Here is a 61,048-nt window from a genome sequence, read left to right on the forward strand (position 1 = left end):
CCTTTGAAGTGTGATATCTAAAGCTCAGCAGACAGACTGGACTAGCTGTGGAGATGGGAGCAGAACGAACGAACGAGCAAACGAACAAACGAACAAACAAACAAACGAACGCCCAAGTCCAGAGTTCTGGGGAAGTCTCTAAGCGTCCTAACCTCTGGCTCTAACCTCTGCAGCTCTGCTTCCTGCCAGCCATCCTTGTTAATGGGAGCATGGCAGCACAGGGGCTTAAACGCTAACCCTGGAAAGGCTTGGTGCTCTGCAGGGCTGCCAAACACACATTGTAGTCACTGGCAGCTTAATAAATGCTTTCTACTGGTCTCGACCCGTGTCCCAGTAGACATCCCACAATAACCGAAAACCAAAGATTATGTGTTTTATTATGTGTATTTTATTCGGAAACAATCACAAAAAGGACAACTGCAAGTAGAATAGTGGAACGTGATTTTAGTAAATTCTGATATTATGAGGTTAGCAGAGAGAGTAAAATCGTTTAAGGTAAAGTGAAAAGAGAAAAAAAAGAAGAGTCCTGTTCAACTGAAAACTAATCAGGTTTAAATACAAAGCTGGAAGGTTAACATGGAAGGTAAATAAAGATATTTACAGAGGTTGAGGCAAAATAAAACACAGCATGGACTGGGACGTACATCCTTGGGCACAGTGGTTGGCTTTGAACCCTGGAACTGCACAAACTGTGTGTGGTGCTGCTTCCCTGCAATCTAACCACTGGCTAGGAAAAAGCAGGCCGGTCAGGAGTTCAAGGTTAAGGCTTTGGCCCCTACAGCAAATCTGAGGCCAGCTTGGGAGACCTGAGACTGTCAACATGAAAAGACCACCGGCTGCGAGAAGAGGACTCCAGAGCACCAGGGGGAACTGGGTGTGAGGAGCGGAAGAAGGATTTAGTAGGTTGGTCTCTATACCAGAAGCTTGATAGGGCCACAGAGGCACTCTCCATGCTGGGGTGAAAAGGAAACCTTTAGAGAGGGAGGAGGCTGGAGCAGGAAGCGGAGAGCAGGCCACTGTAGTGCCAGCACCAGGAACTCAGGCTGGAGACCTCGAAGAGTCTGGGCTCCACAGCAAGACTCCAATCATAAAACAAAGACTAGAACTCTGGGGGAAAGCAAATGCCTGAGACTCGTGGTTTGAAAGCACTAACTCGGTACGGTTGCACTCCCTTTACCCCAGCACTTGAGAAGCGGAGGGAAGAAGACAAGAAATTCAAAGCCATCCTTAGACACATAGCCAATAGGAAGCCACCCTGGAATACATGATACTCATTTTTTAAAAACTCATTCTTTTCTTTGTTGTTTTTCAAAACAGGGTTTCTCTGTGTAGCCCCTGGCTGTCTTGGAACTCACAGAAATCCACCTGGGTCTGCCTCAGCTATGCTGGGATTAAAGGCTGACACCGTCTTAAAAACACAACAGAATTACAGACAAGCACCCCTCGTGGGCTTTAGTGGTTTCTATGAACTTACGAAGCTCCTCAGTCTGTGACTGGAATTTATGCAGCATTAATTTTCTTCTCTGCAGAACTATTCTGAGAGTGTGGAAGCTCCCTGCATGATGCTAGGATATAGATTTTAGTTTCTTCTGAGCCTCAAATATTAATACATAGTCTGGCCTGGTTTGGATTTACACCCCCAATCCTCCTGCCTCTGCTTCCCAGTGCTAAGATTTAAGGCCTTACTAGGGACTGCTCAGTTTTAGTTCCTACCTCAGCTTAGGTTTTCTGTCTCAGCGTTCTCTCTACGTGCAGGAAGTTGTCCACCGGGTGCATTCCTGGTGAGCTCTTATGCTCAGAGGACATTAGAAAACCCAAGCCTCTCTTTTAACCCATTAAGCATACTTAAACTATTGACTTACATTTTCTGTTTTTCCAGACAGGATCTATGTAGTCTTCGCAGGAGGTTACTGTGTAGAACAGGCCGGCTTATCAATACAGGCCTGTCTCTGCTTCTGGGAGCTGGGATTAAAGGCTTGGGCTGTCACACTGAGATAAATATTAGTATTTGTATAGGCACCCAGGTGGGGGGGCATGTAGGTGTGTATGTGTGTGGGTAGGTGTGGGGGGCATGTAGGTGTGTGTGTGTGGGTAGGTGTATGGGGTGGTGATGGTGTATATGTGAGGGGTGGAAGGGTAGGGGAGACTGTATTTTGGGTGGGTGCCATTTTGGGAAGATGGTTTTTCCTTCCGCCATTGTTTCTGAGGGTTGATAGTTCTTAGCCTTGTGAGGCAAGTATTTTAACCTTCTGATCCACCTTGCTGATCCTCCATAGATTTTACTATCAGACATGGATGGAGAGAAGGCCTGGGGCCACTTCATCCTGGAAGGCTGCAAAGTAAGGGAGGCCTTTCTGAGGCCAAGTTGTAGAAAAGGCAGGGTGAGAGCACCAAATTCTATCTGCAGAATCAGCACAGACCCGAGACTGCCATGGAGCATAGAGATTGTTCTCCTAGGAACAGAAGGAGTTCATTTGTGTCCAGGCATAGAGGGAAGACATAGGGTCTCAGGATAGCCACATGAATTTGCTTCACAAGGAAGTGAGAAGGCATTGGGCAGATGAGATGGCTAAGTGGGAAAGACGCTGGCCTCCAAGTCTTTTCATGAGTGGGATTCCTAGGGACACATGGCACACGGAGACCCAACTCCAGCCAATATCCTCTGCCCTCCACACTGGCATCCAGCCTGGCTCACACACCCCAGACACATTCACACACACACACACACACACACACACACACACCCCAGACACATTCCCACACACACACACACACACACACACACACACACACACACTCACACACCACACACCCACCCTCACCCACACACACACACTCACACCCCACACACACACACACACACACCCACACACCCCACACACACACACAGACACACACACACACACTCACACACACACACACACACACACACTCACACACACACACACACACACACACACACACACACACACTCACACACCCACACCCACCCACACACACACACACACGCACACTCACACACGCCCACACACACACCCACGCCCCCACACCAACACCCACACACTCACACACACCCACACACACACACTCACACACTCCCAGACACACTCACACACACACACACACACACACACACACACACACTAGTGAAGGATATGTGGATGGCTTTCACTGGAAGTGTGGTATAGGAGACACAAGTCGAACTTGTTACTGCACAATGACGTATTTCCCTAGATTAGACATGCGCATGGCTGTCTGGAGACAGAGCAAGTGTTGTTTTTCCAGTGATCCCACTATTTAAAACTATGATATTAGGAATAAAGTCTAGTTGTAAGCTTTTGACTGCTTTGCCTTTATTTGTGAAAGCCGGGTGAGACACATTTTAATACATCAACTTTGAGAGATCATCTGTGACTCTCAAATGACTTTTGACCTTTTTTGTGACTACTTCCTTTGTGAGTAGTCATCTAGTTTCAACAGTTAGACATTTGCAAGAAATGGCAGAGGGAGGGAAGATGATCACTGAGCAGTCTCAGCTGAACTTAGCTCTCAGAAACTCAAAAGGAGCAGCCAATGAAATCTCTCCTGGAAGAGCAGGAGTTAGCAGTATCCAGAGCTGGCCGAGTTCCGGAAGGAGGAAGGGGCAGGGTGTGTTTAGGAGTTAGAACTGACAAGGAACTCTCTCAGGTGTAGCCAGTGCCCTGTAAACTCAGTCAAAACTCTGAGGTAATGGCCTTAGGGAGCATCCTGAGTGCGGGGCAATGAGCTGTAAGTCAGGACATAGGTTTAGGGGTCAGAGGTCAATCCCCCTTCAGAAGCTGTCACAGGATGCTGTGGCCCAGGATTTACAAGGTCTGAGTTGACTATTAAGTCTCCAGTCACGGACTGGGACTGAAGCTCTGGGCTGGGACTTGTGTCATCTCTGCCTTCTGGAAGTCGCCTCTTGACTGGAGCTCCATTGGTGGACTCCTGAACTCCTAGTTCACAAGGGCGACGACCAAGACCACGTCTTCCAGTTGGCATGTGACCAGGAGAAGATAGGCCCAGAGGATATGGTGGGGCTGTGGCTGGGTCAGACTCCTGGACCTCATCACCTTTCGAATCTGCTGCTTGCCTGGAGCTGTGGCACATCTGGGTGTTGTTGGCAATGTCACTGTCAGTGGCTACAGGCACAAGAGAGCGTGAAACCTGGCGAAGCCGGAGATGCTTCAGGCCCCAGGTTTTTCTTGGTGCTTGGATCACCCGCCAGGTGGTGAGCTCCTGACTGGTAGGCCCCATGGCCTCTGTGTGGTCCACAACTGCCTGATCTTGACCGCGTTTCCACATCTCATATCGCTCAGGCTGCAGGATCCTCACAAAGGCGTCCATGGAGAAGCTCACCCTGGCCTCCCCACAGCTGCACTGAGATGCCACCTTGCCATAGTCAATCCACCTCGGCGTGGCAAAATTGATGGCCTCTGCGCAGTTGAAGCCATGGTTGAAGCCCGCGTGGTAGCCATAGGGAAAGGTGACCATGAACTCCCCAGCCTCCTGGGTGATTCTACCAAAGGGGATGCCATTCTCCTTGAGCACAGTGGGTGAGATGAGCGCCACCTTGTGCCTCAGGAAGGCCTGGCAGCCCTGGGAGCTGCCTGGGAAGAGTTCCTTGGCTAGGAGCTCCAGGCGCCTGCCATGCTCAGGGGGTACAGCATACCAGGTCTTGGGCTGCCCAAAGTGCAGGTAGTTGATACTGTACAGGTCCATGTCCTCCGTGTGCCACGCGAAGGAGGTCTTCCACATGCCAAAGTACAGGTAAGGAGTGTTGACGCCCTCAATCACTATGCCACATTCCTGTTCCAATAGGTCTTGAATTGTTCCCAGGTGGCCCACATTCCACTGTTGAGTCTTCCCATCAAACAGGGAGCCACTGACGTCAGCACCATAAATTGGTGACTCATACAGGCGATTCTTCCAGTATTTTCTCTCCAAATCTTCAAAATCCAGGTGTGGTGGGGTCTGGTATTTTTTACTGTTGGCCAGGTGTTGGTACTGCCCCACTGTCATGGCTTTCTTCTTCTTATGGTATTGAGTGAACACACCTGCCTGCCCGGAGACTACTTGCTGCAGGGGAGTTGCTATTAAGATGTTACTGATATTGTCATAAGACTGCCTGGCCCTCCATTCTTTTGGCGGGATGACCTTGGCCAGTCCAGCTCTGTGTGCCCCTTGGGACTCCATGTAGGCGATGTATTTGTCAAAGTCGTTAAACTCTTCTTTGGTTGGACGAAATATCATTATGCTGCAATTTGGATTCTGAGCACAGGTGGACTTAGTCTTCATAGCTTCAACTTAAACACCAAAATCCAATATATACACAGGATTGAGGAAGCAGGATTTTACAAAAAGAATTGCTGTGTGTGTGATGTAGCCGAGTGTCCTGACGGCTTCTGTGCATGTGATGGGACTAGCTTTTGTTAGGTTGCTGACTAACCCAGATCCAGCACTCTGGGCATCAGCTCAGTCAGGGAGCCCCAGACTCTCATATGTTCAGTTGGAACCTGGTTCTTTCCTCTCGTTGTCCACTGGATTGCAGAGACTGGGGTGCAGCAGAATCTCTTCAGGGATGTGACTAAAATATAATCTGAAAGAAAAGGGGTTGAAATGTTTTTTAAAAGCTCTTAGGGAGATTCAAATTAAACACACAAATGTCTATTACTTTCAGAGGTCTGCCCTTAGATGGCCGAGAGATCTGATAATCCTGTTTCTAATCAGCACATTCTGCACGCACCCAACACCCACCAACAGTGGGGAGAAGTGCACTCCTATGTCTCTCCCATGCAAGACCATCAAGTGAGGAAGATGACTGTTTCTTGCAGGAACCAATTTTATAAATGTGATAGCAGAATTTTTCTAAATTCAAGAGGATACCTATTACATGACTCCATCTATATAAGACTGAGACAAGACAAAGAAATTTATGTTCTAAGTCAGTGTTCAAAGTTCACAGTGGGTGTCTCTGTGAAAGAGATGTTTGTGAGTGGGAACCTCAGGAGACATTTGCAGATCTGCAGCTGTGAATCTATTCTGGACCCAGCTTAACGCTTCTCAGAGTGACTTGTTGTGACCATTCCTCTAGCATGAGGACCTTCACAAGCTTCTCTACATTAGCTCCAGATCGAAATGAGCACCAATGGCAGAGAGGCGTGAACGCCTGGAGTAGAAGAAAAATGTGCTTAGAAATGACCCAAACATTCAGTCAAATTATCTAGGGAATTAGGATATAAAGTGAAAAAAAGATATTGTTAAGAAAAAAAGAAAATTAAATATGGGACATGTGTTTGCTTAACTGACATTGTATGATTTTTATGGTCACATAAATGTTTTTGCATAACTGCTCCTACACAGCCCAGTACAGAAGGATGGAACTTTATGAGTAATGACTGTCAAGTATATAAGAAAAGTAAATGGGAGGTATTCGGTCATCAGTCAGCTTAGGTTTCCCCATGGCCATGCGTCACAGAGATGACATCTACAGACTGTGGTCAGAGGGAAAAGCGAGTGCATGATAATGATTGATCATGTAATCTATCCTAGATCAGAAACAAACACAGAAGAGAGAATTGAAGGCAGCAAGGGAGGAGGAGAGGCCATTTCATTCTAAGACTAGTCTTTTCTCCATCAGGTCAAATATTTCTGTTAGGGTGCAAAGGTGAGGCGGGAAACACACCTAAAATGATTTCTAAGTGAGCCACATTTTAAACTGAATGCTTTTTATGCATTCTCTTCCCTAGATTTTAATCTGTGCTGTTAGTCACACTATTTCCTCTCACAATCTCTCTCCCCATATTTTCCTATCCTACCCTTTCCTAACTAGATGAACTTGACCCTTATCTTCCTTTTCTGTCTCAGCAAAATCCATGCCTTCTCCTCCCTGTAGTTCTTTAGGAATTTATCACGCTGACCTTCCTTTGCCAGGACCTTTCTCGAAGGTGTCCTACCCTACCCCTTGCAGCCTCACGGCTCGTCCATGGAGTCGGCTCATCAGCATCCCCGCTTTATGGAGACCGGTGTGGAGATGATGATATGAAACCCACTAGCTTGTGTCTTCAGTCTCAGTTCCTATCTGGTCCTGCCTTGTCTTCCCTACAGTTACTGAGAGCTTAGTCTGCATGCCGCTCTCCAGGATCATAGGACTTGGTTGTAGGCACTTGGAATACATTTATTAGAGATAGAATAGAATGAGGCCTACTGGCCCAGAGTCCAGTCTCCCCTCGGTCACACACCATCTCTCCTGCTCTCCTCCCAGGAGAAGCTGCTCCTCCCTGGCAGGTCCCTGTACTTCGCTCCTTCCCTTGGCATGCTCCCACCTTCACTTCAGATGCACTTGTGCAAACACTATCAGCATGTCCTCTATGAAGCTATCAGTCGCCAGTAAAGACAGGGCATCGAGTGAGGGAAGGAGTTGCTATCCCAGTCAAAACTCTGACCTGTCTGAAAGAAATGCAGGGATGTAAACGGAGAAGAGCCTGAGGAAAAGAAGGTCCAGCAACAGGCCCGAATAGGGATCCAGCTCAGAGGAGGCCCAAGAACTGACCCCATTACTGAGGCTTGGGGCGTTCACACAAAGGGACCTACCATGACTGCCCTTCAAAAGACCCAACAAGCAGCTGAAAGAGTCAGATGCAGATATTTACACCCAACCAATGGACAGAAGCTGCTGACCTCTCTGGTTGAATTAGGGAAAAGCTGGAGAAAGCTGAGGAGGAGGGCAACCCTGTATGAGGACCAGCAGTGTCATTTAACCTGGACTCCTGAGATCTCTCAGACACTGGATCACCAACCAGGCAGCACACACCAGCTGATATGAGGCCCCCAACACATATAGAGCAGAGGACTCCCGGGTCTGGGCTCAGTCAGAGAAGATGCACCTAACCCTCCAGAAACTGGAGGCCGTGGGGTGGGTGGGGTGGGGACATCCTTGTGGAGACATGGGGGAGGAGGGAGGAGGTATGGGATGTGGAACTGTTGGGGGGTGAACCAGGAAGGGAATAAAATCTGGAGTGTAAAAATAAATAAATTAAATTTAAAAAAAATTTAAAAAACTGAAAAGTGAGATAATTCAAAAGGAGTATCTTTTCTCCAAGGCATCACAGAAATGCTTGCTATTAACACAAGTCCCCATTTCTAACTGAATATTGATTGAATTAAATGTGGTTTGAGCTAGACAGAGTTTTAAAACCTTCATTTGTAAGTATTCTAGAAATAAGGCAATGTGTCTCTGTATATAGTCTTAAGAGGCTACATATCCAAAGGCAACACTGTGCTTCTCCAAGTTTAATCGTGCCCACGACAGACTTGCCCAGAATGCCAACTACCGTTACAGCAATCCTCCAGTACTGCAGCCAAGTCTCAAATGTCCACCTGACTGTAAGTCCGGCCTCTGGGTTCTCTCAAGTAGAGAACACCTGTCACGTAGACGTCATCTGATCCGTCGCAGCCAGAGTGACAGAGCCTTCACCCCAAGACTGAATGGTTCTGACAGCTGAAGAAACGTACTTTATCCCATCAATATGTAAAAGAATAAACGATGTCTTAACCTGAAGGTTCTCTGGAAATTAGAAGATTACTCAGTGGGTAGGGCGCCTGCTGGCCAGACTGGAGATCTGAGTTCACTCTCCAGGACCCACAGGGTGAAGGCAAGAACCCCAACCACAGGTTGCCTGGCATCTGCACATGCACCCTGCCATATTCTCCCTGAAACTCTCCACACAGAATAAACAGTAACGATGCCTACGTTTTCTATGTGTGTCCTTTGAAGACAAGAAAACATGAAGAGTATTAATGGCCCTTTTCACTACAGCCCTGGCACATGTCTTACATGCTATCGGCATGTTCCAAATCTATTGCTTTACATGGGGATTACTGTCACCTTGCCTCAAGTATTAGCCACCATTTCTTCATACAGCATCATTTTTATTGACCGTTTATTAATCATCAATCGTGACGCTCAATAGCTAAAAAGTGCAGTTGAAAGGGTGCGGGAAGAATTATAGAAATGAGTCGCCCTCCCCTCTGGACAGTCGTTGGTTCACATGTCCACAGTTACTACCAACCACTTACATGCACATCTCTCGTCTTCCAGAACCTGGAACACTGAAGTTCCTCGGGCTGCATACATGGAAGTGGGAGACAGTGCTGTAGGACGCTTTAAGACTTTTAGCAGCAGTGTTTTTCTGTAAGAAACCATTCTGCCCCAGTGTTGAGCAACCTTTATTTTTAAGCCTTTTACTATTTGGGGAAGTTATTATAACTCAAGTTATAATTTACGTTTCTTGGGTCACCATGGAGATAAATGTTTTCAGTGACGCTGGCCTTTGGAGCTCAGCATATTCGCCCATTCTCTTTGGTCCACGTTTCATCAACAGTGGTGTGTTTCACGCCGTCTATAGCAGCACTTTACACATTTCCTGTACATGGTATGCCTGAAGCTCTTCGTTACATTGATTAATATTTCTGCCTATTTGGGATAGCTGTTATATTTAATTCCACTGAAGTTAAAATATTTTACATTATATATACTTTCTAATGTAAACACACAGCATTACCTTAATTTTATCTTTTTATGTGATTATTATAGTTTTACTCTGCAGTTTTAAGAGTTTAACTTTTAAACTCGCTTTTGTGGGTCTCCGTAGCTGCCCCTTCTGCTGTCTGTGGTGAATTTGGTCTGGCTTTCCTCTTTGCCCCAGAGAAGCTTCTCTCCCAGTGTTCTGAATTTGACAAGCCGGGTGGCTTCATGGCGTTTCTGAGTTACTTCTTTGGGAACCCTCCCTGCCTGACTCTCTGTGCATTACCTGTAAACTGGGTGCTACAGTGCCCATGAGTTGAACCCTTCTGATATTTTTATTTCTTCCAATTCTCTAGGTTTTTTTTAATTGCTATACTGAATCTTCTAAGGGTTTTTTCTCATCTTCACCAATCTATAGTTTTCCCTTTTGTTGAACTCTCGATTTTGCAATAGGTCATTCCTGTTGCCTTGGTTTTCATTGTGTGGACTCCACTTTTCATGTTGCTCGTGTTTCCCAGACACATAAACTCTCTCTCTAAAAACTATATCCCTGCTTTCCGAGTTCTGGTCCTTGAGACAGTCTCTTTGAAGAGGCTGCTGGTCCCTTAGTTTGGGCCTCTTATGTGCACATTTAAAGTCTTCTTCAGACACCTGGCCCTCCTTAGTTGGTTACAGATCAGGAAGCTGACTGGAAGTGAGCTCATTCTGGTTGGTGCTCACCTGCATGGGAACCTTTTATTTCCTCTAGGCTGGACAGTCCACAGTGAAAGATCTCCCGACTTTTCTCCTGGGGGCAACAAGCCTGGCTTCTCCACTCAAAGGAAAACAAAAGCTCAAATTTCCACCATCTAACTTTAAGTTCACCTGACTTTACTCACGCCTGATGATCCCTGGCGATCCCAGTGCAGAATCTACCTTTGCTCCTGCTGTAGGGCATGAACTGGAGTCCTCTGGCCCTTCTGACTGGCAATGCCCTACATTGCAGAGAAAAGGTCTTATTTCCAGAGGTGCCACTGCCATGGCACCCTAAGTCCCGGAGGTTCTGCAGAGATAATTGTTGCTTGGCTTTCCTGCTAATTGCAGACTCTTTTGCAGGATTTTATAAATCAGCATGTATTTCTCCAACTAATTTCCAACTTCCACACTTTGCCACTCTCTGCTCTCTTATCTCCTTTGACACCTTCGTAAGTCTGTCAAAATACAAACACTGTTACTGTCCCCTCAGAAGGATTGGGGGTAATAAAAAATAACACTTAAATTGTGTCCATGGGTTCTGTTTTCCATACTCCACGGTTGCTGTTCCGCAGATGTCTAAGGAAAACTGTCGGCACAGGAGCTCCCCAGAAGGCAGCGTGTTTGGCAGGCAGCGTCTACCTCCCGTGGGCACTCAGAAGGTGCTGAGCTTTGGGTTTTTTGTTACCCAAGTCATCTCAGTGCTCCGTTCCTCATCAAGCGCAAATAAAAAGCACAGAAAAACAGTGGCTTTTCCTGTATGTTTTTTCCTTTAAATGCCAGTATTTTTTGTGGACATTCAAGTTAGGAGTATATAGGAAGTGTGCATATAGAGAAATATACTTAGCAGGAAGAATTGGGCAAGATCAGTAAAGGTTATATTGTGACATAAATCCAGAATTGTGGGATTTGGCCTTAAAATCCAGCAATATAACTGTCACATTATGACTTCAGTGTGGCCCATGATAAATTGGGCATAGTATTATTAACTTTGTTCTAGCTGCTTTATTCTGCATGGAGATTGGGGTGATAGTGGTTGTACCCAGCTACAAAGAGGAGCAGAGGTCCTTAACTCCCCTAGCAAGGATATACCACTCAGTGAATAAATTACCTTCAATTGTAAGTTTTTCATCTGCTCCCTGAGTGAATCTGCGAATGTTGGTCATGATCCAACACTGACACAACCTCCCTTTGGCGTAAAGCATACAGGGTTTTGTAGCATACAAGTGAGAGATGCCACGTTCACACATGTCCTCTCCTTCACTCCCAATCCCCAGAGCCAATTGCTGGTGTGTGTTAGGTATTCGTTCTGCCTTTCCTGTGCTTTCAGATCCCATGAACACATCCTACCAACAACAGAATGTGTTCTGTGATGCTCCATCCCACTGCAGACCACTGCCGACTCCTTATCACTGTATCACATTGCCTGGGTAAAATCTTCAATCTTTGTCACATAAAATTGACTACAGATGCTTTGTATAGTGAACGGTGACTGCACTGCTACTCATTTATAAATTTTTATTCTTTTCCCTTTTCTTTGCTTTATACATAGTTACTTCCTGATTCCTTCCTAGACATGTAAATCTAAATGCACAAAGCCAACTAGGTCACTGAAGCAGATTTCTCCTTTCAGGAATATTCTTCCCAGAGACCCTGTGCTTGCCTGAAGCTGAAGCCGTAGTCCTAGGTAGCTGCACAGCCTGCATGCTGGCCTGGTTCATCCTCCATCCTCCATGGGCTCCCTGTCTGTTATGATAGGCCGTCAGGCCCTTCCTGACAGGCTGCATCCATGTATACAAGATGGCGTGGAACAGCCTGGGAACATCCCTGGGAGCCCCACAGAGATTAGAATTCTCCAGAAGAAACAAGTGGGCTTCGAAGACTGCATCTGGGAAGAATATCCAACCATCTGTCCTGGGCATGAAAAACCTTTTCTTAGTAGAAGCAACAAAGATGCTGAGCAAAAGCCATTTCTGACTAGAATTCATGCCACGATTGTATCTGCAAACTCACCACACCCACCACAAAGGTACACGGCAAACTTATCTAGGTCTTCCTAGGTCAGCGTCTACCATGTTTGCTGCAGTAAATGCCGTGTAATGAATTCTGGCTTCTGGTGTCAAAAGTTTCCTAACTATGAAACAAGAACCTTGAAGTTATCAGGTAGCCATAAACACCATACCTGTTTACCAAAGTTTGAATTCTGAAATTAACTTGGTTCCATGCTGCTACTTTCCTTTGAGAATTCTGAAGACATTCTTCTACTGGTGTCTTCTCAAAAATCCCAAAGCAACCTCTTGCTAATCCTTTTCTGAATTCTGTGTACACTTTTAGAATAGTCCTCTGATCGTTCCCGACAGTTCTGTGAGGGTGTGAACGATGCATCTGCTCCGTTGTGTGCCTTACACAAACTCCTGCTCTGTGTTGCTGTGGAACAGCCATATCCTCTCTTTCCAGTCCATTTCTCCTTCTCTCCATGTGTATCATCCGGACGTCATTTGGACACCCAACCTCACAGCTGAGCCTTTAATTTTATTACTTCTTATTTTCAACATTCTGTTCTTTTGTTATTAGCCAAGCCTCCCATCAGTTTTCGGTTCCAGAACTACTTTGGTTGTGTGAATGTTCATTGTAGATTAATTGCTAAAGATTTCTCCTCTCTCAGAGAGGGTTAGTTTGTTTTTAGGTTCCATTTGCTCTCTGCACTGCATCTTTTCTCTCTGTATTCACTTCATGAGGACCTTCTGGTTTCCCTGTATCAGGTTAGATTTAAGAAGCAGGCACTATGTAACTATGTTTGTCCTGAGTGCTCTGGTAGGAACCTAGCCATTTCCTTTGGAGATGGCAACACCTGGCAATATCTAAAAGAGAGTCGAATTAAAAGACTTGAAATTTGTACCTTTTTTTGAGACAGGACGGGGAATGTCCACAGAGCGTTGGCTGTCCTGGAAGTGCCAGGGTTAAAAGCATGTGTCACCATGCCTAGCAATACATTTTAAAGAAGTAACTGGGGCCCAGGAATTTGTAGTGTCTGAGAGTTTTATGGTTTTGTTTTTGTTTTTGTTTTGGGGGTGTCGTTTTTGTTTGTTGTTGTTGTTTTTGAGACAGGGTTTCTCTGTATGGACCTAACTCTGTAGACCAGACTGGCCTTCCACTCACCATCATGCCCAGTTCTTCTTCTTTTTTTAAAAATAGATACACTAAAATAAAAAATAAGGTGTGGTAGTTGATACTGTAATTTCAGCATTGCAAAAGAGGTAAGAGGACCCTGAGATTGGGGTAACCCAGGCTAAGTGGCGAGTTCCAAGGACAGGCAGGGCTACACTGTGAAGCCCTCTCTGCAACAGATGAACAGAGATCAGATGACCAACAAAGCCTCCAGTCCAACCAGATAGAAATGGCAGTGTCACTTTTCACATTTGCTTCAGGAGGTGTTTACATTATTTACATGTTTCAGTATCCACGTTGGTGGTGTTAAGTGCTGTTTACATGTGTTGCTGTATAGTCAACCATCTCTAATTGTAGGGTATTTCAGTCACTCCAACGAGCACCCATCCACACCAAGGCAACTCTACTGTTTGAGTTGCCCTCTTCCTGATATCAGGTGTAAGTGAGACCTAGGTACGCGGCCTTTTGTGCCTAGCTTCTTTCCTACAGCAAATTCTTGAGATTTGTGTTGGATTACACGCCAGCATTGTTTCTTTTTATGACCAAATAGTGTTCGACAATGTAAAGACAGACCGCGTTTTATTTATCCATTCATCCGACGATATAAACTTGGGTTGTTCTCACTGTCTTGGATGCCTACAATTGGTGGACCAATTGACAGCTCTAACATCTTGAGAAATCGCTACACTGTTTTCCAGAAATAACTACCTTTTCTCTCCCACCAACAGTTATGAGGAAGGCAGTTGCATAGGCAGCCTCTCCAACTGTCTTCCAGGAGTGGCCATCTGGCTGTAACATGCACTTCCTCAGTGACTAGCTACACTGAGGATCTTTCCATAGGCGCATTCATCATTCTGCATATTTTAAAGGGAGTTTCTGCTCAAACCCTTTGTTTTATTACTGGATTGTAAAGAAGTTCTTTTATCTTGAGTCTTTTGAAGTACATGTTTTGATCTTTTGGGGGGCAGTGTTTTGAGACAAGGCCTAGGGCTGTATAGCTCAGTCTCCCAGCTGCTGGGACCACGGGCATGTGTTATACAACAAATTCTTCAAATCTGACAAGTCCAATTTACCAATGATAAAATGTGTCACCTGCTGTGCCGAGGCACTAATTACTGTCTGATCCCAGACCATGATGCATTTGCTGTTCTATCCTCTCAGGCTTTGGTATTTTAGTTGACCTTTAAGTCTATGGTCTCAATAGAAATTAATTTTCATGTAGGAATCCAAATTTATCCTTTTGTGCATGGATATTGAGTCGCTTCAGCTCCATTTTATTTTCTGAAGGTTATTCATTTCTCCTTGAGTTGCCCTCAAACTTTTGTTGAAATCACTTATCAGAAGAGCTTTGGGGATTTGCGTTCCCCTGAATTTGTGCACATCGGTGTCAATGTGTGACCCAAGGGGCCATCCTAAAAACATGCCAACCAACAGAACAGGCCTCCTTTGTTTCCTCATCGTTCAGGTGCACTTACTAGTCAGCGTCTTGGACTGACTATTTTACTGACTTATCCCATTATTGTTCGTGTGTGAACATTTTCCAGGTTTCAGTCTATGAACTGTGATGGTAGTTAATTCTTTAAAGTCAGTCATGCAGCTGAACTGCTTCTCTTGTTAACTTGTAAACTTTCAATGTTTACACGGTCAGATAATTCTGAGCATTATCTTGTCATAAGTACCTTACTGCTGACCACCAGCCTCTCTATTTAAATTTATTTATTTAAATAAGTGGAAATCAGAAGAGGAAATACGTCTGGAGGTAAATTTGGGTAACAATAGCTAATAGAACAGAATCCGGAATTTGAGTCCCCTAAGCGGTCAGATGCTGATCCAATCAGTCATAACTTTTAGGATATAAATAGATGGCTGGGATTTAGTTATAGGGTAGTTCTCTGCTGGATTAATCTTCGCTTCTCACGAGCCTCTTTCTAGTTTTCTGACATCTTTACTCTCTGACTCTTATGTAGATACAAATGAACAAATAATTTGAAGCCATGATCCACATATGAGAACATGTGGTCTTTGTCTTTCTGAGCCTTAGGATATTTCCTAGTTCTATCCATTTTCCTGCCAACTCCTTAATTCCATTGTTCTTTATGGTTGAAAACTCGAATGTCTATATGGCCATGTTCTCATTAGTAATTCATCTACTGATGAATATGTAGGCTGATTTATTTTCCTAGCAATTCCTTTTTCTAGCAGGCATAGATAGCTTTTCAGATAGTCCTTTGAGGGCCTAGAGATGGATAGCTGGGTCACATGGAAGCTCTAAGTCCTTTCCAGCATTTTTATCATTTTCCTGATAGCTATCCTGACATGGGATGAGACGAAATTAGAGTAGTTTTAATCTGCATTTCCCAGATGGCTAAGGATGTTAGGCACTTTTGTTGTGTGTGCTGAGTATTGATCTCTGTCAGATGTATGCTGAGTATTGATACTCTGTCAGATGTATGCTGAGTATTGATTCTCTGTCAGATGTATGCTGAGTACTGATCTCTGTCAGATGTATGCTGAGTATTGATACTCTGTCAGATGTATGCTGAGTACTGATCTCTGTCAGATGTATGCTGAGTACTGATCTCTGTCAGATGTATGCTGAGTTCTGATCTCTGTCAGATGTATGCTGAGTATTGATACTCTGTCAGATGTATGCTGAGTACTGATCTGTCAGATGTATGCTGAGTATTGATACTCTGTCAGATGTATGCTGAGTTCTGATCTCTGTCAGATGTATGCTGAGTATTGATACTCTGTCAGATGTATGCTGAGTACTGATCTCTGAGATGTATGCTCTGTCTCTGTCAGATGTATGCTGAGTATCTCTGTCAGATGTATGCTGAGTATTGATACTCTGTCAGATGTATGCTGAGTATTGATACTCTGTCAGATGTATGCTGAGTATTGATCTCTGTCAGATGTATGCTGAGTATTGATACTCTGTCAGATGTATGCTGAGTATTGATCTCTGTCAGATGTATGCTGAGTATTGATACTCTGTCAGATGTATGCTGAGTATTGATCTCTGTCAGATGTATGCTGAGTACTGATACTCTGTCAGATGTATAGCTGGCAAATTTCTTCCCATTCTACAGGATGCCTCTTCACTTACTAATTTTGCTGTACAGAAGGGTCTTTTAATTTCTTCAAGTCCCATTCGCTGATTATTAATTGACTCTATTTCCTGAGCTACTGGAGTCCTTCTCACAAAGTCTTTACCTATTGCATATCCAGTTTGGGGTTTGTTTGTTTGTTTGTTTCTTTGTTCATTTTGTAGTTTCTTCACATTTTGGAGTCTTACAGAGTGGGTTTCAATCCACTTATAGGTGATTTATACGGATGTAAAGGTAAAAGATAAGGCTCTAGTTTCATTTTACATATGGAAATCCACTTTTCCCAGCACTTTGTTGAAGACAGTAACTTTTCCATATTTATCTCTTTTGTCAAAAAAACATGGGACTTAGCTGTGAGTGTTTATGTCAAGGGGTTTTGTTGTTTGTTTCCTGTTTCACTAATCTGCAGTCCATTTTTGTGTTGGTACCTTTTTTCCTGTTTGTGTTTGTTTTCCACACAGGTAAAATACTGTGTCTAGGAAAAACAAATCTGAATTTCTGGTCTTTGAATTTTCTTTCAATTTGGTTTCAGAGGTCCCCTTTTTAATTTTCCATCCACTCCTTCCTTTGCACATATCTATGTGACTGCTCTGTTTTATTTCTATACTACTTCACATTGAGAAGTGGCACACAAACTCTCACCATCCACCAGCATCCCCTTTGCAAAACTTGGCTAGATTTATAGTTACACTTGAGCATTTTTCTAGAGTAAACTCAATTCACTCCTGGTGCTTTGCATTAGGATAACAGTGAAATATTGCAGTGAAATAACAAACAAACAAAAATTGGAGTCAGATTTTGTTCAGCTCTTTGGGCATTCTTGCTTATTATCTGGTATTTACTCAAATCTTAGTATACTTCAACAGTACATTAACAGGAAGGTGATATATGCTTCCTTATACTCGAAGAAGATTTGGTGTATGTGTGCGTGTGCGTGTGTGTGTATGCACGCAAAATATAAGCACTTCTTCATTTTACACTCATTCTTAGACATTATTTTTATTGTTTTGACTGACTATTGACTTTATAATATTTCACTTACATTATTATAGTTCTGTTGCTCATAGTTACTCCTTTTTGCTTTGGAACTGACACAAGCCATATACTTGCTAACTAGACACACTCATTAGTGAGATGCTAAATGCTGCCTGATCTATAAAAATCCTACACTCATTGCAGATTGTAATAAGAATTACTCTAAACTTTCATACTATCATACCACCATTTATCACCTAATCTGGGACCCCTTTAAATATAAGAACCCAGGATGACAGTATAAACCACAATCTTATTGTTACATCAAGTTAAAAAGCAACAGTAACACAGAATTGTATTTTCCCAAACTGCAAAATACATTTTTTCAAATATTATAAATACTTCAGAAAATTGACCATAGAGTATGGCTGTAAGTTTTCACAAGTGTCAAAAATTTAAAATATCCAGAATATATTCTACTACTATAAAACAATGAAGTAAAATCAGAAATTAAGGACAAAAAAATGAGAAACCCCCAACTTTGTAAAATATATTTTAAATAGACCCTTAATAAGAATGAATTCAAAAGTTAAGTGAGGAAATTCATTCTATATAAATGAGAATGAAACTACTACTTCTCCAATCTGTGGTATGCCAGTAAATAATATTAAAGAACAGTTGAAAACCTTAACTAAAGAAACAGTTAAAGCAGGAAGCTAGGAAATCATATGAACTGGGTAGGCATCAATCTAAAAATAAATTTTTCAAAAGAAAAAACTTATTAAAAAAAACTAAAAAATAGGAACAGACATGGATGAAATACAAAACTGCATAAAATAGAGCACTTAGAAGCCTCAACTTCTGAGAATTTGAATAAACTCAAAAACTCCTCAGTGAAAATGAAGAAGAATAACCAGCGAGCCACACAGAGTCAGCCCTGGTGACACAAAAGAACGGAAAACACGAACAGAAATAGAAAAACGGGAAGAAAAAGAGAAGGAATATGGAAATTTTACACTAATGCACATTTTAAATTAAGGGAATAGATTTCAAGAAAAATATAACAGACACAAGAAATGAGAAGATTGACTACGTTCATAAGAAACTGAAGTAGCAGTCAAACTCTTAGAAGCAAAATTCCAAACTCAAGATGGCTGTACTAGGGAATTTTACCAATTCTTAAAAAAAAGATGTAATTCCAATCTTGGGCAAACTTTCCCAGCGAACAGAAGATACGTTTCCTACCCTGTATTATGGCACAAATCCTAGGAGAAAGGAAAACAGTTAATATCGCTTTTGAACACTGACAGAAAAATTCTAAATACAGTATGAGCACACTGACTCTAAGACTAGGGGCACTGAGGGCTTACGTCGGCAAAGGATGCTGGGTAAAACTCTAAGTATATTACACACCGACGGGCTAAAGGGAATGTCACTGCAGAAGAGGTACCTGATGAATTTATCACTTTACAAGTGAAGTTTACACTTGCACACTAGTGCTGTCACGATTTGGTCTGAGCAGCTTTATTTGAAGTGAGCAGCAGTGACAGCAGGGACTAGTGACTAGTCCAGAACCAAGGGTAAATGGCTGTCGGATGCTCAGCCCTAGGTGGGACACCCAGATCATCCCTTCCCGGCATGGTGAAGGGACTGGAAGAATGGCAGGCAGTGGCAGAGTGTCAACGAATAATCTTCAGGCACGACACGGCTTACACTCTTGAATTTAAAAGCTGTAATTGCCTGTGCTAGACCTACACAGGATTGGATTTGTCAGCATCCTGCCAGAGAAGAGAGAGGGACTCACAAGGCCCCACCCCTCTCGGAAGATCTCTAGGTGACTAGTGACTTCCAGAGGAAAGAAGACATTTTCTTCAGGGTGTAGCCACTAGTAAGATGCCCATGCTCCTGTACACCCCTAATGCAACTCCATGGGTCACAAAATAATAAGTAGATGTTAAAGTAGAAAAGGGATGAGTTGGGAAGAGGAAGTGGAATCAGTAGGAGGGGAAGAGGTATGAACACAACCAAAATACGTTATATGCATAGATGAAAATGTCATTGTAAGGGCTGGAGAGATGGCTCAGTGGTTAAGAGCACTGACTGCTCTTCCAGAGGTCCTGAGTTCAAATCCCAGCAACCACATGGTGGCTTACAACCATCTGTAATGAGATCTGATGCCCTCTTCTGGTGTGTCTGAAGACAGTGACAGTGTACTCATACATAAAATAAATAATTATTTTAAAAGAAGAGACTATCAATAATAAAACCTATCAAATATATGATTTTTCAATATTTTTTCAACATCCTAAAATAGTAAGAAAAATACCATAAAACATATCACTGCAAACCATCAAAATGTACTTAGTAGTAATAAGTTAAAAGTTTTATCTTGCAGATCAAGAAAAAAACAAGGACACAGGATCAGAATCTTTATTTGACATTGCCCAGAAGCTCTAACCAACACAGGGCAAAGAAGAAGGGAAGGCTGGTGGAAAGAGACTGAAAAACAGGAAACATATTACTGTTATTGGCAGACTGTAATCTGGATATAAAAATATTCAGAGTAAACCACTTGAACTAACAGAAGAGTTTGCTGAGTTCTCTGAATTTAAAACAGGTATATATAAAAATCAATTATGCTTGTGTACGTCAGTTACAAATGATCCAAGTTTAAGAATGACCTCATTGACAATAGCGTTGACTGTTACTTAGATCGTGTGAGATTTCCATGAGGAAATATACTCAGTGATGTAAATATACTCAGAGAAGTAGTATACTGACACACTTAGAAAACAAAGATGACCTAAACAAATGAAAGCAGTGAAGGCAGGAACAAAAGTGGAGCAGAGACTGAAGGGGGAGCCATCTGGGGACTGCCCCACCTAGGGATCCATCCTGTCTGCTGACACCAAACCCTCCTGCCATTGCCAAGAGGCACGTGAAGACAGGAAAGCTTGGTGTGGCTGCTCCTTGGGAGGTTCTGCCAGCAACTGGTCAATGCAGATGTGGGTGCTTGGAGCCAAGCATCAGACTGAGCTCAGGGACCCCGGTGGGGGAGATGGCAGATGGACTGGAGGAGCAGAGGGGGATTGCAACCCCACAGGAAGAACAATGTCAGTTGGCTGGACCATCCAGTGCTCTCAGGGACAGACCACCAACCAAGGAGTGTACAGGGAGGGATCCACGGCTCCAGATACATATGTAGCAGAGGATGGCCTTGTCTGACATCACTGAGAGGGGAGGCCTTTGATCCTGTGGAGTTTGATGTCCCAGAGTAGGGGAATGCTGGAGCAATGGGGTAGGAGTGAGGAGGGGGAGGACACTCATAGAGGCAAAGGGGGGGGGAGAGAGTGGATGGGATGGGGGAGTTTTGGAGGGGTAACTGAGAAGGGTGTTATCGTTTGAGTGTAAATGAATGGAATGATTAATTAAAAAAAGAAAATAATCTTCATTCCTAAATCTAAAGACTCGCTACTATATAAAAACATCAATTCTTAAATTTGCAAATGTAATGTTATTTCAGTTAAAATTCCAAGTGTGTAGAACCTGACAGCTCCTGAATATACAAAGGGCAAGAGGTCCTTAGAAGACAGGAAGAGGCCATAAGAACTGTTAACTAGTGTCAAGACACCACCATCACATCACGGATAAAACGAATTCTGGTGGCCTGAGAAGTCTTTAGAAGGTATTAACAGAGAATATGAGTATGACGTCAAAGAACATTCTCAAGTAAAAACAGCATGCACGTAAGAAAAAGGACTCTTAAATTGAACCCCCAAATGGAAGATGTCTATATTTCAAAATTAGTATAAAATATTTTCAAATGGGAAGCTAAGTAGGAAGTTGTATTTTCAGTATGAGCACGCAGTAGGAATTACTATCCAAAGCATTAAGAACTCAGAAATCCATAAGAAAAAGACAATTCAATAGGAAAGTAACACACACACACACACACACACACACACACACACACACACACACACACACACACACACACACACACTCACTCCAAGTAGATGATAAACATGAATTAGACATAAGGAAAACAGTCAAGACATTAATGACAAGTCACTACACACACCGCTAGGTCAGATGCTGGACAGTATCAGCCATGGTGAGGTTCCACAAGAGCTCTTGCCTCTGCTGATGTGTTCCATATGAAAAGCACACTTATAAGAATATCTGAAGTAGCTTTATTTGTAAGTGTCACTGTAACAGAAGCATAACTGTTAGATTTATAGAGTCCATTTTTACAGTTGAATTCCACAGCTACACACAATGCACACTAAGTGGGAGGGCAAAAGAAAAAGTGACATTTACATAAACATGTAAATAGAGAGTTCAAGGTTGACAAGCCTGAATTTCCTTCACAAATTAATTCATGGGCATTCAGGATAACGTTCCGGGGGCTGGGGAGATGATTCAGTAAGAGTGCCTGGTGGACCTGAACTCCAACCCTCAGCTCACACGTGAGCATATGGTCACGTGCATGCACTCGTTTCTTCATTAGGAAAAATAGTCACCTTTTTTGAGCTATCAGGTTCATACATGATGGATTTCAGAAGGAGGGGAAATGATTCGATCGGTTGGAATGGAGGGAGATTTGGTTAGTTGTAACTGGATGGGCTAGGCTGACCTAACTAAAATTTCGATAGTATATATGAAGGAGCCTGGCCATCACATGCGTTTTCACTTATGACATCACCTTCTGAGAGGAATGCCTTTCTTGGGGTCTTATGCCGTCTTTTAAAATCTAGACTCAGGTAAGTTTGATTACCTTTTTCCCTCTTAAGCTATGCATGTGGCCAGCAGAAGACTGCCCACCTGTCACCTCATGCACACCACGACAGACACACGCAGGAAACAAAACTGTGTACAGAAGGACATGGTCTCTTCCCATTCATTTGTCCGTCCATTCATTTATCCGGAAAGTCTCACTAGGAAAATGTTAGGCTAATGCCTGTTTTAACTGCTTGGCCTCTACCACTAAGCATGCCCTCATGGAGCTTATAGCATTGTGCATGTTCTGCATAGAGGTGGAGAAACATAACAACACAGGACCACACATGTGCAGAATGCTAGAGACCAGAGTACAGGATGCTAGAGGCCAGGAGGGACAGCTGCAGTTTTAACCAGGGCTGTCATAGCTGGCTGGCATTGTCCTAGTAAGAAGAAAGTCCTTTCCTGGCAAAAGCTCTAGAGAAGACATAGCTGTGTCTTAGCAAGAAGGCAGGTAAGCTGTAAGGGATAAGGGTTGAGTCCCGGAGGCCACCAGGCTGGGACAGACACAGAAAACTCTGCAGCCCACTCCTCTCCTGGAGGGCAATGGGGTGCTACTGCCACCTCACTGTCTGACTGGGTGTCCTTTTTCTCAATCCCATTCAAATGTTTGTTTTTTCATAAATTGCTGGGAACACAGGATTGTAATGTGATCATTGAAAAGTTGAATCATATGTTTTTAAGATTTTATTTTATATATACACACATTTTATATACACATATTTTATATAGATACATATATTTAATTATATATACATACACATATATAGTTGTTGGTGGTGTTTGTTATTTTTTTTCAAGACAGGGGTTCTCTGTGTAGCCCTAGCTGTCCTGAAACTCACTCTGTAGACCAGGCTGGCCTTGGACTTGCAGGGATCAAAGTTTCCCTGTTTTGTGTGCATCTGTGTGTGAGTGCACCCATGTGTGTGTGGATACCCACTGAAGGAGGTGAGAGATTGCCTAGTGCTGGAAATACAGACAGCTCTAAGCTGCAGTGGGTGCTGGCACTGAACATGGGTGTTCTTCAAGAGCAGTGCCCACTCTTACCCACCGAGCCACTCTCCAGCCTCAGGCTTACTTGCTCTTGTTGGAATCTCTTTTTCTGCACTTTCTACTGGGTTGTTTGTATGTATGTATGTATGTATGTATGTATGTATGTATGTATTATGTATTTTTTACATTATATGTTTTAGTCACAGGAGTAGCACTGAATATATGTTAAGGACTTTTGTCTTCTGATATTTAGCTCTTGACTTTGTTCATATAACTTACTTATTTGGAGACGGGGTATCTCTATGTAGCCATAGCTTTCCTAGAATTTTCTATGTAGACCAGGCTGACCTCCAATTCAGAGATGCTTCTGCTTCTGCCTCCCTAGTGCTGGGATTAAAGGAGTATGCCACCCAAGCCTGGCTGGGGATTTTTTTTTTCTTTTCTTTTTTTTCGGAGCTGGGGACCGAACCCAGGGCCTTACCACTGAGCTAAATCCCCAACCCCGGTGATTTTTTTTTTAAAGACAGGATTCTTGACTCAGCCTCAGGTGTACTGGGATCATAGATGTGGATCACCACATCCAGTTTAAATTTAAGTCAATGTGGTTTTAAAAATCACAAAGCCATAGGATGTTCTGTCTTCATCCTTTGGAATGCTGTTTTTCTGTAACCTTTGAAGGTGGAATTCTGACATTTTCCTCTCCATACAGTCTCTTTCACAATCACAAGTATTACATATAACATCTTCCCACACTACACTCTATGTTTGCTATATTAAAAATGAAGGTGCACATAAGGCTGGTGTGGTCTACATGAGTATGAGACTGAACATGGGTCACTAAGGCTCAGGGAATAGAACCAAGGTTACCAGGAATCAGATAGGGTCACCTCATTTCTAGTGACACATGGGAAGTTAAGGACAAAGCAACCTGACAGATAAGCCAAGCAAGAAACCCTTGTAGAGGGGATTCTACTTTCCAAAATTCAAGGATCATCTATTATGGGGCTGGGGAGATGGTTCTGTTGGTGAAGTGCTTGCTGGCAAGCATGGGAACTCAAGCTTTGATCCCAACAAAAGCTAGGTATGGCAGAGAGCATCTGTCAAACCACAAGGATGGAAAGGCAGGCAGGCAGGCAGGCAGGCAGGCAGGCAGGCAGCCAGGCAGGCAGGCAGGCAGGCAGCCAGGCAGCCAGGCAGCCAGGCAGCCAGGCAGCCAGGCAGGCAGGCAGGCAGGCAGGCAGGCAGGCAGGCAGTCACTCCAGCCTAAGCTGACAGTCGGGGTTAGTGAGAAACTGTTTCCAACACTGAGGTTGAGAACAGCTGAGGAAGACCCCTCACCCCACATGCACACGCCTCCACATGCCATGCCTCCACAAACACACACACCAAGAGCGCACACAAGATCTTCTCCAGAAAGATGGGAGGGAAAAGACCTGGTCTAAAGAAGGAAATGCGTTTGTAGGGAAGCGGGTGGCTAACTCTGTCAAACTGCTGGACCTGAAATCAAGTGGGAGGTACGCTGACAGGACCACCTGTAAGGGATTTTCCTGAAGAGATTACTTTAAGTAAGATGACCCACCCTAAATATGGATGGTAGCTTCTGGTGGCAGCCAGATAAAAGGCAGCCCAAGGGGAAAGTGTGGGGATTGCCTGCTTGCCTTCCATAGCACTGTCCAGTTCATCCCCCTGCTCTCAGGCTGTTGTCCAGTTCACCCACCCTGCTGCTTCCATTTTTTTTGTTGATATCAGAATCCAGATTCTTCAGCCTTCCAATGGGGAATGCAGACCAGGCAAGGACTGAGTCCTCCGGGCATTCAGCAGCAGACGGGACTGTTTTACACTACAGAGGCATGTGCTCTGGTAGGCTGTGTGGCTTCTGAGTTCCCAATCTCTCCAGTGTCAGCATCCGTACTGTAGCGTGTAAGCCAGTCTAGTAAATCCCCTCTCACTGTATGCTCACTCCATCAGCTCTGTTCCTCGGGAGAACCCAACTAATACAGACATCTTTCCAACGGCATCTCTGTGTTAAGTGTCTTCACCGTTTAAGTCAAAAGCTCTATGGGATCATTTTGTTATTTACAGGTACTTAAGTTATTTTTGTTTTTGTTTATCTTTCTTATTAGGACTTCCAGACTATTTTAATCAAATGCTAGACTGTAGTGGAATCATCACATCATCACGTTTATTAATTATTAATTCAGAAGTCCAATGGACTGGGGTGACTTAGTGAGGGGTTGATAAAGTCATCTGGAATATAAAAACTACGCCCTTTCTGTCACCATCTTGCCACTGAGATTTCACTCCTGTATTTATAACACGTCATTCATTCACTTGACTATGCTTCCTCAGCACCTGTCATGTACGGTGTACTGTTCCATATGTAGAGGACCCTAGTGAAGAGAGGCAGGGTTCCTGCCTTACTGGAATTCAGGTTCTAATGCTAGGATTACTAACAGCCAATCCTGATTCAGCAAGTCGCTTGCTGAGATAGTTCTAAGCACTTTACAAATAGTAGCATATTTACCACAGTGACAATACGAATTTTTTATTTTTTGCACAAGGAATGGAGGCCAGAAGAGGAAAACTAATTGGTCCAATTGCACATAGCTAGAAAGGGCCTGGTGTTAGGGCCAAGAGAAGCCTCACAGATAGTAGATACTTGGTCTCAATACTTGGCCTCTGACCAAAAAGAAAAAGATGCATGAGGTAACATAAACAAAGAGGAAACCCAACTAGGGTTCAGCATTATGGAAATACGGAACTGGGTGCATAAAGACATTTTTGCAAGGGAAGAGTGGGGCACAGTGTAAATGTCAAGGAAACCTCACTAAGGAGGCAGCAACAAGCTATGACCTGAAGAATGGAGTTACAGCTGTCTTGGGGACAGAGGTAAGAAACACAGTCCAAGACTTTGAAAAACAGAAGAATGCATGCCTGCACTCAGGGGTCTGAGGCAGGATACATATAATTTAAGTTCAAAGCTAGCCTGGGCTACAATGCAAGACCTTGATTCAAAACTCAAAGGCAACAATGGAATCCTGCCTTGGAAGAAACAGAAATGTCCAGTTGAGTGTATCTAGAGTGTTATGTACCCGAGACTGACTGGAGTCAGGAAGGCAGGCAGGCAGGAGTCAGCCTGTGTAAGTTAAAACACAAGTGGTTGTTTTATCCTAGGTGTCAAAAACACTAGCTGGGAATCTGAAAAGATCTCTCTGTTCTGTGCAAAGCTAGGAACGTCCCTTTAAGGCAATTACAAATCCAAGAGGAAAATGCCAGTGGCCTGAATTGAGGGTAGCAACAGGGAAGGGAAGCTCAGGGTAATTTTCACAATACTGGGCAAGCATGGCAAGTGAACAGGATGTGATGAGGGAAGGTAGAGGGTCTCCAGCTTTGGGTTGGAGCCACTAATATGATAGCAGCATCCTTTGTGTGAGGCTGAGAGAGGTGCACACCTTCCATAAATTAAAAAAAAAAAAAGAAAGAAAGAAAGAAAGAAACGAAGCTTTTCACCTTCTACTTTCAGGGGAGGCACATTTGGTGTGTGTGTGGGGGGGGGGAGTTCTTTTATAATTCTCTTTCTTCATTTAAAAGTTCCAAAGGAAGGTCAGGGAAGAACTGAAATGTTCAGTTTTAGGAGATCCTTCCACTTGAGATAAACTGGAGAACAGAATCCTCTTTATCGAGCATTGGCCGTCCCCAAAATCTCAATGATGGACACCAAGACAACGTTGGCGAAGCCATCTTACCCATCTCGTGCTCCTCCTGGCAGTTAGGCCCACTGTTCCATAAATTCTCACTATCGTAAACGCTCACGGCATCTCCTCTCACACTACAACGCTTAATGCATATATCTATGTATATATATATTTATATATCTTAACAAGCAATGCGACTATAACCCCTGCCTTCAAGGCCAGTGGTTTCGCAGGAATGGTACCTTTGGAAAGCTCGTGGCTGCCCCCGTACTTATTTGCGCCTTCTTCATATCCACTTAAGTGACAACTCTAGTCCCTAGGCTGCGGGGTCTACTGAGGAGCAGGAGCCGTTGGGTCGGTCAGTTGGCAAGCTCTCCTCAGATCTCACGCTTGCGAGACGCGGACCGGCTCCTGGCGCCTTCCGTCCTCGCAGAACCGCAGCGAAAGAGTCTGGGAGGGGGTCGGGAAAGGAAAAGACGCAAGAGAGATTAAGTAATTGGTTCTCAAAGGCACAAGATGATATTTGGGGTCGACTATGAAGCACCGGTTTCAAACGCCCGGCCCCTAAGCAGCCTTGGCTCCGCCCCTAGGCGACGTCACTCCATCTTTTTCCCGTGTCTCTGCGGATTGGTCACTGGGTCAGCCTCTAAAAGACGGTTAAAAAAAAAAAAAAAAAAAAAAAAAAACAACTCGGGATTTGCTTCCGGGTGTGGAGTTCGCGTCTTCTACACGGCCGTTGGGAGCGCGAAGATTTTGCTTCCGGGTCTTAATTGAGTCCCAGGTGTAGGGACTGGAAGTTCTGCATTTTGTTTCCGGTTTTGCGCAGAGATTTCTGGGAGTTAAGGGTCGCAATGGTTCGTGAGTGAGCTTCTGAAGGCACTGCGTCGAACCCCCGCCACAGTGAGTAGCAGGGCATAGTGGTTTGTGGTCCCTGTGCGGGCGGCACCGGGGAGTCGGGGAGGCCCCGCGAGCCGTGACGATCGTCCGGGCCGCGGTGCTGGAATGGCGGTCGGGAGCTGCAGCCGAGCTCGGGGCGGTCACCGGCACCGCACCGCTAACACTCAGAAAAGCAAAGGAGGGTAGGATGGGGTAGAAACTCCCACTTCCCACACGGTCTGTCTGAGCGTGCTGCTTAAGCTAACGGAGATTTAGTAGCCCTGTAGTTAGGCCGGAATTCTTATTTGACAGCTAAAAATGGCAAAAGGTTCTCTGGTAGCCTAGGCTAGCTTGGAACTCCCGATTCTATTGCTTTCACCCCCCAAGCTCTGGAATCACAGGAGTAGTACCCAATCATGCCCAGTTCAGGATGGGTTCTTGATGTTTCGTTGAGTGGAGTTCCGATTTTCTTAGAATTGCGTTAAGTTACAGCCTACCAAAGCTTTACGAATGTTGCGGTAACTGCTTTAGAGGGAAATTGAATCAGCAAGATTCTGGGGTAATGTTGCCAGTGTAAATGTCATTGGGTTTTAAACAAACTCTAAGACACTCAATAAGTTTGCCTGTAACTTTAAAAGAAATTTGTTTTTTATTGGTCCATTTGCTGTAGTGTGAGGTTTCTGATAAAAATGCAAATCTTGGCCGGACAATTCCAGCAGTGCAGAGGCAGTCTGGTAGATCTCAGGAGAGTCCTAGGCCAGCTTGATCTGCATTGTGAGTTCTAATTCAGCCAGAAATACATTGTGAGACCCTATCATAAAAAATAAATAAAACAAAATCTCAGAGAACCTAGTGCTAGTGGGACATAAAAAAAAATTTTTAAGTCATTTATTTTAAAAGCCACACTACACTGTTGTCCAAGATCTGACATCACGTGTCAGAAATCTCATAATAATTCTATAGAAGTATCAACATTCCACAAGTGATAGAATCAAGCTAGGAGACTTGCGCAGGGCTACCCAGCTAAAACAGAAGCACAGACTCAGACCTTCAGAGTAGTTATTTATATCAAATAAGAGCTGCCTGGCAGCGCATACCTAGTAAACACCCTGAATTTCATGATTCTGCCTTTTAGAGACTTGTACTGAAGCAAACTACTTAAGCAGTTCTGGGGAGAGTTTTGAGAATGATTTAGGACAGGTAATTACGAATGATCTATAAAATGAAAGTATAATTAAACCCATGTTTGTCAAAGAACAGAAGATGACAACAGCAGCCAGGCCAACTTTTGAACCTGCAAGAGGTGGGAGAGGAAAAGGAGAAGGTGATTTGAGCCAGCTCTCCAAGCAGTATTCAAGCAGAGACCTTCCCTCTCATACAAAGATAAAGTACAGGTAAGAAGGCCTTTCATTTGTCCTGTTCACAGAATTGGACCAACCTGTATCACTTATGATCATGTCTAAATTAATAGTATTTAAGTTACCGATCTTCCAAGAAAAGGGTTTCAAAAAGTTTACAATACAATTATTTGCTGTAGTTGTAAAGTGTTCTAGACAGTCTTTCAGCATAAGTTCCTATTGAGCAGGGATTGCTGTTGTGGATGAAGCCCTCACTAGTCATGATAACCAGCTCAGAGAGGACTGAGCTGGAGTGAGTATAGGAGTTGCTGTAACAGCCCTGAGTGGAGGACTGTTTTCAAGAGACATCCTGCTGTAGGAAGTTGTGTGATACGGAACCCCATGAGTGTATTAATAGCACTCTGATTGGGATATTGTCCTCTTCCGTTTTGTTCTTGATTGACACTTACATTCTGAATTGTCTCAAGTTGCTATAGCCATATAGGTTCTTTTCCTTGACAACTGGGGGCAACATTTTTGACCTGTTTTGGTTTGTTTTGTTTTTCTACTTAAGACAAACCACACAGGATGCCCCTGAAGAGGTTCGCAACCGTGACTTCAGGAGAGAGTTGGAAGAGAGGGAGAGAGCTGCTGCAAGGGAGAAAAATAGGGACCGTCCAACCCGAGGTATCTGCTGTCCCTCGTGTGTCGCATAGTTATGTGATGCAAACTGTTTCCTGGTGATTGGAAACAATTAACATTGTTGTGAGCTATACCTCTTTGGTAAGAGACGATAATGAGGTTTATTCCAATCCCATCTTGTCGTGCATTGGTACTGAAGACATGGTGATCTGGAGTGTTTAAAACCATTTTTTCAGTTCCTGTCAGTAGACTCTGACTTTACAGCAGCTGGAACCCGAGGCCTTCTGTCTGGGACTCCCCATGTAATTGATGAGTTTTGAGAGAAGCATCAGTTACCCTTTTTGTGTTTCTACCACATGTGAGCATTGGCTAGTCTCCTGAGACGCTGTGATCTGCGTGCTCCCATGTTCACCCCATGTTAACCAACAAGTATTTATCAGAGACTTACTTGCCCGTCACAGGGTGGGTCCCTGCTGTCACTGTGCTTTGTGTGGATTCTTTTTGCCCAAAGATTTCTAAAATGTTACTTAAAATCCAGTATGTACTTCAATATGCTAAATGTTTGTTTTCTTCAGAACACACAACTTCCTCTTCGGTGTCCAAGAAGCCCCGCTTAGACCAGATTCCTGCTGCCAACCTTGATGCTGACGATCCTCTCACAGATGTACGTGTTTTAGGTTTGGGTTTGGGTTAGCTTGTGTTTATTTGTTTGCTTGTTTCAAGCCCCCTCAGTGCTGGAACTGTGGGCCTCTGCCATTGGGCACAGCATATCATATTTTCCTGAAAAAAAATTTTAATACATTTTGGCTTTATGTTATTGAAATATATCACTGACCTCAACTTTGAAGTTTATATTGTTTTTAAAACATCAAGTATTCTTCTGTGTCAAGGACTTCTAGGACAGGTTTAATCCGGAGGGCTGTGTGGAAGCAGTCAGTGAAAAAGGATATGCCCACCCCTGACAGTATTGTCAGTGGTGCAGGAGGTTAGCCTGCCTTGCTTGAACTGCACAGGACACTGTCAGGATGAGTGCCCTGTGAATAGCATCATTGAGCATTCTACCCAGGGCTGCCCTTTACTTTCCTTAGATAGGATGCCTTTTTAGACACATAGCGCTCAGAGACCCCTTAGTGATTAGAGAGGCAAGCAGTCGAAGCAGATAGAACTCGAGCATTCACTGGGACACACTGCCATCTTTCTGTTGTCTGTGGCTGAGTCTGGTCTACTAATCACAGCCTTCCTGCCTCGTACCTCAGCCTCCTGAGTAGTCTGCTACACCTGACTAACAGCATCAACTGAGCTACCTGAGTGGCCTTCCTTGAGTAGTATCGAATTGCATATATGTCAGCAATTAGAGCTGACTGATGAGTCATTAAAATGAGAAAGTTTACAGTAAGTGGAATTCAGTTTTTCATTCCAGATATTTCTGTCGGAATCTTAGTACCCGTTTTTGCACATTTGCACTTGCTAACTTTAGTCATTTTGAGCTATGTGAAATTACTTTAACTCTTTAGGGGTAAGACACTGAAGATAGTAATGTACTTTAGTGTGAAGCATTGCTTGTTTTAGAACATCCCATTTGAAAATGCTTTTTGGCCATCTAAATATGAAAGGTACTTTATCAGGGGTTGACATTTTATTAAGCATTTATAATTTTTGGTTGGGTTTTATTTATTATATTTGTATTGGTTATATCTTCCGGTATGTTTCCCTTTAAATTTGTTCCAAAGACTTGGTGAGTACAGTTTCTATGAGAAAAGTAAATGACGTATGTTTTCTTTCTGCTATTCCTGGTCCCCTTGACCTGTCACAGGAGGAAGATGAGGATTTTGAAGAGGAAAGCGATGACGATGACACTGCAGCTCTTCTTGCAGAGCTAGAAAAGATCAAGAAGGAGAGAGCTGAAGAGCAGGCCAGAAAGGTAGTGTTGCTATTCACACCACACCATCACGTTCTAAACCGTGTCTAAATGTTCTAACACCTGGAGATCTGTCTTCTTAAAATGGCATTCTCAGGCTCCTAATTATATGGGACATTTCTTTCAGATAGTTCAGATAGAACTATGATGCTCAACTTGTTTAAAAGCAAATGAATAAATGCTGATTTCCTAATTAAATGCCAGAATTAAAGATAGTCTACAGCAATGGTTCTCAGCCTTCCTAATGCTGCAACTCTTTAATACAGTTCCTCATGCTATGGTAACTCCCAACATAACATTACATGGTTGCTACTTCATAACTAACTTCATGCTTCACATATCTGTGTTTTCCAATTGTCACAGGCAACTCCTGTGAAAGGGTTATTTAATCCCCAAAGAGTCATGACCCACAGTTGAGAACTGCTGGTCTACGTGGTTTATAAAGATTCTCTTTCTGTCTCCTTGTCTCCTGCCTACTTTGAGACATTTGTGTCTCAAAAAAAAAAAAAAAAAAGGGAGGGAGTTAGTTCTATATAGTCCAGGGCAAGACACCCAACCTATTTGCATAGCCACAATATCTTCAACTACACAATGGGGAAAAATAACATTGAACTGAAAAGAAATCAAGAGAATACGCTAGATCCTAGTGTTGAAAGCTCAGGCAGGTTTTGCAGTTTGAGGCCAGCCTGGGCTATAGATTAAGACTGCCTCAGGAAAGTTGAAGGTGTAGAGTACCAGGTTTGTAGAGCAATGCTTAGGACATGAAGGCTTTATTCTAAAGGATTCATGGAGCTCCTTCGTGTGTGCAGGGTTGATTGCTTTTGGTAAAAGTAGAGAGGTTAGAAAAAGTTTGAGACTGTGTTAGTAATCCTCATATGCAATGAAATGAACTATAATCTGCATGGTAAGAGCTAGAGAGATGGCTCAGTTATTAAGAGCACTGACCGCTCTTGCAGAGGACCCAGGTCCAATTCCCAGCATGTACATGGTGGCTCATAACCACCTGTAACTCCAGTTCTCAGGGATCTGACTCCTTTCTGGTCTCCTTAGTCACCAAGCATGTGTGTGATGCATATACCTACTTGCAGGCAAAATACCACAAAATAAACATTTAAAAAAAATTGAAAATGAGAGAGGCAAACAGATGTTGGTAACGCTGTGTGGAAGGTAAGTACGTGACTATTGGTTGTGGCAGCAGAAATGACCTCCATTGGGCTGATAGACGGAAAGTAGAGAGTGAGAGAGTGGCGATGAGTTTTATCTTCACACAAAGCATCAAGTTAGAGGCCTCTGCTCCGTATTCAAGCAAAGAACCACAGCCTTTGCTGTGGGCTTTGGTATAAGGTTTTATTTGAGCCAAGAATAAAAACCTTCAGGGAAAGGCGCTCTCATGGGCCAGTGCTAAGCATCTAGGGAGGTAAGGTTCATGTTAATTAGAAGGGTCAAGGAAGAATTCAGAAAAAGACTAGATAGGCTTTGGAGACTGAACTCAGATTGGAAGAAAATATAATAATTCTCATTAACAGTCCTCATAAACTTTGGTCTATAGAGAAAAGCTAATAGATGCCTAAACTGTCTGCAGTTTTCTGGTTGACACCCAGGGGACAGATAGATGCACTTTTTAAGGTCTTAAGAGTTCCTGGCATTTCATCTAATTTCTGTATAGAATGTGCTGGTATTTCTTGGAATTGAGTGACAGCTTCACTTCTTCCCCCCCCCCCCCGGAGCTGGGGACCGAACCCAGGGCCTTGCGCTCACTAGGCAAGCGCTCTACCGCTGAGCTAAATCCCTAACCGACAGCTTCACTTCTTTTGTCCCTGCCTTCCTTTCTTAGCTGCTTTATGAAGGTCTTACAGTAGCATTTTTTTTTTTTTTAAGATTTATTTATTCTTATGTCTATGAGTACACTGCAGTTGTTTTCAGACACCAGAAGAGGGCATCAGATCCCATTCCAGATGGTTGTGAACGACCATGTGGTTGCTGGGATTTGAACTCGGGACCTCTGGAAGAACAGCCAGTGCTCTTAACCACTGAGCCATCTCTCCAGCCCCTTACAGTAGCATTTTGAAGCTAAGGAGCCAGTGTATAGATGAGCACACTTGCTGTGAGGACCAGACAATAACTGATCTTACATGGCTGACCACCGCATCTGTTCTACACTATTCCAGGGCAGAAGTGGGTACGGTGCCTATATAAATAGGGTGACCATGTTTCCAAAGATCTAATTCTCGAGTGTGGAGGCGGGAGTGTGGATCTGACCCACAGGCTATCTGACCATTAGGCATAGGCCTGGTAGCCGAGCAGGGAAAAAGGGTTGCCTTTTCCCCCAGTGCTGTGTGTTAAGTGTGAGTGGGCACGCTCCTGGTTTTGTGGCATCTTTTGAAATTTTTATTTATTTTTGCTGGATTCGGGGGTAGATGCATGCACATACATGGAGATTAGAAGACCCATGGTTTGGTAACTGAACCTGGGGTTGAATTCAGGCTATGGCTTACTGACGAGCACTGCTATTTGCTGAGCCACCTCAGTGCTCTCTTCCCCACCCCGGTAAGCTTAAAAGCTGCTGATCCTAATTGTAATAGAAAGTTCCCGACTTTGAGATCTCTGCAGTAACCTAAAAGGTTTTCCCACAAGTGACGTACTTTTCACCTACCAGTTACTCGTCCTGGTAAAAGTGAAATCCACTGTTCACATTTGCATATTAAAATAAAGTATCAGGAACCTATATGGGAATAAGGTTCATTTTAAAGTGACTTCTAGAGAGACTCTTTCTTCTTGATCTATTAGGTCATCGATTTCTGTCATCCCCAAAGCACAACAAAGTAGGATTGATATTTGATTTAAGTTATGTTAACAGATAACTACAAAAATTACAGGTAAGAATTTTAGAATTTTGGGTTTCTAAGTCTTAAAATGAAATGGAGTGATTTGAGTTTAAGGAAGCTGATGTTAAAATCGAGTGAAGAAAATGATCTAGACATGGTGGCTCACACCTCTAATCCCCACACTTCATTGGCTAAGGCAGAAAAATGTCGCATTGAAGGTCAAACTGAACTAGTATTGAAAACTTGTGTCTTTAAAACAAATGGAGAGTGGGCAAGATGGCCTAGACAGTGAGAACGGATTTCTGCGAGTTGTCCCCTGCCCTCCATTGTACTATGGAACCCATATGCATGCATACACGCTAATATATACAGAAATGCTTTGTTAAAATATAGACAGTATTGTAAGTATAAAGAAAGTATATAGGAAAAGTATAACAGAACCCGGTAACCATAAAGCATGAGAAGAGAAGGTATTTATGTAAATTAGTGGAAGTGCAATTACTAGACTGTAACCATCTTTTATAAGGTAGCTTGTCTGCTAATAACCAATCAGTCCTAGAGATGGAAACTTACATGGTTAGTAACTCAGAATTACATTATGTTGTCTGTAGCCCTTACAGAGTGAGACAATAACCTTGCTAAACTGTTCTTCAGTAATATGTTCTTAAATTATGTTTATTAATATATTCTTAAATTAATCTGTATAAACATCTCAGCTTTTCATAGTTTAGAGAGGCTAATGCCTATGTTGGCAAGGACAAGATACTTATAATAAAAATGGCAAAGTACTCAACTTTTATAAATAAGATTTTTCTGGCATTTATCACGAATCAAAAAGCGGAGTGAGTCAGTGGTAAAGTGCTTTTCTAGCATTACCAGGCCCTGGACCCCATCCCTAGCACTGCAAAACTGGGCATGCTTTTGCACACCTGCAATGCACTCAGAAGTTGGATCAGAAGGTCAGGGTCATCCCCTGCTCCTAGGAAGTCCTACACCAGCTTGGGCTGCTGGAGACCCTGTCGTTTAAAAAAGGAGAAGGAAAACCACCCCTTCACCCTATGCCGTCTGACTTCATCTGTGGGCTAATCTAAGACAGTTGGACTGGAGTGAGCAACTGGGTCTTCCTCTGTCGTTGACAGGAGCAAGAACAAAAAGCAGAGGAAGAGAGAATTCGCATGGAAAACATTCTGAGTGGAAACCCTCTCCTGAATCTCACGGGCCCGTCCCAGCCTCAGGCCAACTTCAAGGTTAAAAGAAGGTACTAAAAGTAATGCTTGTTGTATGTGTGTGGACTGTGGTTAGGGCTGCGTGTGTTAGATAACGCTTCTAGGACCCCACCTCCTATTGATAACCTTCCCAGTTAAAGACTCTACAGTAAGGGAAGATGGAAAGAAGTGGAGTGACTTCTAAATGAGAGAGCCACAGTGATGAAGCTAGCCCTTGACCGTAGGTACAAAACTGCATCTGAGATGTGGGTGTTGGGGTCCCCAAGACCACCCCTCACAATTCAGTTCTAGAAGGATTTGGGGGACTTGGTATGGCCATATTCATGTTTGATATTATAAGACACACAGATTATACACTTGTAAATCTTCATAGATATACATCCAAGTCACAAGGTGGAAAGATAGAGGCTTCCTTAAACTCCTGTTCCCTGTAAGAGGTCACTGAACAGTGAAACCGAGGTTGACACTCAGTGTTCAAGGGAGTGGTCCTGGAGGAACTTGTGCTGGGCGGAAGTCAGGTTAGTTGTGTACTGGAGGCACAGTGCTGACTAACCAAAGCTAAGTTAGAGTCAGGGCCCTAGAGGGGGATGAGGGGGCCTCACAGGAGCTGCTGTAGCAGGGGCATTGTGTGTGTGGGTGTGAAGTGCCTAACCTCACATCTATCCCTGCTCACCTCCCCAGTTCCTCCTCCCCTCCCTCACCACCCTTCATGAGCAAAGCGCACATCCAGCCTCTTCTCATCCCAGAGCCATGGTTCTTTTAAAGTCATAGAAACAGCTGTTTTTCCCTAAACTCCTTGGCTTCTTTACTCCATCACAGTAAATGTATAGCCCTTGTAGTGACCTCTACAGCTAAAAACACATATTCTCTAAGGCAGTAGTACAGGCAAGGAGATGTTTGGTGACAACCTGCCGGTTATCAGAGCCGGTCTCTAAGCATTTGACCTGAGCAGTTGCCAGGCAGGAATGAGGATGAGTGTGGCTTATGCTGACTGAAAGAGGAAACAGGATTCAGGCATTGTAGGTTTGGAATACTCTGTACATCTGAATCTAGCCTGTGTGTCTCCAGAGCTTCTCTGAGCTGGAAATAATGCATCTGGGAGTTGCCAGCATGGGCAGAGAGAAGTGAAAAGATAGTGTCAGTACCTGGAGTGGTGCCCAGTCTAAGTGCATAGTAAATGCATAATGAATAGTATTTGAACTTAAGGTCTTAGACTGAGACTAAGCAGCCAGAGAGGAGGACAGCCAGAGGTTCACATAGGAGTGGGAGAGGAGAAGAGGGATGGTCTAGGGATAGTGATGTAAGTGCTGGGAGTGAGCACCATATCTTAGCGTTGCAGGGGGGCAGGGCAGTTGGGTGTGGGAAATGAGGGAGTAAGTTAATAGAAACTATCAATTGCATGTTGAATATGAAACAAGCATTTGTAGGTTCAGGAGTAACTGCCCCTGTCACACTGTCAAGTTCAGCTTTGTGTGTGTGTGCACTACATCAAGACAAGTTTACTGACATAGTTCCCACAAGTGGACATAGCTTTGCTCATTTCCCTTGGGCAGCTTCTCCTGTTAAGCATGCACCAGCACATACATGCATGTTACATAGGCTGTGTCCAATGCATGTTTGCGAGTGTCTTTGCTGTATGTGAGGGCGTATGTTCACAGAGGAGGTGATGGCTTTGATGTATGTACTTTCTGTAACACTACCTATGGGTGTGTTTAATGTTTTCTGAAATGTGCCCTACTCTGAGCACTTGAGCAGGCTTGGGATAATCTATAAGTCTTCCTTGTTCCATTCCTGTAGTGCCTCCTTGCGTCATGATGTGTGTCATGGTGGGTATAACTGATGAGAAGAATGTATGAAACTTTACAAAGCATGACAAACAGATCCCTTACTGTCTGATGATATCTGGATTAGGACACTGGCCCTGCCTCTGGGTTTTAAATCTGAAAATGCCACACCTTTACCTAAGCCCAATCTGTGAGTCTCTCTTGTAACTCAGACCGGCTCTACTAGAGCAGTGGTGTGTGCTCTGAGTAGGGATGTCCTGCTGCTGTGACAGCCTAGTGCAGTGAGCAGGCTGCTGCAGTGACAGCCTAGTGCAGTGAGCAGGCTGCTGCTGTGACAGCCTAGCGCAGTGAGCAGGCTGCTGCAGTGACAGCCTAGTGCAGTGAGCAGGCTGCTGCAGTGACAGCCTAGCGCAGTGAGCAGGCTGCTGCTGTGACAGCCTAGCGCAGTGAGCAGGCTGCTGTGACAGCCTAGCGCAGTGAGCAGGCTGCTGCTGTGCTGTCGGGTGTGCTGAGTACCTGTGCTGACTTACAGTCTGTCCTGTTCTCGCCTCCTGATAGAACTGTAACCACTTTGTTCTCTGTTTTTCCTCTTTAGGTGGGACGATGATGTTGTTTTTAAGAACTGTGCAAAGGGTATAGATGATCAAAAGAAAGACAAAAGATTTGTAAACGATACGCTGCGATCTGAATTTCACAAAAAGTTCATGGAGAAATATATCAAGTAGTACAGTTTTATGTGCTTAATTAAAGATAAAGTGTCCAGGATCCATTTGATGTTTGGTTTTGTTCTTTCCCAGCTCTGACTTTCTCAGTCCCTTCCCTAAGTGTCGTACTTTACTGGATAATGGGTTTAGAAATGGGTTGAACCAGGCCTTAGTTTCTTTTTAATATGGGGAAAGGGGAAATCTGCTTGTGATAAATATTTTTAACCTAAATCATTGTCCCCAACTTTTTGCTATAATTTATACAGCTTATAAAAAGTTACATAACTCTTTTCAAAATGAAAATTATCTTTGTGTGCTGTATTTTTAATACATTAAGTTTTCTCCTTTATCTCATCGATTTGAGGTCTATTGGTAGATGACATCACTGTTTTGTAGGTGTGGTGGAGGCTAAGAGGGATTCCACTTCAGAGACAGTGTCACCATTAGTAGTCACCTGGGGTGGCTCAGGAGCTGCCTGCCATCTCAGTCCTGAGGATAAGGTTAGGACAGTGCATGGCACTCATTCTGCCCTTAGGGGAGAGTTAGGTCCGTGTGCACACACTGGTCTGCCTGAGGTGCAAAGCTGCGTGCAGTTTCACACACACAAACCGCTGTCTGAGAGGCTTATTGTTGAGGGGTATTTCTGGGAGGTATACTTTATTCTACTAAAAGGCATAATTTCTGAGAAATGTGGCTTTAAGTGTGCCACTTTAATAGAAATTTTGGGACCACAAATTGAGCCTTTCACAAATGGGATGCCATTTTTAAAGTGGCACTTTGCTGTGTAGTCTACCCAGCTTCATCTCAAAACTGTAATCTTCCTTTCTCAGCCTCTTAAATGCTGGGATTGTGGGTGTCAGCAATGAGGACTGACTCAAACTTTTCAAAGACAATTGCCATGTCTTATTTCTGGTTATTTAGTTATTTTCCTTAAAAACCCTATTAACTTGAGGAGTGGAGTTAATATTGATTAACTTGACTCATTAGTTAATAAGGTTCTCTTGTGGAGAACATTAAGTTCCTATAACTTTAACTTGGGGGGATTTAATGACCTTTTATGACCTTCATGTACATATATGTGTACAGACACATAGAGAAAAATAAAATCTGTAAGAACAAATGGGAATTCACCCACCATTTGCCCCGTGTAGAGTTGATGCAATTGTATGTCAGCCGGGAGAGGAGCTAGGTCTGCACGCTGCATGCTCTCCCCATTTCCTCATTCGTAGTGTGGCTGTGGTTGACCTCCAGCCCCGTTCATAAGCTACCCTCCCTCCGCAGAGCCTCTGCCACTCTGAAACCAGGTTTACAGTCAAGCTCTTTAGGAATTTCTCATTTCATTTTTGCAAAATATACTGCTGTCCCTGGCCTGCTTTCAGAGCACTGTAGGAGGGAGGGGAGAGGAGCGTCTGCCAGCCTTCCTTTCCAGAGTAGTTCCCCAGCCTGTACTCCAAAAGGGGGAGGGAGTGGTGGGAGGAAAGGTGAGCTAACCAGAGGCAGCTTCCTCGGTGCACACGTGTGTGGACGAGGGTCATGGCCTGAAGCAGGGGAAGGACTCCTTAAAAGCCTCCTGGTCCTGTGCCTCTAACTACCAAAAGGTCATTAAATAAGATCAGGGCCCTGAGTCTCTCCCTGAGCATTTCCTCCTAAGAAGCAAGCTATCAGTGAGGAGAACACCAAGGATACCTAGCAGCTGGCAATGTCTGCAGTGTTTCCTGTGCCACAGGCCCTGCTGGCACCCAGTTCCTAGCCAGACCATTCCATACCAACTGGCTAAGAGCTGACCATTTCACATCTCTCACGCCAGCCTACCCCTAAGCCTTAGTGCATGGTAATCAGAATATGGAGCAGACACATTCACCACAGCTGCAGAAAGTGTGAAGTCATGACTAAAACCGTGCTGGGATTCTGAAGGAAAGTCTCAGCGCTCCATAGGTCACTGAAAAGACAATAAGGGAGAGGACTCATTTGTTTAAACTACTAAAGTTAGTTCTCCAGCCAGGAGGAATCACAATTCCATGGATTCACACCTTTAAGAAAATTAGTATTTGGTCAAATTATTCTAAGATTTGGCTAGAACAAATAGGTGATGGCGTGCCATGTCTCTAACTCCAGCACCCCAGACACAGAGGCAGGCAGGCCTCTGAGTTCTAAGCCAGGCTGGTCTGTAGAGTGTATTCCAGGCCAGGCAGGCCTACACGTTGAGACCCGTTCTTTAAAAATATAGAGACTAGGTTGTGAGGGCCCAAGCACCGAAGGAAGTGCCTAGACAACAGTGTGGCCAGGGCAGTCATGTGAGTAAGTGGTGGAGTGAGGGGGGAGAGAGAAGCAAACGTGGTGGAGCTGAAGACAGAAGCTGGGATCTGTGCACCATGAAGAGAGGCAGCACTGGAGAACCAAGGCAGTTGCTGTTTTCGCTCCTGGGGAATGGTGAATTACGCTGTTCATCAACAGAGCCAGTAACAAATGCAAGTGCCAGTGGACCCTTGCCTTCTGAGAAAACTGACCACTATGAATCACTGTGATCCCGGAGCTGCGTCCTAGTCCAGGAAGAAGAGCAGGACGTGCGGAACGGAGACCCACAGCCGACTGATATGGCCTGCTCTGTTTACTTCTCCTCATCGGCCTGTCTGCTCGTCTCTCTGTTTGGTTGTGGTAGTGGTTCAGCCATGAAACCGGACAACTATATATTGAATCACAGTTTTACTGTGCTGTGTTTAACTTTGGCCAGAGGTTTATTTTCTTTGGAATCTTTGGGGGCAAACATTTGAAGACACCAGAGGCCTTGCCTGCTGTGTGGCCTGCTCACAGCATGAGACACTTCCGTGAGCAAGTATGGGGTGGAGAGATGGGAGAAAAAGAGGAGCGAAATGGTTTGAACACTGTGAATACAGGCAGAACTGGAGTCAGGGTTGGAGAGGAAGCCGGATGTGAGTAGCCTGCGATTCCACCTGAGGCCGTGGTGAAGTCTTGCCCATGCTGCCATGTCTGGATCTGTGGCCTTGCAGCAGCAAGTCTGTGTAGATGTCCATGGCCCACATTAGCACCAAAGGGAATGCAGCTGTTGTGATGGTTTGCATATGCTTGGCCCAGGGAGTGGATTTGGAGAACTACAGAATGCTTTGAGTGGGGCTTAATGGGCCAACCTAGTAGGAAAATGGAAGACAGTGATGCTGAGGGTCATTTGAACTGTGTAGTGCTGCTGGCCCAAGAGGTTTCCGTGGAGAAGAACTTTGTGCTGTTTTGGTGAAGAGCATGGCTGCTTTTTGCCAGTGTCTGAAGAGACTGCCTAAGGCTGAGGTAAAGAGATTTATTTAATTAATTGCATCGACAAAGGAGATCTCAAAAAAACCCAATAGAACTCTGGTTAAATCTGATGAAGAGCATTTTGAAAAAAAATGTAGCAAGCTGAGAAAGGAAAATAGTTTGAGTATTAAAGGGGCACCAGGAAATGAAATGGAGCTGAATCCTGTGTTCAAGGATGTTAAATTGAATTAAGGGAGTAGTGACCTTGGGGCAAAATTCCACCCAGCTAAATTTAGGTCCAGGCATGGGAGTACAAGCCTTTAATCCCAGGAGGCAAAGACAAGCAGATCTCTGAGTTTAAGGCCAGCCTAGAACAGAGCAAGTTCTAGGTGAAGAAAACCTCAAATCCAGGCTTAGGGGCCCACAGCTTTAATCCCAGTGCTTAGGAGACAGACATGCAGATCTCTGAGTTCAAAGTCAGTCTACAGAGCAAGATCCAGGACAGCCAAACTTAGGCAGTGAAGGAGTTGGAAAAAAGGAAGCTAATGATAAGGTAATAGAACAAGGGGGCCATATTGCAGCTCCTGCAAGCAGCAGAACTCAGCAGCTTCGGCCATGTGCCTCTGGCTTTATAGAGAAGAGGAGAAGGAGACTCCTGGGACAATTGATGCTGATCAGCTGGAGCTAAGAAACTAGTGGTGATTAAGAGACCAGCATCACTGAGGTGAAATTTTCTGGGAACTGTTTTCTGAGAGCACAAAAAGAAATGTGTTCCAGAGTAGCACAAGGTTTTACCTAGTGCTGCAGATGTTCTTGGTAATGTGTAAGAGTCACCCAGGTGGTACTGGTTTTGATGGCATGAAGGCATCATGAAGAAGAGCTGAGGCTTGGCACTGTGAGAGGCCATTGGTGAAAGTACAGCCTCAGTTGTAGTTGACAATCCAGGACTGAAGGCGTCATGCAAAGGATTTGAGGCTTGGCACCATGAAGAGAGTTTATGAGAGGCTATTGGTGAAGCCTAGTTGCAGCGGAAAACCCCAGTGTATTAGAGATGTCAGTACCATGGGATGATCACCAAGAACAGCAGCAGCAGTGGAGTGGATCAACCTGAGCTTAGAGCACTACAGAGGGCAGAGCTAGAGAAGTGACACCAGCCCTTTGGAGGAGCCCAGAAGATCATGTGTGGATCCCAGACACTGAAACAAGAAGCTGTGAAACTGAAGTTGACTTGAGGACCCCAAAATGTTAAAGATGCCAGAGCCACAGGCTATCTGCTAAGGAAAGCTGCTAACAGGGAGTGGAACCAGCCCAGGAGAAAGAACTTTGTTGCAGCCAACAAAGATGAAAGAGGAGTTGAAGATCTGAAGACCACTTTGACATCAGACATGGAAATGGCAGAGTTTGGAGTTTGCCCAGCTGGTTGCTTGTCTTAAAGTTAAGTGATTAGGTGGATCTCAGAAGAGACTTTGAACTTTAGACTTTTAACATTGTTGATATTGCTGTAGACCATGGGGACTTTGGAAGTTGGATTAAATGTACTTTTTTATTATGCTATGTTTAGGTATGGCCCCTATAGTCTCATGTGTTTGAATAAGCCTATGGGGTCAGGGAGTGAAATGTGATGATTTGCATATGCTCGTCCCAGGTAGTGGTGCTATTAGAAGGTATGGCCTTAATGGAGGAAGTGTCACTATGGGGGTGATCTTCCTCCTAGCCTCCTGAGGATGCCCAGTCTGTTCCTGGCTTCCTTCGGATGAAGATGTAGAATTCTCAGCTCCTCCAGCACCATTCCTGCCTGGAGGCTGCAGTGCTCCCACCTTGATAATGAACTGAACCGCTGAACCTGTAAGCCGCCCCAATTAAATGTTGTTATTTATAAGACTTGCCTTGATCATGGCGCCTGTTCACAGCAGTAAAACCCTAATTCAGCCATCATGCAGACACAGGGTTGCTGCTCATCTGCCACTTGGTGGTGTGAGCAAGGGAGAGATGCCCTCCCCTCCACCTTGCTCCTTGACACATCTGGCAGGTGTAGAAGCTGGTCCTGAGATCATGAGAGCATGAGAGTCGTCCCCACCCATCACCAGCTAGCCAAAGCACTCGGGAGAGCTGACCCTGCACTTTGCCTGGCCAGCACAGTAGAGCTGATCGTGTGGGGGTTGGGAGGTGGCAGGGGAATGGGTGAGGCACCTGAAGGCATGGGAGCAGGAGAGCTGACCCACTCCTGGCCAGCTGCAGCAGTGAACTAGGTGTAGCAGTGCTGGAGAACTTGCCCTGGTGATGAGGATGTGGGCGAGCTGGCCGGCTGACCATCAGCTACCACCTAGGCCCAGATTCAAGGCTTTGAGTTGACCCACCCCAATATCCACCCCATCTATGATCTGCTGGAGCATGTGAAAGGAGCATGTGAAAGGGCCTCCAGTCCCGTAGATCAAAAGCTGCAAGATCTCCATGACATAGGACAACAAGATATCCAAGAGGAGTTGCAGCAAGGATCCAATATTGATAGTGTAGCCAAAGCCAGAGGCCTAGAACCAAACCAATGACTCACTACAATGAACATTAGTAAGCAAAGGTGCGTGAACAAAAGGTATACTGTGAGACACACTGTGACACACTGTAGCTTCCACAACAAGATTTTTGTTTGTTTGTTTGTTTCCTTTGCGGGTGGGGGGGGGAGGTTGCAAGGGCAGAGAGTGGATACAAAGGGATGGGAAATGAATGGGAAGGGGTGCATAGTGTGAAGTTCACAAAGAATAAAGAGTTAAAAAATAAAAAGAATGAGTGTATATGGATGTTCAGAAAAATGTCTAACAGGCAACAATCGTGAGAATTCTGCCTAAATTTTTAAAGGCTAAACCCACACCCACCCCATCCCAATATGTTCACATGCTTGTTTATGAAGGCAGACCATGTATAGCATGCATGTAGAGGTTAGAGGACAACTTTGGGTGTTGGCCTTATTTGTTTGAGGCAAGCTCTTTTTTTTCCCTGCCATGTTGCATACTCCAGCTATTTTCTTCCAAGCTTCCAGGGATCCACCTGTCTGTCTCCTGTCTTGCCTCAGGCATGCTGGGATTGCAGAGCGACCCTACTGCACTCAGCTTTTACACAGGTTCTAGGGAGTTCAAACTCAGATTGTTGTGGTTACACAGCACTTCTAGCCACTGAGCCATTTCCCTGGCCCTTCCTCACCAATTTTCACATGGACTGTAATAATGAAAATATTAGTATGTTTCTGCTGCAAACTGGAGAGCTCGTAGAGTATCATTGACTCGCACACAACATATACCAGAGCAGAACACAGATGTGTCTTTTGTAAGTTGGTATAGGTTGTAGTCTCTGATAGATTCTGCCAAAGAAGAAGCACATGTCAGGCATTTCAAGCCCCCAGTGTCGGCTTTTTCACATGAGTCAACATGTCAAAATACTGTGTGTTTGCACAGATGTTCATAGGCTAGTCTGGGCTCAAAATAGATATCAAATGCCGATACCTGAAGTGTTTCCACAGACACATTCCTGTAGAGGGAACAAGGTCTCTGTGCTTACAGATAAGCACCAGGAACCCAGGAGCGTTAAACACAGGGTGGTCTCTTCAACAGAAGGGATGTGTATACCCGTTCTCCATCCATCCAGAAATGGATATTGTTTCATGGCCTGGTGACTTCCGTCTGTATGACTGAGATCACACCAGATCCTAGGTGCTTAAGCCATAGAGCCCATCTTCATGGTAGAAGAAATTCTCACGTCTTTGCAAAAATGCTGTGATCTTTTCATGCCTGAAGCTTTATCGTGAACATGGAATCGAGATCATCGTTAGCAGAAAACTCCTTCCTAAAATTAGACTGTACTTACACTATGCCAAAAACAAACTGCCTGGTGTCAGGCTCTAGAGGTTTGAGCCAGTACTGGCTAAGGCATGCTCAACCAGAGTTCCTTCCTGCTCCTTTTGAATTGTTTCTCCATGGCATTCAGAGGGACACATGCATCCCCTCGTGCAGACATTTGTAATATCTCTCTTCCCTCTCCCTCTTTCAACTCATGAGCGTCTCACATGGCGTTTCTTCCATACCCCATCCCTTAGCACACAGAACACATTAGCCCATTTGCTTCTGCACCATGGGCAGGTGCATGCCCCGTCCACTGCTTTCTGAGAAAAGGAAAAGAGCCTACCAGACGCTGGGTCTCAGAGGGAGATATACTTGTCCCTCTTAGTCAGGGATCGTCCAGAGTTCCTGGCCTTTCTTTACAGCACCTTTGCTGTTGCAGAAACCCAAAACCAAAGATCTCTGCCTTGTTAGGGAAGTAGTTAGATCCCCCTCCACCTCTGGTCTGTATTAAATCACTCTTGGGCTTTCCTTGTCTTGGTTATGAGTGCTTAGGTATTCACAAATGCATAAAAGATGTCAAAAATGGTTGTTGGGTGGCCGTGCCCACCACTGGCACAGGCCGAGGACTCATTACATTTGAATAAAGTCAACAGGCTTTGAGTGGCAACCCAGGTAACATGGTTTATGCCTGGGTCCCAAACAAAGGCTGACCCTGTTGGTCACAGGACATCCTTACATGCTCTGTTTTCTTTCCCCCTTTGCCAGGGAAGTAGCTGGAATCTCAGATCCTAGAGCCCCAGACTATATTGACAATTAAGCTGCTGGCTGAAGAGACATAAGACAAAGCTAGTTGCACTTTCACTGGGCCCAGACTGGGAGACCTACAGCCGTGAGCTTGCTGCTGACCTCAGGGGGCTTTGTTTGCTGAGCCTTTTATGGTACTAGACATTACGTTCTTTGGGCAATCTTAAGAAGTAGGAAGGCAGTCTGTGTCTTAAAGTTTCATGTCTGTGAAGAGACACCATGACCATGGCAACCCTTAGAAAAGGAAAACATTCGACTGGGGCTAGCTTACAGTTCAGAGGGGTAGTCCATTCTTGTCATGGTGTGGGAAGCATGGCATTATATAGGCAGCAAAGGTAGCAGAGGTAGCAGAGAGTTCTACATCTGGATCTGCAGAAGAAGACTGTGTCACACTCTGCATGGGGAACCTCCAAGCTTACCCCTACAGTGGCGCACTTCCTCCAACAAGGCCTCCTAATAGCACCACTTTCTGTGGGCCAAGCAGTCAACACATGCGTCTATAGGTTGGGTGGGGGGGTCATAGCTATTCGAGTCACCATGGTTTGTTAACAACCTTTAGAGACAACTGAGGGCTACATAATCCGCTGGATACCCACTGTAAAGAAATCTGATTGCCCCTTGAGAAGTCCACACTAATCCTACCCACCTTCAGCAGTGGCCTTGGACCCCTGTGTTTCTGCCCCAGTGACAGTTGCCACAGCTGCTTTAAAGAAAAGTCTGTGAGTGCAGGAAAAGCCCTCCCGGGTGAGATGCTAGATTCAGGCAGAGTGACCTACAGCAGGCCCCGCGGACTCCTTATTAAGCGGGCAGGTCTCCAGCAAACCCCTCCATTTCCCACTGGCTCTGTGCTTGGTCTGACCCTGCCTGAGCTTCTCCAGAGTCCAAGCTATGGAGTAAGGGACCAGATGGTAAACCACACCTAAGGGCAGGAAAAGGATTTCTTGCTTTCCTGTCTCAGCAGTGTCCCCTTTCCCAATTGTGGCCTGAGATAGTGGACGTTGTGTCACAAGCAAGAGAGGGGCTTTAGACAAAGAAAGGGGCATTTCAGTCAGTGCCAACTTTCCAGACGTCAAACGTGCCCAGAAGTTCTCATGGCTGTCTTGGGATGAAGCAAGCAAACACAGTAGTACTCCAGGAAACTTCCCAGCAGCAGTCAGCAAACAGAAAACCTACTCACATCCCCCTCTCTGCATAGCCCCGATAGCTGGGTATCCCCTGCCTTTGTGAGGCTGCTTGTGCTTGGATCTGATGGCCAAATCCAGCAGACAAAAATCCAGTTTGTAGCTCCCTCTTGACCAGTGCTCCCTTTGATTTATTTTCCCCTTTGTTTATATGGTCCATTTTCCCTCATTTTATTTGTATGATTCCGTTTCCTCCATGGTGCTCTGAACTCTGCTTGCCCCTCATATATTCTGCAATCTATTTATTTGCTATATGAATCTTTTGCCTGTATGTATGTCTGCCAGAAGAGGGCGCCAGATCGCCCGGAACCGGAGCCTCCATATGGATGCTGGGAATTAAATCTAGGACCTGGAAGAAAGGCAAATGCTCTTAGCCACCTCTCCGCCTCCACCTTCCCACCTCTATATATTCTGATTTTATCTTGATTTCTATTATTTTATTTTGAGGTACTTGGAATTGAACCTAGAAAGAGTGGTCTAGCCCTAGGCTACATCCCGACCCTTCATCTTCTCCTGCCTTGTGGTCACTCACACTTCCTGACATATCCTCCAGAACTGAGTAAAGCACTTTCTTCCAATTTCTGGTGCACCTGCCCCACTGTCTAGTGCTTATCTGGCTTTCGTTATACAATAAGAAACGATGAAGTCCTTAAAGCCAGAGAAACTGTAAGGGTCCAAAAACCACTGAAGGAAGATCCCAGATTTGAATATTATGCTAAAACAAAGAGTGTTCATTCTGCAGAAACAGACAGCCTGTGGGGGCCACCCATCCAAGAAAAGCAGCGACCACAAGGGAAGCTCACAGGCCCCTTTCAAAGCCAGTTAGGGGCTCTCCGGTTGCAGTTGGGTCACCTTCAGGATTGGTTGACTCTATGGTATGGGGTATTTGTCCAATTCCAATTGGTTTGTACATGAAGGAGAGAGGGACCTTACAGGGACTTTATCTGTTGTAAGCTCCCGGCCAGACGTTGAGGCAGTTGCTGATTGGCTGCCCTTTCTCTGCGTTTTTCTGAGAAGCCCTGGCTGTCCTGAGAAATTGAAGCTTAAGGCTGCCTGCTCTAAGATGGAGTGAGTTACTCTTATTCTCCCCCTGAGTAAGGGTCCATCTGAAATTCTTGAGTGGAGTCTAAGGGCTGGTATTAGGACTTTAGGTGCATGAGTTGAACAGTGGAAACTCGTTCCTTAGCAAATCTTATTAGGGTATGAGTGATGCAGGGCCCACACGCCAGGACAAGTGTTAGTCGGGCCAAGGGTCCGTCTAAAGCTAAAACAAGTGTTATGAGCCATGCAGACCACTTGAAGAAGGACTCATACCAGCTCTGGGATTATTATCTTTCTTTCTAGCTTGTAACCTTTTATGCACCAAAGACATTGATTCTCTTATGACCCCTGAATGGTTGGCATAGAAACAGCATTGTTCTCCCAATGCCAGACACAGTCCAACAGGCTGTAAAAATAGGAGGTCCAGTCCTCCCCTGTTCTTGTAGAGCCGCCTCAGCCAAGGAGGTTAAAGAGGCTTCTAGGTGGGATATACACGTTTCTAATTCAGACAAATCAGCATTTACTGTCGAACTTCAGGCTTTATAATCTTGGTCTTGGAGGACGAGAGCTGAAGTACCCATTCCTGCTGTGCCCACCATGCCAAGCCCTAAGACTGCAGGGAGGGCAGCTCATTTTATACGGGTGGCTGGGAGCAGGGATAACTTGGCGTTCATCTCGTCTGGTTGGACCAGTACACAGAACCCATCCATCGGTGCAGTTGAGGATCTGCTTGTGGATGCAAGGGGCCAATCTGGTAGAACAGGCCCACCAGGTATCAGTGGGGGTACGAGGTAAGTTTCCTCTCTGGGGACCTCCTAGGTGATATTACATAAATGTATATGGGTATGGGGGGGGATTTCAATCCTTTCGTGACACAAGTCTGTTTTCCTTGACAAGTTCTAAGGTTATTATCCCACTACCTGGGTGCTGCCATCGACAATGCTTGCTGTCAGTGGAGGTGCTGTAGTTTCCAGGGATGTCTATCCCCTCATAATGGGGGAGGCGGGAGGGGTGGCAGCAGCAGCAACTATGCATCTAAGCCGAGCCAACCATCAGTAGTAAGTTATGGCCTAGAGCCATTCAGTACCTGAGAAGTGGCCCACATCAGGGTTGCAGCCCGAGTTGTAGGGACTGTGGATTGATGTGGAGTTCCTCCAGGTCCCATGCTGCTGGATCCTTTAGTGAGTCTGATCCCCTGAGGGGGTACCTCAAGGTGGAGTAGAGCCTGTTGCATATAACCTTAGTCCCCAGGTCTTACCAGTGGCCTACCCAGTAGCCACTTTCCCTTGGTCAGTAAATCTAATTATCAGATTGTCAGGAGTCATCCCACAGGGTTCACCAAATTGTTGTGTCCCCTTAATGGTCCCATATCCTATTGAAGTGGTTCCATATCTTTGGGATGTGAGAAAGTCTGTTTTTACTTGGAGGGTCCAGCCAATAGTTCCCTTGGATTTGCATCCCCAAGATGCATGAATAAGAATCTAGGCCTCCATGTTTTACTGAGAAATCATGACTACAAATCTTCCATTTGGGACTACTGGTGGAGGAGGTAATTTCTTGACTATAAGGTGGTGAGATCCTTGGCTGAGGGACACGGTAATGAAGGAAACGGCTATGGGTCAGAGGTCAGGTGCCAACTGGGAAATAGACTACATAGAAATCAAAATAGGTCTGTTCCGGGATACAAATATTTCTTAGTTCTTGTAGATATGTTTTCAGCCTAGGGGGAGGTGCTCCCCACCAAGAAAGAAACCGCCAACATGGTGGCTAAGAAGTTATTTGAAGAAACTATTCCCAAGTATGGGCTATCCACACTACTGGGATCTGACAATGGACCAGCGCTCATCTCTCAGGTAGCACAGTCACTTGTTAAGGTTATGGGGATGGTTTAGAAGCTTCATAGTGCATATCATCCCCAGAGTTGAGGTCGGGTAGAGAGAATGAATCAGGCCTTCCTTATGAGCTATACAAAGCAAGAAATACCCCCTACACCTAAGATCTCGCTCCTTTTGAGAATCTCTATAGGATACCCCTCCCCTTTTGCCTAACCTCCAACCTGAAATTCTTGCAGAGTTCGACCATCAGAGGTTTCTGGAATGTTTGCAGGCCCTCCACTGGGTTTAGACACGGATTTGGCCAGATATATGTGAAATCTCTGAGTCAGCTCCCCCCTTCTAACCCTCATTGCTTTGAACCAGGTGATGAACTATGGATTAAGAGACACAACTGCTGGAAAAGTCTGCCCACGGTGATCCTGACCACGCCCATAGCTGTTAAAGTCGACGGGTTATGGGCCTGGATACACTGCACTCAGGTTAAACCTGCAGGATGAGCGACAACCCAGCAGCTGTGCCAGCAACAAGAAAGACTGCTGGGTGGACCCTTACACTGTTTTCATTGATGTATTGTCAAAACTTAGCTTAAAGTCGGGCCCAGCAAATATCTAAGCTGGAGAATGTTTTCTAGTCATTTGTTTGCTTGCTTGTTTTAAAGGAGGTTCTTCCAGGTCAGCAGGTCGGCTTGGTTGGTAAAGGTGCTCGCTGAGCCAAATTCAACCCTCAGAAGCCATGGGAAGGTAGAAAGAGAAAACCGACTTTGTGATGTCGGCCTCTGACTTGTACAGCTGCATACGGCACATGTCCTCCCACCGTGCACGTGTGCACACATAAAACAGTGTATATCTAGAACACGTCACTAGGAGAGAACAAGTCTGTCATCACTGCCCAAATCAGTCTTCGTCAGCGTTTCCAGACACCCACAGCTTGGCTAAGAGAAGCGAACAGAAACAATTCGCCATTGTTCCTGCTAATTGGGGCACAAGTTGGGGAATTCCTGAGACATCTGTAGCCTCACTTAAGTCTAGAGTTCCAAAGCCTTCCAAAGCTGAGGCTGTTTACATGGAGGTTATCAGTTGATATTTCAGAGGCTTCTACTGACCCCATTCATCAAGGAATGACATGGCCCTCAAGTAGGAAGGAACATGGAGGCCTGAGCCCACGGGTTTCTGCCAACCAAGCGGAACTTTATGGAACTCATAACCAACATGTGAGCTTCAAGGTGATGGACTCCCTCAGGCTGGGAGAGCCCCACTGGGCTGTGTTTGCTGATGCCCAGTATCTCCCTTCAGTCCCATAGCAAGCCCCCACACACCATGTCAACAAAGCCATTGCCATTCCGTAGGGACATACTGTGTGCCTGGTACTATGCCACATTGACTTCATAAGTTCAGTTCTCTCATTGGCCAGATGAGTCATACCGTACCTCAGAGCAGCAGTGACCAAGGCTGTCTTCATCATGGCATTGCTGCTGTGCCTGTGTGAGAGCTCTCCCGGGTGTCACTGGTTGGGTTTTTAAGTGGTCAATGTAAGACATAGGTCTCATTTTATAAATGGAAGACTGAGTCTTTGGTCACACATGACAAGGTCAGGCTAGGATCTCCTTGCAACCTCTCTCCATGGCATAGCAGCCTCCCAGAGGATGGCTGTCCTCAACCGTGTGAAGTCAGTCTTCTATGAAAAGAGTGAATCTAGAGGTGACCTCATTTCTATACTGATCATCTCTGCATGACGTGAGCTGTGGCCTCTTCCCTTGTAGCTGCAGTGTGTGTCCTGGCCTCTCTGTGGAGTCTAGAGAGGGTCAAACTCCATTAGCTCAGTGGAGCAGTGTGAAGGCATCTCCTGGAGACACCCGGTCCTGTGTGTATTATTGGTAGGGACATGGCGTTCAGAGGAAAACCAGGTTTCTGTGCTTTTAAGGTAAATGTTAGGAAGGAAACAGCTGAGCTCCTCACTCCCTGTGGCTCGGCGTGCTTTAATTCAAAAGCTTTGAAAGCAAAGAGTGATATTTAGAGGCACAGCTCCCAGAAATAGGCAGGGAGAAGAAATTTGAGCTCCCTAGTGAGGGCCACTGGGGTCAGAGAACCTCCCAGACCCCTGTACCCCCTGTTTCTGTTTCAGAAATGAGGAGATGGGCTCAGAATTGAGCTATGTGTCACTCGAGAAGGGTCCACATCTGTGGGGTAGTGGAGATGACTCCAGAGCAAGAGGCCTTTGTGAGGCCAGCAAGATGGCGCTCTAATTTCTCCCAGGAGTTCCTCTGAATGTGCCTCTGAGGGATTCTGGGTATGCGGATGCCCTGTTATGACAGGGTGTTCCACCACGGGAGTCCAGCAGGGCTTTGGCTGTTCCTAAGGAATTGAACACAGCCCTGTAAACCTCACATCCACTCCATGCAGGGCAATGCTCCCCTCTGATGATGATGCTTTTAGAATCTTCTTGATTTTCCGAGTGTCTTCCCTGAGAGTGCAGTGAGCACCACACTATACATATGTTTCATCCAGGGCCCTGTGCGACATCTGCTGTTGAAGATCTAGGTCACTCTCGATGCTCTTAAGTCCAGGTTGATAATGTTGAATGAAGGTCATCAAGACCCTGAAAACAAAGGTTGATAAATCTCCCGCCTGCTCTCTTTTACATTCTGAGTCTAACCAACCACAAAGAGCCACCAGCCCAGAAGGCTCCACTCACTGCCCAGTTGCTTAGGATTCCAGAGAGACTCTGCAAAATGCAAAATATCTCAAGAGGTCAGATGAAGACTCTCCTAGTCTCTGGGTTTGTCGTTTGGCTAGTTGGTGTTGTCCCATGAATGATTTACTGTACGTCTGTCTCCCTGAAGGTGAGGTTTGTATCTCTGAAGGCACAGAGACGAACGGTCCCCATTCGGCCAGCTAGATGATGCTCCTGCCTGGTTAAAAAAGCAATCCCAGGGCTGGAGAGGTGGCTCAGCAGTTAAGAGTTCTGACTGCTCTTCCAGAGGTCCTGAGTTCAATTCCCAGCAACCACATGGTGGCTCACAACCATCTGTAATGGGGATCTGCTGCCCTCTTCTGGCATGTCTGAAGACAGTGACAGTGTACTCACATACATGAAATAAGTAAATATTTTTGACAGAAAGAAAGAGTGAGCAATTCCAGGCACAAACTTCCTACTGCTAACCCACTGCTTCCTCTTCATACACACGAATCAGTATCACTTCCTGGGCCATTCTCACTTTCGCCCCAGTGGAGTCAGTAGGCTTTCTTTGGGCTTCGACAGTGGTCAGAGATGATAAGGGAGTCAACAAAGGATATACGTAGTAATTACCATTAAAGTGATTTTTAAAATGGGGTGGGGGTTAGTAATATTTTCCAGCAAGTATTAGCATGTTAGATTCTCCAGAGAGGGCCGATAAATGCACACATTTGATTGGTTTACTAAGTTGGCCGGTGGAACTGCAGGGCCTGAGAGCTTCATGACCTGCATTCGGAACACAGGAGCCTCTCAAGTGCTTTGCTGATAGTTCCAGTCTGGCTGCAAAGGCTGGAGAGCCGGAGATGCAGACGGTACGTTTCAGCTCAAGACTGAGAATGAAAAAAGAAAGATTAATGTCACAGATTAATGTAACAGCCATGAGAAACTCTGGGAAGGGGGCCCCCAAAAGGAAAATCAGAAATGTAGTGCTCTGCTGATTTAAGAAGCGGAAATAGAACCAGGAAGGTTGGCCTGCCAAAACCACAGATAGAGGCGTGAGAAGAGATGGGCAAAGAAGACAGAGACAAGGTCACATCCCTGTTTCCATCTTCGGCTAGAAAGTCTTCCTGTGTAGCCCAGGCTGGTCTTGAACTTGACTCAGACTCTGACCTCATCCTCTCGGATGAGTTCTCGGATTACAGACCTGCACCACCAGGGCTGGCCTTAGCTTTCGGTTTCCTGTAGACTCTGTAGTGTTTCAACCATGCTGGGTGACTGATGGGGCCACTGATGCGTCATAGATCCCTGTAGTGGAAGTGACAAGTCCTATGAAGTCCTACCCATGGCTCTCACGTGACATAATTCTCCTGCTTTATTAAGAGAAATCTGAGGCCGACCCTAAGTCTTCCGAGCCTATAAGGCAGGGCCAGCGACTTCTTCAGGTCAGGAAGTTAGCTGGCCTGAGAGAGAGGGTCTGAAAGCCGCTGTAAACACTGTTAGAAGAGAGATGGGCGGCCTTCATGGAGAACAGGCAGGGAAACCATAGCAAGGCACAATGACACCAATGCGTGAGAATCATGATGAAGCTGCTTAGGTGACATAATGATTTGAAATGGTTCTGAGAAGCCTGAGATAACAAAATACCGAAGGAGACAGTGGGACATTCTATGGATATTTCAGACGTCTGAAAGGGCATCTTTCCATGCAGGGCTTTTTATCCTGGTTTGTCTTTTTAGAATGTTTGGTGTAGCTCCTGACTCCCAAACACACCACACTGCCCTGCTTGGTTTTACTCATAATTCCCCTCTGTGGCCTCGCTGTGCTTGCCACCCATGTTAGATAATTTTATCTTAATTTACATAAGCTAGAGTCATCTTCAAGGAGGGAACGTCAACTGAGAAAATGAGATCCAGCTGTAGGATATTTTCTTAATTAGTGATTGATGAGGGAGGGCCCAGCCCATTGTGAGTGGTGCCGTCCCTAGGCTGTGGTCCTGGCTTCTATAAAAAAGCAGGCTGAGCAAGCCAGGGGAAGCAAGCCAGTAAGCAGCACCCTCCATGGCCTCTGCATCATCTCCTGCCTTCAGGTTCCTGTCCCATTTGCATTCCTGACCTGACTCCCTTCGATGATGCACTAAGTCAAATAAACCCTTTTCTCTCCAAGTTGCTTTGATCGTGCATTTTGTCACAGGAATAGTAACCCTAACTAAGATGCCACCCTTTTCTACTTCAAATGCCAATATTCAGTCAACCGTCTACTTGTCCTTTAACAGATTCAGGTCAAGGGTCACAACCTCTATGGTACTTAAAAATAAACCCTACCCCCACCTCCACCTGAAGAGGGAATTGATTCTTAAGTCTTTAAACAAGTTTTGATGCCTGGCTTCTCAAGGTTTGAGCTTAAGCAAACTGCCCTGGGGTTCAGTGTCAACATTTTAAAATGTAGCTTGTTATCCGAGCCCATGTGATGTCTGTGGACGCACACAAGCAGCATGCTGGGAGATAATGCCAAGTTTCCCTACTGTTCTATACTATTCTTTTGAAAACTAGCACACAGTGAACAGCCTTGAAGATAGGACTGGACTCTTCCCTGAGAGCTAAGGCAAGGATGCTTAGCATCCATTACAAAAGGCTGGGTTTTCTGCCACTCAGGTCCTCTCACTGTTAAGGCAGAGACCTTGGAATCAGCCTGGGTTGCTGCATAGAAATGTGGTACCCTGGACACAGCTGTTGCTGGGCAAAATGAGCTCTGCTTCGTCTCTGTCTCCTACAAAGAGCTATGCAACTGTAGCAAGCTAACTTGTTAGTTTGTAAGCAGTGTAGAAAGGTCGAAGGCTTTCACCGACGGCAGGAAGTACTTGCCAAACATTATTTCCCCTCTGTGATAGCTCTCATTTCCCCAAACATCACCCTGGCTAGCAGGAGCCCAGGTCTAGGAAGTTCCCGCTCTGGCTGAGAGCCAGCAACTTAGAGAAGTAGAAAACCCACCGCCAGCCCTCCTGGAGAGCATTCACATAAAGTAGCAACTCGCTTCAAGGCTCATTCTAAGCTAAACATGAGTGCCTATGACCCAGAAAGATGCAGTCAAGTTACCCTGAACGTGACATGTTCCACTGTGAAATTCCATGAACTCTCATAGCCACAGAACACAAGCATGCCGTTAACCAGCGAATTTTAAAAATCTTCGGAGGGACATCAGGGCTACCGCAGAGAGACCTCTTGTACAGGATTTGCATCTGCCTTATCACATTCTTAGTGTTAGGCCTGCCAGAGGCCAAGTCCCGGCCTGGCATACATTCCAAGAGTTTTATGTAGCAGTCATGAGGACATGAGGTCAGATAGTATAAAGGGGCACTAAAGAGAGCTCTTAACCTGCCACTTTCCATCTTTCCACCATTCTACGTTCTATCAGCCATCAACACAGGTGTGGCTTCTTCTCAGGGGAAGAGGAAATTCTGTGGTGGTCCTTATGGTCCAGAGCGGTACCTTTGCATGGAGTTCAGGACAGACCCCCCCCAAGGATACAGCTTTCCTCAGCCCATTCCTTTCTCCGTGCAGCTCTCCAGCCTCTCCCTCAGACTTCACCCAGGAAGTCTCCCCCAAATGACTCAGGCCTCAAACCATTTACTGGGCTGTACCGAGGACACACACAGCATTCTTTCTGCACCGTGGCTCAGGGTCTGCAGCCTGTCTGAGATGTGCACAAAGGCTACGACATGCTCTCTACGGCACTCCACCCTCCATCAACCAGCCAGAGGCAGCTGCTGTCCCCAGCGCTCTTAGGAGTAAGGCAGGGGGTAAACCTTGTGATGTTTACATTTGATCATCAATATGGCTGGATTGAGGAGATTAGGAAAGCACACTAGGTGTGTCTGCAAGGGTGTTTCCAGAGAGCATTAATTAGGGGAAAGGAGTCGCTCTGAATCCTGGCAAAACCAATCCAGAAGCTAGGGCCCTGGGTGGAGTAGGAAGAGCACTGGAGCACAGTTCTTACTGTTTCCTGTTTCCTGTCAGTTGTGAGATGAGTGGTCTCAGTCCCCTATTCCTGCCGCTATACCTCACCATAGGCTCAAAAGCCATGGAGCCAAAGACATCTTTCTGTAGGCATATGTCTAAAGAGAGGTTAAGACATTGGATTGCCTAAAACCCCTCTTTACAATGACTTATTTATGGTGTGTGCGTGTGTGCGTGTGTGTGTGTGTGTGTGTGTGTGTGTGCGTGTGTGTGTACATGAGTGTGGTGCCTGTGGAGGCCGGAGGAAGATCCCCTGGAGCTGGACTTATAGGTGCCAAGAACTCTGGTCTGTAAGACCAGCAAGTGCTCTTAATTGCTAAGACTTCTCTCCAACTCTAAAGATGCACCCAGGAGGGAAACTGGTGTTCTCTGTGGGCTGAGGAGCAGAGAACACACACACACACACACACACACACACACACACACACACACACACACACACACACACACGTCTTCTAATACTCAAAGGCCTCTTTGTGACCATTTGAGGTCCCCTTTTCCATAAGTAGTTTGCAGCCCCAGGGAGACTCCTAGGCTGCTCTCTCTGCAAGAGCAGAGACTAGCAAGCCAGATGGCTTCCCGTCTGTACAGGCCTCCTCTTTCTCTATGTTCTTGCTCTCCAGCAGTCGGACTTACACATTTCTGTAGAGAAAATGTCATTGTAAAGACCCAGCCCTTCCCTAAGAGTTGAGAGCTGTGGGAGCAACCCCAGAAGCAAATATGTACAATCAGACATGAAAGCGGAAACTCGGAGCACTGTGTCATGAAAAGCTTCCCGGAACAGCAGAGATTTATCCAGGCTCCTTCTGCCCTCATAGTCTGGCCTAAGCTAAGCGCCTGGAGAAAGTGGCAATCATTCCCAAGGTTGGCCACTAGGTGGCACCACCATCACCAAGCAAGAGCTCTGACGGGCTCTACTTCCGGGAGAGCAGTGTCAAGACTCAAGATGTCAAAAGGTGGAAGAGATATCTACCTCTTCTTTCTCCTTTGACGGGAGGAATGTTATTAAACACACACAAGCTTTTCAAAGCTCATTATAAAAGCAGTGTTTTTGACTTTCCTAATAAAGACTTTGCTCACCATTTTACATTTAGCTCACAGCTAGAAGGAAGTTAAAAGCATGGTTAGTACTTTAACCACACAGACTTATTTGGGAAAGAGATGACACAAGGAAGCCTATGAACCTTGTCATGTGCCATGCATTATGTGACCGACACGAAGGAAATTTTGCTCTAGATTCTGGGCACCCAAGGGACACACCTGTAGGAGTCGTCCAGTTCTTTCTCCACAGTGGAGCCGTGGGAGTCCCTGGAAACACTGCACCTACCATGTGGCAAATCCAGATGCTACAAGACACCATTTTAATTCAGTGTCTTCATAGGCAATGAGCAGTGTCAGGAGACTTGTGAGTTTGCTGAGGGTTTCTACAGTCCCAGAATCAAAGCTTTCAGCATTCCTCTGTCTTCTGAACAGACACGTGATGGTTTGGGTATGCTTGGGCCAGGGAGTGGCACTATTAGAGGGTGTGGCCCTGTTGGAATAGGTGTGGCACTGTGGGTGTGGGCTTTGTCTTAGCTGCCCGGAAGTCAGTCTTCCACTGGCAGCCTTCAGAGGAAGATGTAGAACCCTCAGCTCTGCCGGCACCAGGCCTGCCTGGACACCGTCATGCTCCCACCTTGATTATAATGGTCTGAACCTCGGAACTGTAAGCCAGCTCCAATTTAATGTTCTCCTTATAAGAGTTGCCTTGGCCATGGTGTCTGTTCCCAGCAGGAGAAACCCCGAGACAAGACGTTACCCCCAACATCCACTTGAACTTGGAGGTACTCATGCTTCTTTGCATTTCTTACTTTGCCCCAGTGTGGTGTCCCCCATGTACCCAATGTTACATCCATGTTAATGTTTGCTTGTTTTTCAAGATAGGGTCTCGCTATGTAGTTCTTACTGTCCTGGAACTCACTACGCAGACAGGCGGGCCTCAAACTCACAGAGATCCGCCCGTCTCGGCTGGCCTCTGGAGTACTGAGATTGAAGGCCTGCACTACTACGCCCAGTATTTGCCTCTCTTGAAGCAGCTTGGGGTTCCTGGCCTCTCGGTACTGGAGCTCCATGAGGACTTTGGCATGGCGCTCTCACCTCTGGCTGGGACGAACATCTTGCTGTCCCTGCCTCACTTATGTGCCATAGGATGCATCTCAGAGTTGCTTTGTGGAAAGGTCTGTCTTAGGGTTTCTATTGCTGTGAACAGACACTACAACCGTGGCAACTCGTAAAGGAAGGAAACATGGCAGCGTGCAGACACAAATGGTGCTAGAGAAGGAACTGAGACTTCTACATCTTGATCCCATAGGCAGCAGGCAGAGAACTAACCTGAGCTTCCTAGACCTCAAAACAACACACACACACACACACACACACACACACACACACACACACACAGAGAGAGAGAGAGAGAGAGAGAGAGAGACAGAGAGAGAGACAGAGAGAGACAGAGAGACAGAGAGACAGAAAGAGACAGAAAGACAGAGACAGAGTGACTCACTTACTCCAGCTAGGCTACACCTACTAGTAGAGCTACTCTTCATGGGCCAAGCACATGAGTCTATGGGGGCCATACTTACTCAAGCTACCAGAGGATCTATTTTGATTTTTTTAAATTTATTTTATTGATATTTTTACATGTATGTGATTTTTCCTGCACTCGTGTTTACTACATCCCTGTACTGCTTGAGGTAACTGAAGAGGACATCGGGTCACCTGGATCTGGTGGTACAGACTATTGTCAGCTGCCAGGTGCATGCTGGGAATCCAACCTAAGTCCTCTGGAAGAGCAACAGGTGCTCTTTTTTTTTTTTTTTTTTTTTTTTTTTTTTTTTTTTTTTTTGGAGCTGGGGACCCAACCCAGGGCCTTATGCTTCCTAGGCAAGCGCCTACCACTGAGCTAAATCCCCAACCCCCAACAGGTGCTCTTAACTCTCCAGCCCCCAACCGTTTTGCTTTGCTTGTAATTTTATGCACATGGGTGTCTGTCCTGAATGCACGTGTGTGTACCACATGGGCGCAGTGTCCACAGAGGCTCAAAGTCAGGCCCGTGGAGCTGGAGTTACAGTCGTAAGTCACTATGTGAGGGCTAGAATGCCAAGTGCATCCTCTGGAAGAGCAGCCAGTGCCCATAACCCCTGACATCTCTCCAGCCCTTTCTCTGATTTTTCAAAAGGAGTGTGAATGTTCACAAAGAGGCTATTAAACCTTGCGTTCTCAAGATTCCAAGGAGCACTCTGCTCTTTCTGCTGGATACTGACCTTAATCTGGAACTTTGAAGAACCTAAATGCATTTAGACCAGGGTTTCAAACAGCTGTGCAGATTTCTTCCCTGCAGCCTGAAGTACGAGGGCACTGCTCAGGCTCTGACACGCGTGCGTCTCTATCATGCTCCCCGGCAGAACACAGGGTGAGTTTCTGTGTCCTGCCATTGAGCTGAGCTCTTCTGTCACTGACATGTCTCTGGCCGGGACGCTGCTCACCTTGCCTTTTCTTTCCACTTGTGGCTTCCATGGGAACATTGGAATGTTCCCGACAAGTTTCTCAACTTAGTCACGGTCTGGGCCAGGGAAGGAAGTAGGATTGTGCAAAAACAAAACAGAGTAAAACAAAACCCTCACAATATAGCATTGTAAACTTTAAGCCCTGAAAAGGTCCTGGCTAGGAATCTTCAACAAACTGACAAGGTGTCAAGAAAGTCCTCCCGGGGTGAAAGTGCATCTGGGATTCCTTGGATTTCAAAATCAGCCTCTCAAGTTCTCCAAAATGAGGGCTGCTCCTTAAAGGCAGAGCAACCAACCTCCAGGGGGAAGACTGTACTCACCGAGGTGGCTTGCAGGCCAGCCTGGGGTTCGGATGGTGAAGCCTTGGGGGAAACAGGCCACAGGCCTGTCCTCGCGGCCCTCAGAGCCCACTCGGTGTCGGCACTTTAAACATAAACTTGCTCATACTTCAAGGCTCACCCGTATCTCTTCCTCACGCACCTCTCAGGTTCATACTGTTGCCTCTTTGTCAGATGGGTGGGTTGGCCAAATTCCTGTAACCACCGAGGGTCCCTTAACGAGTCATTAGA

General features: G+C 45.2%; 2 protein-coding genes across 3 annotated transcripts; one reads left to right on the forward strand and one right to left on the reverse strand.

Moving 5' to 3' along the window:
- Positions 1-3,331: 3,331 nt before the first annotated feature.
- Kdm4d (lysine demethylase 4D) lies at positions 3,332-27,532 on the reverse strand. The gene is made up of 2 exons (XM_032911112.1): positions 27,051-27,532; positions 3,332-5,620 (listed from the first exon to the last, which is right to left on the reverse strand). The coding sequence occupies exon 2, from the start codon at positions 5,317-5,319 to the stop codon at positions 3,787-3,789; it is 1,533 nt and encodes a 510-aa protein (XP_032767003.1). The 5' UTR covers positions 5,320-5,620; positions 27,051-27,532; the 3' UTR covers positions 3,332-3,786.
- A 235-nt stretch (positions 27,533-27,767) lies between these two features.
- Cwc15 (CWC15 spliceosome associated protein homolog) lies at positions 27,768-38,374 on the forward strand. Of its 2 annotated transcripts, none has more exons than XM_032910240.1 (7): positions 27,768-27,899; positions 29,131-29,269; positions 29,787-29,899; positions 30,430-30,518; positions 31,668-31,775; positions 35,737-35,855; positions 38,203-38,374. In XM_032910240.1, the coding sequence occupies exons 2-7, from the start codon at positions 29,139-29,141 to the stop codon at positions 38,330-38,332; spliced, it is 690 nt and encodes a 229-aa protein (XP_032766131.1). In that variant the 5' UTR covers positions 27,768-27,899; positions 29,131-29,138; the 3' UTR covers positions 38,333-38,374. The 2 variants fall into 2 exon arrangements, with proteins under 2 accessions (XP_032766131.1, XP_032766132.1); XM_032910241.1 differs by having other exon boundaries at positions 29,136-29,269.
- The last annotated feature ends 22,674 nt before the right edge of the window (positions 38,375-61,048 follow it).

Source organism: Rattus rattus, chromosome 8 (genome assembly GCF_011064425.1).
Source record: "Rattus rattus isolate New Zealand chromosome 8, Rrattus_CSIRO_v1, whole genome shotgun sequence".
Lineage (NCBI taxonomy): Eukaryota > Metazoa > Chordata > Mammalia > Rodentia > Muridae > Rattus > Rattus rattus.

Bases quoted from the DNA above. Each gene is read 5' to 3' on its own strand.
- Kdm4d (XM_032911112.1), bottom strand. From the start codon at position 5,319: ATGAAGACTAAGTCCACCTGTGCTCAGAATCCAAATTGCAGCATAATG.
- Cwc15 (XM_032910240.1), top strand. From the start codon at position 29,139: ATGACAACAGCAGCCAGGCCAACTTTTGAACCTGCAAGAGGTGGGAGA. The intron at 29,270-29,786 runs GTAAGAAGGCCT...TTTCTACTTAAG, and splicing joins CATACAAAGATAAAGTACAG to ACAAACCACACAGGATGCCC. The intron at 29,900-30,429 runs GTATCTGCTGTC...TGTTTTCTTCAG, and splicing joins TAGGGACCGTCCAACCCGAG to AACACACAACTTCCTCTTCG.